A 72,089-nucleotide genomic window follows, 5' to 3' on the forward strand; every position below is an offset into this window, starting at 1 on the left:
TCCGATTGTAGCACACAATTAGACTAAGTATGTGTAGTAGCGATCGGCAATCAACATCAATCCATGGGTAAATATGCTAGAGGGGCTTACAGTCGGCGGTGGTCTATACGGAAACTTCAAGCTTAGCAAAGTGGTAACCATTTACCAGAAAAGTTGTGGTACACATTAGCCGATGACGCGCGTGTGCGCGTGGAGATTTCAACGATTACATTAAAACCAGCTAGAGCTAGGCTGTCCTAACCTGCTGTCGCAAGCGAAATTGCCTGCCCAGCCAGCCACTTGCGACCTGCCAACCCGACCAGCTACCCCCGGGGACGGATTTACACATTCAGATTAAATTGAGCCTCTATTAAACGTAACAAAATCCGCAAATGGATTTCAACGCCGATATGTTCGCCGTTAATGGACTGCCATATTTTCCGCTGTTTATGACCAGCATAATTTCTCATGTGACATTATTTGACACGGCCAGTAAATTGTAACGTGATGAAAATTGAAATTCTTTGCCGTCCTAAGGTTTCACCGATCGCTAGTCTAAATATTTGCCCAGCGCATGGAGATGTCAAACTCAGCGATCCGGTAAATATCGTTCCGGTTCCAGTGCATCGCTGCACTGCACTGCTGGCATTACCAGCAACTATTTGGAATCTGCTGCTCATAAATACACTATTAATCATAATTAATTCCAGCTCCATCGGGTGTCACGATCCAGAGACATTATATCACGATTACTGCCGGGGTTGAGGCTGCCATAAATTTTGCTCTGTTTCGCGCATAGATTTCGATACCTCACGCGAGGAATGCAACAAAATCAACCAACCGATTTCCGACCGCACATCGTTTTTCCATTTTTTTTATATGCCAACTTTGTTGCAAAATGATTATTCAGCTTCGTGTGTAGTTTAGAAATCCTGTAGCAGATTTAGAAAGATGGCACAGTGATGCCTGCCCATATAAAAGCTGGAAATCTACGATAACTGCCTGTTTTCCCGCAATATATTTAGATCACCTATGATATGAAACAATAACAGATCGGCTGAAAAGTTCGTATCGTTTCTATGAGAGGGCGCCACTAGAATTAAATCCATACCATTTTCAGTTAGTACCAACCTTCAAAAGATACGTGTATAAATTTGACAGCTGTCTGATTATTAGTTTGTGAGATATTGCATTTTGAGTGAAGATACTTTTGTTATTGTGAAAAAAATGGAAAAAAATGAATTTCGTGTGTGCCGCCGATACCAAAAAATGGCTTGATGAGTGTTATCCAGACTCTGCACCGGGCGAAGCAACAATTCGTAAGTGGTTTGCAAAATTTCGTGCTGGTCATATGAGCACCGAAGACGATGAACGCAGTGGACGTCCAAAAGAGGCTGTAACCGATGAAAACGTGAAAAAAATCCACAAAATGATTTTCAATGACCGTAAAGTGAAGTTGATCGAGATAGCTGACACTCTAAAGATATCAAAGGAACGTGTTGGACATATTATTCACGAATATTTGGATATGAGAAAGCTTTGTGCAAAATGGGTGCCGCGTGAGCTCACAATCGATCAAAAACAACAACGAATTGATGATTCTGAGCAGTGTTTGGAGCTGTTATATCGAAATAAAACCGATTTTTTTCGTCGATACATAACAATGGACGAAACATGGCTCCATCACTTCACTCCGGAGTCCAATCGACAGTCAGCTGAGTGAACTGCACGCGATGAACCGAACCCAAAGCGTGGAAAGACTCAACAATCGGCCGGTTAGGTTATGGCGTCTGTATTTTGGGATTCGCATGGTATAATTTTCATCGACTACCTTGAAAAGGAAAAAACCATCAACAGTGACTATTATATAGCGTTATTAGAGCGTTTGAAGGACGAAATTTCAAAAAAAAAACGGCCTCATTTGAAGAAGAAAAAAGTTTTGTTTCATCAAGACAATGCACCGTGTCACAAGTCGATGAAAACCATGCTGAAATTGAACGAATTGGGCTTCGAATTGCTCCCTCATCCACCGTATTCTCCAGATTTGGTCACCAGTGACTTTTTCCTGTTCTCAGACCTCAAGAGAATGCTCGCTGGTAAAAAATTTAGAAGCAATGAAGAGGTAATCGCTGAAACTGAGGCCTATTTTGAGGCAAAGGACAAATCGTACTACAAAAATGGTATCGAAAAGTTGGAAGATCGCTATAATCGCTGTATCGCCTCTGATGGCAATTATGTTGAATAATAAAAACGAATTTTGGCAAAAAAATGTGTGTTTCTATTAAACGATACGAACTTTTCAGCCGAACTGTTACTCCATTCACTTTAAGTAAGATAATGTTTTTTCAAGTTATTTGAAATTAAATTGGAGCAATTCAAGCTTTTCGATCAATTTGTTTTCTATTTTGCTATATAATAATTTTGTTCTGCTAGTCAACGTTTCGAAAATTTATTTCGTCGTTTTCAAGATGGAACGACCAAAAATGTTCTTCGTTAAGTAAGGTATGGTTGCCTAAATATGTAGGGGAGAGGGCTGGGTTGTGAACCGGGTTCTGTTTTTTTTTCTGAAATATTTTATACAATAAACATATCAAAGAATGCAAGATACCGTTTGAAAGCTGAACATAATGCGCAACTTTAGTTATTTAGACAGATTTGACATTTGATTGAACGGTAAATTTCTGCGACCGGTTTTCGAAGAACGAGATTTTTTACTGTTTTAAAAAAGTATTTGAGTTGAGAACCACCGGTAAAATCCTGATGAAATTCGGAAATATTGAAGTTGAAACACTCATAATTGTTTGAAAACGAATTGAGCTTTTTTTACAGGCCGTGATTTAGGGAAATTATTTTAGAGGTTCGTTTTCAGCAATTTTAGTAATCTTCATCCGATGGTTCTGAAAATGTTTATTTTTTATTTATTTATTTATTTATTTATTTATTTGGCCTTTAACCACTAGGGTCATTCAGCCCTGAGGGAACGGGGGGAAAACGATGTGTACATTTCAAGTTCTTAGAGAATAGACAAAAAAAAAATTCACGTTCCGGGTGAGAGTTGATTCGGTCCATGGTTACGGGTTACGATTAGTCATCTTGTTCTTCGTTGTTTGGTTCAGTTGTTTACTGATTTTCACTGTTCTAGAGGGCGTCAAGTATCTTGGCGTCTCGCAGGAAACGTAATAGCACCTCCTCTCGGCCGGGATCATTTGAGAGGATGTCCCGAATGGAAGACGGAAAGTCGTACTGGTGGCGGAGTGCTTCAAATTTCCGACAGTTGACTAAGAGGTGTTCAACATTGAGTCTGGTGTTGCAACTGGCACATGTTGGTGGGTCTACTTGAGTGATGGTGTGAGCATGTGTAATTTTCGTATGTCCTACCCTGAGGCGAGATAGTGCTTTTTGTTCGACTCTGCTTCCTCGGTCGTTCCATTTTTCCAGAGTTCCTTTAATCTTTTGAAGGTGACCTTGAGTTCCTAACCAGTAGGAGTTGAAGTGGTCACGTATATTGTTTTGGAAATCCTTACATATGTCAGTTGAAGGGATCTCTCGGTTTCTCATGAGTCGGGAGCGTCGACCGAGTGATGCGAGCCGGTCAGCATCCTCGTTTCCAGGGATTCCGCAGTGGGCCGGGACCCAGCATAATGTTAATAGAGAGTAACATGATTCTTCGATTTTTTGAATGGTTGGGTGCATAGTGTTTCCGGCTATTAGTGCTGTTAAAACGGAGAGTGAATCGGAGAATATCACAGTTGGGATGTCCGGAGGTTTTTTTGAGATGGCCAGGTCGATTGCAGCTGCTTCAGCTGAAAAAATTGAGCAAGCCGAGGGCAGACGCCGTGTCAAACCAGCTCCTATTCCGCTTACCCCTATTCCAACATCACCATTTAGTTTCGAACCGTCTGTGTAGATTTTTACGTGGTTAGGGTATTTGTGATAGACCAGTTTATTGAAATGGGCTCTCGCTACGCTCTGGGGCGCGCCTGATTTTATGGTAATAGAGAGGCTGATGTCTATATTTGGTCCATTTTCGCACCAGTCTCTACTGCTAACTTTGAGTAGTCTAGCTATTTCCGGGAGAGGCGTAATTGCAAATGTGAGGTGTAGATTTTTGGCTGTTTCAAGAAGGGCGCACTCGTTGCCGGTTGTTTTTTCGAGAAATCTAAGTGCACATTTCATGGTTTTTACAGCTGCGGTCCATCGGAGTGGGAGGATACCAGCCTCAACGCAGGCTGCATTTGCGGGGGTACTGGGCAGTAGGTTGGCAGCTTCTCTGACTGTCACATGGTAGAGAGGTGCGAGGGTATTCACTAAGCCTTCCCAGTTTCTACTTGTTATTTCTAATCCGTAAAATATTTTACTGTGAATTAGTGCCTGGCTTATGTTCAGCGCTGTCTTTCTGTTGAATTTCGGGTGGCGAGTGCTAATGGTTAGGACTAACCGCTTTCGGCTTTCGCAGTCTGCTTTAATTTTTCTAAAATGGGATAGGAATGTTAGCTTACGGTCTATTACAACACCAAGGACCTTCGGTTCCTTTTGGAATGGGATGATAGTGCCTGACAGTTTTACTGGTCGGCGTGACACGTTGTGGAAAGAATTACAGCAGTGTGCAATTGAGCATTTTGTGGCTGATATGTTGAACCCGACAGACTCAGCCCAGCGGCCGACGGCATTAACCGCTGCCTGCAGTTTGATTCTTGTACGTCCGGCCGTTTTACCTGTGGCTACCAAGACTATGTCGTCAGCGTAGACAAACACATATACTCCCTTCGGTAGGGAGGCAAAAAGTGAGTTCATACTGATCAGAAACCATGTCACTGACAAGACTGAGCCTTGCGGGACACCGTTATCTTCGGAAAAGGAGCGAGATTTGGTGCCTCCGATGCAGACATTGAAATGTCGTTTACTGATAAATTCCTGAATGAAGCGGCCAAGGTTGCCGCGGATGCCCCATCGAAGTAGTTGGCATAGCACGCCTTCCCGCCAGATAGTATTGTAGGCTTTTGCAATATCCAATATGGCAAGATCCGCATGCAAACCCTCTGACAGGGCTTCGTTGAGAGTCTCGCCTAGACAGCCCAGATAGATTCCGGAGCCAAGTCCTTTCCTGAATGCAAATTGTCGGTTATCTAGAAGGTTATCATTTTCCAGTATTGTTATTAGGCGACGGTTAACAAGCCGTTCCATCGTCTTTGCGATGCATGACATTAAGCTGATCGGGCGGAAGTTGCTTGGTTCACCAGTTCTTTGACTCGTCTTTGGAATGGGAATAACAAGTACGCCACGCCAGGCGTCCGGGAAGGGGCCACCCTCCCAGACTCTGTTGAAGCTGTCTAGAAGTGCTCTTTTGCCCACTGGCGGTAGGTGGTGAAGCATAGGGTATCCAACATCATCGGGACCGGCCGATTTTCCTCGTGAGGCTCCGAGGGCGGTAGCTAGTTCTATGGTTGAGAAAGGTCGGTTATATGGTTGACTGGAGTCCGGTAAGAATTTTGTTGGGTGTGCCTCCAATGATGGTTTTTTTAGGATGAAAGGCGCTGGCATGGATTCATTCGCCGAGAGATGTTGAAAGTAGGATCCTATTTCGTTGGCAATTTCGAGGGGTGCCAGACTTGTGGTCCCATTGATACTGATGGAGTATCCGGTTTGTCGTCTTTTTCCACTGAGAGCATTGACTCTTCTCCAAATCTCCTGTGTCGACGAGTCCGGACTGATACCGTCAAGGAAGTTAGCCCAGCTTGCAGCTTTGGCGTTTAGAATGACTTTTCTTGCTTGGTTTCTTAGCTTGCGATACGTAAGCGATCGTTCCTCCCAGGCTGGGTGGTCAGTACTGGTGCTTCTCAATAGGCGAAGTGCAGTTCGGCGGGCCTTGATAATCGATTCCACTTTTGGGTTCCACCAGTGAACTGCCCGATGCGGTGGGGATCCGCTAGTTCTTGGAATGTGAGATTTTGCGACCTGTACTACAATTTCAGATAAAGCTTCGGGTGAGTAGCTCAGGTTTCTGTCTAAAATGTCTTCCAGGTCATTTTCATAGGCGGTCCAATCGGCTCGATCATATATCCAACGTCTTCGTCGGGTCGTGGAGGGAGGGACGCAGTTGTAGGATATTGAGATGAGAAAATGGTCACTATTTCCTTTGTCTTGGTGTGTTGACCATCCACAGGAACCAGCGATGGAGTGCGAACATATTGTCAGGTCTATTGCAGACGTGGACTGAGCTCGGAGGAACGTGGGGATCCCGTCATTCAGAATGATTGCATTGCTCTTTTCGACCACTTCAACAATTGCTTTTCCACGAGGGCAGCATCTTTTGGAGCCCCAAGAGAAATGGTGAGCGTTAAAATCTCCCATAATTAGAAATGGTTTTGGCAGTTGATCAATAAGGTTGGTCAGTTTGTCTCCAAAGTCACTGACATCCTGGGGTACATATATTGAGACTACTGTGCATTTTATCGGGTATGTAATTTGGGAGGCTATTGCTAACAAGTCGGTGTTGAGGTGGATTTGTCCTATTATCATATCGGCTCTGATTGCTAGTGCGACAGTTTGGTAGATGTTAGCTCCTCTGGTCATCTTCCAGAGGTAACGGTACCCGAACCAGGAGGAAGGATTCGTATTGTCTTTGATATGTGTCTCTTGGATAGCAAGGCAAATTGGAGCGAGGCAGGCGATTGTTTGTTGGAGGTCACCGATGTTTGTTCTGAGTCCGTTTGTATTCCATTGCAAAGCCAGTATGCAGTTTTTTTCCCGAGGGTTTGAGCTGTGGGTGGTTGATCTGTTGCTCCGAGGAGGGCTATTACTGTTACTCAACTCGCTGGGTCTAGCGGACAACCCTCCTAGAGCCTCTCGACCAAGCGTGGTTGGTTGAGGGGATAGCGAGGGGCCCGCTGTAGTAATATAGTCCGTTAAGGGTATCTGCCTCTCCGGCACGTCAGTTGCCATTAGGTGATTATAAGAGCGGTATTTATTAGTCGGATTTCGGTCCGGTGATGTCCAATTTGGCAGGCAGGGGGTACCCGGTTTTCCGGCACCAGCGTGATTGGTCAAGTCATTGATAATTTCAGACGTTGTTGAATGCCAGGAGCAGCCTGGAACAGGGCTTAAATTGCGGTTGGGCAGAGGTGCCAGAGCTTGATGTAGTATCGTGTTAGCTGTGCGATTTTCTCCCTCGAGCCCTCGCGTCAGAGGGTATCTAGGAGATGCCCGATTAACGACGGGTGTTGTTTGGCGTTGGTGATCTGTCGTTTTGTCTATAGGATTCGAGGTCGAATTTCGGTGGCATATCGTAGTGATTTGATGACGAGTGCCTATGTCTGCAGCTGTCTCGGCGGTCGACGAGGTAGCAGAGAAAATCTCACATTCCGACATCGGTAGGTTGGTGTTTTTCCACTGGCCTGACGGAAAATTGATAGGGAAAGTGTGTGTTTGATCAAAGTTAGCTGTTGTGATACTCGCCTGGGTACAACCCAGGGACCCTACGCCGACAGCCGCCGGGGGTGCATCGGAAAACTCCGGCACTTCCCCGGTCGGGGCCGGCGAGGGTGTGGGGTTAGATGGTGTCTCGTGGTCGAATGTTGTGTGACTAAGCAGGGTTTCCATGTAGGTTTCGTTGTCATAAGCAATTCCGGGTGAGGGCTGGTTTGTTTTGCTTGTGGTCTTGTTAGGTTCCATTTAGTCTGAGACGTCTAGTGGAGTATATTCTTGTTCACCAGTTCGTTGCTCTAGTGTGCCTATGGGTCCTACTGAGATGGGTCGGGTCATCATAACAGATCTTGTTTTACTGCGCGATTGTCTGGACGGTCGGTTCTGCTGCCAGGTTGCTTATTTTTTTTTTTACTATTGCGAGTTTGGTGTTGCATGCTTTCGATTGTTGCTTGGTTAGATGCTATCTGCGTGTTGTTTTTTGGGCTCACTTCAGTTGGTTGTTTGTTGGTTAGTGGTACTGAATCAATCCGTGTGTTTTTCTTGAGGGTGTCGGTATGTATGTTTTGTTTCGATAGGGAAGTGAAGGCTTTGCGTAGCGCTATCATTTCACTGAGTACTTCGAGGTGTTGTGATTTTGCTTCAGCAAGTTGCGTCTTCAGTTGTTGTATCAGGGTGTCCTTTTCTTTATCAGCTTTTTGGTATTCGCGGAGTTTGGTGATTTCTTCTCGTAGGAGGTTTATTGTGCGATCTTTTTCATCTCTATTCGAGTCGAGGCGATTTTTGACGGTATCAGCATAGCTAGGCTCGCTCGTGTTATTTTTGAAAAAGGCTCTTGCTTCCGAAAAAGATATATTCTTGGTGACTTTCAGTTTGATTATTTCTTCTTCTTTCATATAAGCTGGGCATTTGCGGTAACGTGTTGGGTGATTGCCACTACAATTCCCACATTTGCTGGGTGCGTTACAGGGGTTTTCTTTGTTTGATGTGTGAGTGCCGCTACAGTTTAGGCAGGCTGGTGGCTGGGAGCAGGAGCGGCTACCGTGCCCAAATTTACCACAGTTGTAGCATAAGAGGGGGTATGGGTAATACTGTCGAACAGCGGTTCTTATCAGACCTATATAAATGTGTTCCGGCAAATAGGAGCCTAAGAATGATAGAATAGCTAGAGGTGTGTTTCTTTGATTACCGTCCACCGTGTTGGTTATTCTCCGTACTGCAACAACATTTTGGCTGTTCAATTTTCTAACCAATTCTTCACTACTTAAATTTTTGGTGTCGATATAAAAAATAATTCCCTGTACTATATTAAGAGTCGGGTGAGGTATAACCTCAATGGCTTGTCCGTTGATGAGTGTTTTCATGGCAATCAACGCATTGTACACTTTTTTAGAGGTTGTACGTAGAACATTTCGCGTGCCACCGGCTTCTTTAGATGCCGTGATAACCTTTGTCGGGTCGGTTCCAAGCACCGCTTCAACCGATTGGTGAATTATAAATGGGTTGCTCGGCAAGCACTGTTCTCCTATGTCGTTGGTTGCTTTCATTAGTAGCGTCTGCTTATCTATTGTGTCGCCGGTATTCAGGTACGGGGGAAGGGTGTGGCTGGAGGTTGGTAAAACGCTTCCATCTGGGGGATCGGGATGGCGCCCCATGGTCTCGAGTGAGACCGTTCTTGCGGGTGCTCTGACACTGAGCTTTACGCGATGTTTGTTTCGAGAAAGACGCACTATCCACAAAGGTTTACAGATCGAGTTGAAAATTATAGAGACAAATCAAGTTGTCGCTTTTCTACCTGCTCGAGATGCTATCACGCACACAAGGAAAGAGCGAAAGACTGAAAAAACGGACCGAACGCGCCGAGTGTTCGATACGAACTGCGATGTTTATTTTTGTCTTGGGACTAATACTGAATCAAAACATATAATTGAAACACTGAAAGAATATGCCGAACACTTACCTTTTCGCAAAAATTATGCCACGTGGATAGAACTTAAGAAATAATAAAAAAAACTTATTTAATCCACCTAGTGGTGTAATGATAACCTCATAAAGACTGTCCCAGAAAGTATGGACGCAATGAAAAACCGCTGCTATTTTTCAATGGTTCAGAAGCTGTCAATTTTTCTGGCTGCGTCCTGTTGTTTACACTCTTCTCTAATCACTTGTGCAGTTGTTTATTCGTTTTCATTAGTTTCTTTCGAAATGCGTGGACTTTCAGCAGAACAACATCGATAAATTGGGTACAAATGGTGCACAGAACCCGGACTGTCACTGAGAAAGATAGCAAAAATGGAAGGAGCAAGTGAAAGAGCCGTGAGAAATGCAATCAGGAAGTTCGGTGAGGATAACGCCTTTGAGGATAAACCGAAAACGGGTCGAAAAAAAGGTCCTGCTAACCCTCAGTTGGATAAACGTATACTGAAGGCGTTCGAGCAAAAGAAGGAGGTTACAGTTCTTGATGTGGGCAAAAAAGTGGGCACTTCGAAGTCAAATGTTCTTCGTGCTAAAGAACGTTTGAATCTTCGAACCTATAAGAAGCAGAAACATCCAAAACGTAGTCCGAAACAAGAAGCATCGATCAGGCCGAGGGTTCGAAAGCTGTACAATACGATTCTTGCTGGAAATTTGAACTACATAATCATGAACGACGAAACCTACGTGAAACTCGATTACAAATCCTTGCCGGAACCACAATATTATACGGTGCGAGAAGGGCAAGTGTTAAACCAGTCCGAGAAGATTTCGAAACCCTTCATCACCACTGCTTCAATGAACAGCGAAATATACATCAAGGAATGTTTACAAAAACGACTTCTACCCATGATTCGAAGCCACAAGGATCCTGTTGTCTTCTGGCCAGATCTTGCTTCTTGTCACTACTCGAAATCAACGGTAGAATGGTATACTACCAAAAATGTCACTTTCGTCCCAAAAGACATGAATCCACCAAATTGCTCACAACTTCGACCAATTGAGGAATTTCGGGCATTAACGAAGGCATTTCTTATGATACATGTCTCAGCAGCCGAAACCATTCAACAGTTCGAAAAAGATTGGAAAAAAGTGTCAAAACTTGTCGCCAACAAGTCTGTACGGAATTTAATGAGGAACGTTCGCAAGAAGGTGCGCCAGCTAGTCTACAATGGATAAGTAGCAAATGTTGAGAATAATATTCTGTTGTTGTAGTCTAATATTATCAGTATATCTAATAAAATTTGAATATCCAACATTTTGGGAATTATTTATAGCGAAATCAAAGTGCGTCCATACTTTCTGGGACAGTCTTTATTAATTATATTTTCAAAAATACCACCAGAACATTCTGCCAAGAATTTTTTTTAGTTTAGAATGAGATTTTATTTGAGTATAAAATAACATAACCTTTTCAATTTCTAAACAGTGATGTCAAGTTAAAAAGAATTCTTCTTTATTTTGTATCGTCACACATTGACGGTTTGAAATTTTGTACACACTTCACCTTATAGTTCCGGTATGAAATTCAACATCAACATATGAGACTACAAGACGTTTCATTTGAACCTAAGTTGGTGAAAATCGATCAAATCATCTCTGAAAAAATTGAACGAGTTTCGTTTTAGAGTTTATCGACCACTATTTCCGGTACCTCCGGAACTGGAGACCGGTATAGCCGAAGTCGGTGCGTTTATTAAACTAATATAGCCTACAAATTAAATCAGTTTTGAGTCAAATCTAGAAGAGTTTTACCCTTTTTTGCATCGTCACTCTAAATGACTGTGAAACTATGAGACCTTTTATTTGAGACTAAGTTCTTGGAAATCGGTCGAGCCATCTCTGAGAAAAAAGCGTGACTTTATTTGGTACATACTCACATACATATACATACACATACACATACATACACAGATATTGCTCAGATTTACAGATTTTTCTGCTGAACCGGAACAGGAAGTTGCATCTGGATGAAATTGCGAAGTATCTTTTGAGACAATGAGAGCTTTAACTTGAATCGAGATTTATGAAAATCGGTTTAACCGTTGCTGAGAAATCGAAGTAAGCTCCGTTTTTGAAGCTTTTCTTCACTATTATCGGTGTTTTCGGAAGCTTAAACCGGTGACTAGTAGTCCCAAAGTAGGCTAGTAATAATATCTGCCTAGTGATATCAGCCAACTAGATGACTTTACCAGCAAGTTTATAAAAATTCTATCATCGGAACCGAAAATTTCATCTGTACCAACTTTTCGGGGTTTATTTTGAAGAATTTCAAGACCTTCAATTTGCGTCTGTATTTGTGAAAATCAGTAGAGAGATTCCCAATAAAATTGTGATGGCGCTTATCACACGATTATGATGAGGCTTATCTGAACCCTACGTTGTGTTTAAATTGTACGGAAATGTGAAGTCTGGGACGGCTTCCAACTTAAGCTTGGGATGGCTTTCATGCAGCTAGAGACACTGCGGAACGCTTAAGCACGTTACAAATGAACTGGTACGCATTCATTCTCAGTTGTCTAATTGAACTTTACTAAACGAAGCCTGGGACGGTTTTCGTACGGATAGGGACACCGTGAAACCCTTCGGATGTGATGTAATAAACTGGTACGCGTTTTTTCTTGGATAACTGACTAATATATTTTACTGAACTAGGACAACACTTGGACGCCTTTTAATTACGACTACGACAATCACGACGAATATAACGTAAACTTAATGTACTATCGAAGTACCGTAGTACTGTCGTAGTACTGTAGTGCCTGATCTGATCTACACTGCCCTTGTATAGTCTGCGTACATTATTATATGAACAAAGTTTGTCTCTACCGGAAAGCATTTTAGGTACAATATGCCGGAAAGCCTATATCGCAGACAAATGTTATCGCAAACTCTCTCAACTATTAATAAAACTACTCGAATAATAACGTTGATCGATTTCTACTTCATGTACAGTGAAGTTCACTTAACTTGTCTTCTGACATATGCAATTGTGCATCAACAAATTGAATGTGCATTTTCTAACAGATTTGCACATGTATTACCGTGTAATTCCAAAACCGGAAGTCGGATAAAAATGAAATTCAATAGTATGCTATGGGACCATAAGACTTTTTGTTTGAATCTAAGTTTGTGAAAATCGGTTCACCAATCTCTGAGAAAAGTGAATGACATTATTTGTCACATACATAGTGCTACAATTCCACTGATACTATGAATCCTTCAAGGTAAGGACACTTGCATACATAGCTTGTAAGACCTGTAAGAACCCGGAACAACACAATACTACATAGCATTGCTAGATCGTTTGAATGCAAAAATTAAGAAAAAATGACTTCAAATGTCGAATTAAAAATCACTGCTTCACCATGACAATGCACCGTTTCCTTTGTCCTTGGCGACAATGGTTAAATTTAACGAATTACACTACGAATCGCTTTCTCATTCACCATATCGTCCAGATCTGGCTCCCAGGTATTAGTGGCTATTCGCTGATCTCCAAAACATGCTCGCCGATAAAAAAAATTCTACCCAAATAAAGAAGCTTTTCCTGATTGGGAAACCTATTTTGAGGAAGACGATATATTAGAAAACCATTGGAATGATTCCTCTTGAAGAAGATTACATTGATAAGACAAACTTCCCGTTCGAACTCTAATTAATGATCTCAGCACCCTCTCAGATTCTAATGAAACTTAACGTATTCGTGGCTGGATTCATTAAAAACAAACAAAATTCTGTTGAATTGTGATTGCTCATTTATTACTTAAAATGCGTCTTAAGGATATCATTGAAATAATTCTCAAGCAGCAATACAACCATTTGAAGTTTACTATAGGAAAGATAATAAATTTGCAAATGCTAGCTTTATTATCATATCAGGAGCGAAGAAAATTACAGTTCAGTTGTTCATCTAAAAAATCATAGATTCCATGAAACAATGGGCAAACTTTTCTAAAGTTTATTTTATGTCTGATGGACTAATACTAAAATAAAATAAAGCTGTGCAAGTCTGTGTAAATTTCTGCTACATATCCTAAGAACTCGAAATACTGAAAAATAACGCTAAAACAATATCTGGCACTCCGAAATTCCCCAATTTTGTGCTTGTTACTGGCGTCAAAGTACAGACGAAAAGATATTCTAATTCAGAAAATGAACCAAAAATATTTTTCTAGTAAACTACCATCACCTATTCAATTTGTGAACAGTTATGCTGAATTAATAAAGATTTAAATGTGGCAACCCTGCACGCTATACAAAATTGAACGAAGCACGCTGTGTGCAAGGCGGATGCGTTTTCTTCTTTTTTTATATCATTTATTTTACCCCGGCTTTAACCATTTTGGTCGTTCGCCGGGGATACGTTTTCTTCTTCTTCCGTACCAGCACGTACCGATGAGTACCGGTTTTGCATCATTTTGTATGACAGTTTGAAAGGCCAATAATTTCATCGCCCAATAATTTCGAAACAGGAAGTCGGATCTGGATGAAATTGCACAGAATTTTTTAAGACAATGAGAGCTTTAATTGATTTGTGAAAATCGGCCTAATCGTTGCTAAGAAATCGAATTGGGTTCCGGTTTTGGAGCTTTTCTTCAGTATTACCGGTGCATTCGGAAGCGGAAGACGGACACTAATAGTCCCAAAGTAGATTTATATATCCACCAACTAACAAGGTTTGTCAACTTAATGAATTTACCAGTAAATTTTATTAAAATTTTCACCTCGTTTCTCCATCGCTTGTGAAAAAATCCTCGTGAAATTGAAAAATTTCACTAATCTCACTGTAATACCGGAACCGGAAGTCGGATTTGGATCAACTTTTCGAGGGCTTCTTGAATAATCTCAAGACTTATCATTTGCATCCTAGTTTGTAAAAATTGGTTGAGAAATTTCCGCGAAAATTGAATTCGCATTTTCTCATAGATTTGCACATATTGCCTTGTAATTCCGGAACTGGAAGTCGGAACTACAGGATGGTTTCGGAACTACAGGATGATATGTGAAACGAAATTAAAACTGTGAAACTCATTTTTCTCGTAGATGGCTGAACCGATCTAAGATTCAAATGAAATCTAAGAATCATCTAAGATTCAAATGAAAAGTTCTAAGATTCTATAAAACATCTTATTTTTCAGTCAAATCCAACTTCTGGTTTTGGAGATACAGGGTGATTAGTATAAAAATGTCTATTTCACATAAATTAATCAGGTTTATCGAGTTAGCAGATTTGGATAGTCGATAACCAAATAAACTTTCACTTTCATTTATGGTTGTGTTCGGTTTCCGTTTCGGAAGGCACCCAAAAATTTAATTCGCACTACGATTCCTCAGATGTCTACATTGATTTTCAAACATTTTGAAACAAATGTAAACTATACAGCTACTCAGGTGAATTTATCTGACTTCGGCCGGATTTTAGAATTCCGTTTCTCAAAGCTCAGTCGTTTTCTCAAAACAAGCCTAATCGATTTTCAGAAACAAAAGTTCAAATTAAAATAAATCCAATTTTATCCAAATTCCGACTTCCGATTCTCGAATTGTAGGATGAAGAATTTTTTAAATTCAAAGCGATATAGAAGATGACAATCCCGAAAAGCTTTAAAGTTTGACTCAAAAATATTGCAATTTATTCGTCATATGGCCATACGAATCGGTTTGGGTTATGCTGGTTCCTGAATATCGGCTCTGGAAGTACCTTAAATTACACTAAACTCTAAAGTGGAACTTACTTCGACACCTCATGGAATGTTCAATCGATTGTCACACGTTAGGATTGAAATTCGATACGATTTGCAGTTTCAACATTACAGGGTAATGAGTGATTAAAATCTCAACTTGCCGTTTAAAACGACGATAATTAAAATAATGTTGAAGAACTAAAACACATAAGAAATCTTGCAAAAAACACATGTGGATTGATAAAAAAAGGTATCATCTCACTGCTAGGTGGATTAATCACGTTTTTTGTGCATGTCACCCTTTAATTCCGGAACCGGAAGTCGGATAGGTATAAAATTTAATAGCGATATATGGGATCATACCCAAGTAACAATTCGAATGCCTAATGGTTTTGATTGTGATTTATAGGAGTTATGTAATTGATTTTTCAATCACTACCTGTTTTATGACGACTATAATAAATGTATCTTTTGACAAGTAATTTCATAGTTTTTAAAGCTTCTATAAAACTTTTTACCCAGACTAACAACTGGACTAAAAATAAAACAATGTGTACTAGAATAAAACCATGCAAACACTCTTAATATTGCTTTCAAACATTTTCTTCAAAACATTATTGTCAGTTAAATTCTTTCATAAATCTAGTTTTGTGTGTGTGTGCGTGTTCATTGGATGACAGTTTCACTCAGAGCAAATTTGAGGGTTCTAAAGTACATTTATGACACATTTGTTGTGGGCTATTTGATTTATTGATTCTTGGGATAAGCGTAATTTGCATTAAAGAAAATTTCATGGCCGCCATTATGATGTCCTATACCGTAGCATTTATTGACATCAAATATACTTCGAAATGCAAAAACGAATGAAAATGATGCGCTTTAATGATTAATTTTCAGAACATATACACAACTTTTAATGCCACGAAATAGTTTTATTCAAAAATTACGAAGAATCACAAAAATATTATTTTCAAAAATCATGGAGATTTTCGCAAAAACTGCATTTATTTGAAGGCAATTAGTTAGAATCCTTAGTTTTATCCAAACATTCACGATAAAAATTAAAGCGCATGAAGTTTTTACGTTCGGAAAAAAACCTCAAACTTATAAATAAAATCTAATATATTCTTACTGGTTGCATTCAAAGCGGACATGACACACACATAGTCATGAAAAATATTATCAAAACGACAATTTATTCATATTCAAAATTTTGTTGAATTTGGAGCTTTATGCTAATTCTTCATTTTGCTTTATAAACCTTATGAAGAATGGTCCACTTGGCAGGAACATGCTCTTATAGAGGTTTTCAGTAGGCTTTCGTGGAGTTTAAAGTTTTAATGCAAGGTTTATTATGTAGCATTGAAGACAGCTACAAGTATTTATTAATATTAAAATTGTTACTTGGGTAAGACCTTTCATTTGAATCGGAGTTTGTGAAAATTGGTTCAACCATCTCTAAGAAAATCGAGTAACATTATTTGTCACGTACACACATCCATACACAAAGACTTTTGCTCAGTTCGTCGAGCTGAGTCGAATGGTATATGGTTTCCACAGTTATTGTATAGCCTTTCTATATGAGAACGGCAAAAATAACAAACATGAAGATAGCTTTAAGATAAATTTTATATACAAAACTAAATAAATATTTGTCTTAAATTCAATACATAATATTGTGGTAGTTATCTCATTTCACGATCTTTCCTTAGAAAAAAAAACGTGATTAATCCAACTAGCAGTGAGATGATACCTTTTTTTTCACTCCGCATGTGTTTTTTGCATGGATATTCTTAGGTGTTTTAGTTCTCATGACATTATTCTAATTATCGTCGTTTTATACGGCGAATTGAGATTTTAATCACTCATTTACCATTAATGTCGAAACTGCAAATCGTATCGAATTTCAATCCTAACGTGTGACAATCGATTGAACATTCCATGAGATGTCGAAGTAAGTTCCACTTTAGAGATTTTCGTCATTATTTATGGTACTTCCAGAGCCGGTGTTCAGGAACTACCAAAACCCAAAATGATTCGAATAGCCACAAATTAATACGCCAAACAATTCACACCTTCTTTATCGGTATGAATTTTAAAAACTCATCATCTGTAATTCCAGAATCGGATAAAATTCATCAATTTTGTATGGGACTTTAAGTCCTTTCATTTGAATTTTGAGGGTGCGGGCCACCCGCCGGGTCTTCGTAGCCTGGGGGTGTTTCCCGTGGAACCACACGGGCCGAACGTCACCTGGAAGACTCACGCTATATTCAGTTCATCGACCACTGCGGATTGCCAGCTGTAGGCCGGCATCTTAGAACTTAAGCAGTGTGTTTGAAAAATTATATTATATTATTGAATAAAAAAAAATCAAATGAAAAAGACTACAGCCATTTGGAAAGAATTGGTAAAAAAAAGCTTGGCTCTTTTCAAAAGACAGTCTAGATCATTTGAAAAAAAAACAATGTATGCAAAGTGTTTTTTTTATGGCAAAGTCTTCATGTACAGCAAGTTCAATTAAAATTTGAGAGGGTGCTACCATTACTTTATGTTTCGTCTTCGATTCATCAGTGCATAACAGTTTAAACACATTAAACACATTAAACACATTCGGTGTAAATTGATAAAGTATTTGTGCTACTTTCACAACACTTTATTATAGTTTACACCGAATGTGGTTTTCTTAGTTAGTCACTCGACTTATTGAGTGATGTGTTACCAACGGTAATCAGTAGGGACACGAAATGGTTTTTGTTTTGAGCATTTGATACAATCCATAATTTCCAAATACCCCGGCAACACAGCTAACCGAAATCCCAAATCTCACAAACCTTTCAACATAAAATAGCATAACTATCTTCGAAAAATATTGCTGTGTTACCTCTTCTTCCTTGATGCCGTCATCCGATAACCAGACCTCCCTGGTCTGCAGGGAGTTCACCCACGATCGTTAGCATTATCTATTATGACAGTGTATGTCTCGTATTTAAAACACCAACTCCCAGGAGTGAAATCCTCCGCGTACATGATAACATCATCAAAGACCATACGGTTTTTTTCTCCGTGCTGTTGATGAACCAATGTTTATCTATTCCCTGGCGATCTTCGACGCCGTAGTACATACTTTATTCATCACGTTCTCCGGAGAGTGAATTAACTTCGGAATGGCTAAGCGCCATCATCATCCTCCGCAGGCAGCAGCAGAAAAAAAAACATATTTAACCTGCGACGGGTCCCAACCAAGACCTGCCCGAAGAAGTGCAACTCCCGCTTCGGTTGGTATACGGAATCCGCTGCTCCGTAGCAAAATAGCCAATTGCGGGCGACCACCTTTCCGCTCCTCGGCTGGGTAGCGGGTCAGGGACGGGGATGCACCTCTTCGTTTCGCGAAGACGAACAGATGAATATGTTCGTCGAGATAATTTTATGATTATACGGGTACCTTAATTACGCTCTCGTGACTATTTAAGCGGATTGTAGACGAATTATCAATGAGCAAAGGAGCAGCTCCTCAGCGAGTTTCTGTTACGGATTGAAAAACATGCACCTTCGGTTGTACTATTTATGGTTACCCGCAGGACTTGTTGATTGAATGATGATGGTGCAATTGACATGGCGTTATGGCGTAATCAGGGAGGCTTCCGGCTGCCGTGTTGCAAAACTGGCATGTCCAGGGTGATCAAATTATTAGCAATTGACGAGCAAACGACCCCTTCTCGGTCACAACTACTATCCGGTTCAGCCTAGCTTTACATATTTGAGTAACTTTCGAAGGACTAGACGAACGTTCGGAGATTCGAAAATTGAAACTGAAGCCCTATTTGGATTACCCCTTTATAATGTCCCTTAGCACTGATTCCATGGTCACTTCGCTGATAACAAGATGTCAACTAGCCAATCGTCTGATTTATGACTCAATGAAGCAGGAAAGACAGCATGACAGTTCACACCCATCGGTTTGGAAATCTGTAGCCGCTACTAATTGTATCCCGGAATGAACCCAGTGCGGGGATCGTCGATCATCTTTGTCACACCGTCATCGTCTGATCCGATAAGTCAAGCTGAGCAGGGGCATGTTGACGGGTGAATAACACCGGCTTCGCTGCAGAACTGTCAATATCTTTCTGTCAGTCGCCCAACGGAACGGTTTACCGACGCACGTATCGACAGCAGTGCGATTCTTCGGTATCGTAAATGACGTTGAAAAATTGTTGACCATTTTATCGATAAAGGTTCTCGCAAGTAGTCGGGCTATATTTTTTTCCGCCCCGTCATCCATACCTTCTTCGACGATTTTGAGCCGATAGATTGAACCCATGCCGTGCAACTGCGGTGTAATGAATAGCCCGAGTAAAAGGCCTTTAATTATATTAACATTTAATCCCTCGTGTCCTGGCCACAGCCATCCGACGGATACCAACACAGGGAGGGCGAAGACGGGACGACGTGCACGGGTGTATCTATGTAAACCAACCGGACAACATCGACATCAGCGCAAGTGCGAATCGTCGCAGATTAATCTGTCGCCACAGTTGCCACTACCGCCCTCCGTCCTACCGCCACGCCAACTCCAAGCTGACCACGACTGGAAACAGATTCAATCGCAGAGGAACAACTCGTTGAACGGATATCATCATGCCCGTCATCGAACTGTCCCCACTGTGCTGCTCGGTTGCGACCCCAATACCCCGATCGGCAATACCGGCCGGTGTTGTTGTGGCAATAAGGCGTGAATACCCATTAGAAAAGTCATTACTCATTACCCCTGTCATCTGTACAAACTTCTGCAAAATCATTCGTGTCATTGATAAAAATCACCATTCACCACGAAGAAACCAATTTACGCACGGGGCCTGAATTATTACTCGGTTTGTTCGTAACACTATTCAGCGCATTGATTGCGATCGTAAATGTTCTGGAAAAACTCAAACGTCAATTCCTCCGCTATTGTGTGTTAAATGTTGTTGTTGATTGAGCCGTTGTTAACAACACGTCATCGAAGATCGATCGAAGAAAGTAGCGGGCGTAGCGTAGGATCATTGCGTTACAATTCCGAATCGTTCCACTGACAGATAGCACTTCTTCATAACGGCACCTGTTGTGATGAAATTAAAGGAAACTATCAATCTACCATTGGACCAGAGCTGCATGTTTGTGTATTCTTAATATTTATGTTCGAAGTTATGGTTTGAAAACCCGTAATTAGAAACTGAAACAAATAAGTTCTTTTGTGAGTATGTGATAACTAACGTAAGACTAACAGCGCGTGGTAGATGCGCATTGTTTAGTTTGAGTGGAATGATCGTAACCAAATTGTGAACTTTCAATTCAGTTCTAGAATTCACAATATTTGACAGAAACCCGATGTTAATTTATCCGGTTGTATCTCTGACACTACCCACCCGCCATTCTTAAATCGAAAAGCTATTTATTTATTTGGAGCAAGGAGAAGCCCACTGGAGTTGATACTTATTAAGTCTCTCTCTCCAGTAGGCATAAAACCTCCTAATCTTTTGTACCAACAGATAATCACATCCAAATGATACATTAATTAATTATAATTAAATACAAGGTACACTTGCAAACTAACATAATATACATTGCACTCAAACATAATACAAACATACGAATTATAAGTAATGCCATTCTTAGGTCAAGTTGTTAAAAAATACTATAAATGAGCGTCTGAGAGTAGTACGAGACAGATTAAAATCAAATATAGTATAACAACGATTAAAAATAGAAATCATGTTCGATACAGGTCCCTTCTTCGCATAATTCGTTCTAGCGAACTGGAGGACAAGAAATGGGTTATTCCGAAGAGTTCTGCGTCTAATATTTAGGGTAACGGCTCCCTATTTCATCTGAGCTCCTATTTCCATCTCATCCCTTCACCTCATTACTTTGAACATGCATAATATTTTACAACTTACCTGAACCAAACTGTGAAATGTTTTAAAATGATTATAAAAGCTATTGTCACACTTTCCTATTGAAAGAAATGGTTTTAAGTTCTTCGGTTATCGTTTTTTTCATTTAAAATAAACTCACTTTTCAATTTAGGACACATTTTCGTCTCAAGATTTACAGTTCGTCATGTTTCTGATTATCTACTAATCGATTCGTCTCAAAACATGATCACTATTTCGCACAATTACACTATCATTGAATGCTGGATGGCTTCATAATTAGTAATGTTCACTTGCCACTTGTTTAATTAACGATTTAAAACTTCAAAAATTACCCGACAAACAATAAAAGTCTTTAAAAATATGAGATGAAAGTTTTTCACTTAGTTTTTTTTTTGTTTTCGATTATAGAGGTTTTAACCTTAAGGTCATTCACCTCTTCGGGCCAGAAAAGCTTTCTGACCCTATGTGCGGGGTTGGGGATCGAACCCAGGTGGGCTGCATGAAAGGCATCGACTAACCCATCACGCTATACCCGTCTCCTTTTTTCACTTAGTTCACTTGATTGCGCGTTTGTTTTCATCTCATTTGGTTTCGCAAAGTTGCCAAGTTATCTCATATTGTTTCAAAAAATAAATTGTTTTTCTTCTTCAAATTATTATCAAAAAGTATGTTTTTGGTAACCGTGACATTAGTTTAATTATATTATTGATATTAATATTTCAATAACACTGTTTTGGCTTCAAATATTACCAGAAAGAGCGTGTTAAATACTAATGAAATAACCATTGTGGCAAATCTAGTAGCACTGGTTTCATTCCGCTATACGTCAACATAACATTGTGAAGTGTGTGTGTTTCATCGGCTGTGCACAGAGATGCCAGATATTTTCATAGAAAATATGTATTACGTTGCATAGAAAGTCTATATCTGCTTTCACAAATAAAATGATGTTAACAGATAGTTCTCGTGAGCGGGGCAATGACTTACAGAGATATACTCTGTAAGTCATTGCCCCGCTCACGAGAATATTCAACGAGTAAATATATACAATAACTATATATATATATATATATATATATATATATATATATATATATATATATATATATATATATATATATATATATATATATATATATATATATATATATATATATATATATATATATATATATATATATATATATATATATATATATATATATATATATATATATATATATATATATATATATATATATATATATACATATATATATATATATATATATATATATATATATATATATATATATATATATATATATATATATATATATATATATATATATATATATATATATATATATATATATATATATATATATATATATATATATCAGTTCAAATTGGTTCAAAATTTTAATATAAATGTTTGTCAGTGTTCATAATCAATTATCTACATAAAAGATTAAATTTAATTTAATAAACTTTTAAAGAATCACTGCAATCAAATACTAATAGATACTCAGAGAGAAGAGTCTAATTTTTTACTTCTCACTTTCTATGAACCTGTACAAATCTGTATTAAATTTAGGAAATCTGTATAAAATCTGTTTTATTCACTCTAAAACGCCAGTCAGACACAATAGCGCTTACATCGAACATGGTCTACATCCTGGCCGTCACCCGACCGATACCTTATATCCAAACATCTTCTCTGTCTATCAAACACTAGTCTTCTCGCTTTATACCTATTTTTTCGATCAAACATTGAGTAGGAGAGTGTCTTTATAATCGCTTTATAAACTGGCGTTTTAGAGTGACTAAAACAAGATTCAGAGTGGCGAAATGGTAGCGCGTATGCACGGAATGCATAAGAACGCAGGTTCGAGTCCTGTCTCTAAGCGTATCTTTTTCCAAAAATTCATCTTTTCTGTTAGTTTTTCAATCATTTGGCTTCTCCAATATATGTTTCCGCTCAGTCATTGCAAAACTGAACTTAGTTATGGCGGCTTTACGTCAAACAACTAAAAATTAATAAATCGTACAGTTTTGTTTTTATTTATAGTTCACTAAATTAACTTTACAGTAAAATTTTAAATTTAAAGCGAAAGTTAACGGAAACGACCGAATAATTTCAAACGTTGAAATGATTTCAAACTGGGCCGTTTTTAAGAAGAATTCTGACATTTTGAACCTGAGAGTGTAATAGTGGAATATTTCGTTTTGATTGCTGTCGCCATTGCTAATTTATAGGATTAATAAAGGATCAACGACAGGGTGGATAAAAATCCATTGAGATGGAATTAGGAGCAGAGTAGTGAACACATCATAAGTGCTTTTAGCTGTTTTATGAATATTAGGTCAATTTTCCAGCAGTGTGAGTCAATTCTCAACGTGGAGCAAGGCGAATGAAGCAGTAATATGAAATAGTTATAGTGATTTTAGTGGCTAAATCGAGGTTTGAAGGCGACGTAGGGTGGGACAAGGTTGTATGGGAAAAAGATGAAAAGGTTTTTTTCGCTCCACCAAACTTTTATTGTTCCTTTTGGGTCCCATAAGCACCATGCAAAATTTTAGCTCGATCGGAGAAACTATATTTTCGCGCCGAGGTTTAAAATTTGTATGGGATTTAGTATGAAGAAGTTCACTTTTTACAAAAAAAACAGCTAGAGATCAACCTATGCACTCTAAAAATCAGTGCGTATATCATTTTCGTAGGAAATTTAACGAGGAAGAAAAACTTCGAAGACTTCAAAACAATCCGACATTTGTAAAAAAAAGTTATTAAAGAAAAACCGACACAAGGTCCAATCAATGGCTTATTCTTTAATATATCTAGCACCACTGCTGCTAGTGAAAGTAAAATAAGGTGACTTCCTTTTAATGTGCTATAACGATTAATCCGAGTTGTTTGATATCTTCACGATACTTGCTCAGCAGAGAATGAAGATTAGAAGAGTGTATATCTTCGGCAAAGTTATTGCATTTGAGCTTATCTAAAATTTTGTAGAAGATTCCAAAACCCAATTTCTTCAATTTAAAAAGTTAGACATTTTTGTGTCTTAACAGTGAGTTTTCGAGGCTGGCTTGTCACTTTAAAAAAATTCTCATAACACGCTGAGAAACTTTAGTGAAGACATCAAACAACTCAAATCAATCGTTATGGAATAATAAAAGAAAACAAAATCATATTACCACCACTAGCAGCAGTGGTGCTAGATGTGTTAAGGAATGAGCCACTGTCCGAACCTTGTGCCAGTTTTCTTTTAATAACTTTTTCTACAAACGTCGGATTATTTTGCGGTCTTTTAAAGTTTTCTTTCTCGTTAAATTTCCTACGAAAATAACATATGCACTGATTTTTAGAGTTCATAGGTTGACCTCCAGCCGATTTTTTTTATGAAAAGTGAACTTCTCCATACTAAATCCCATACAAACTTTAAACCTCGGGCGCGAAAATATAGTTTCTCCGATCGAGCTAAAATTTTGCATGGTGCTTATGGGACCCAAAAGGAACAGGAAAAGTTGGGTGAAGTTTAAATCGATGTTTTGTCCCACCCTACTGCACAGCTTCAATGCGTTATGGTAATAAGGTGACCACACAACTGCAGAAAACTCAAGAACAGAGCGAACCAGGGCAATATATAATGCTTTCAAGTAATGTATGTTACTAAATGATTTCGTCATTCGGAAGATGAATCCGAGTTGTTTGGATGCCTTAGAAACGATATATGATACATGATCGCAAAAAGTTAATTTGCTATCAAGTAGGACTCCTAGATCTTTAATGCAGCTTACTCTATTTATTTCGGTCCCAAGAAGCGAATAGTTGAAAATTATTGGTTTTCTTTTGCGACTGAACGCTACTATAGAACACTTTGAAGCATTTAGTACCATCCTGTTGACCTGACACCGATTTCCGAAAATATCAAATTGTTGTTGAAGAAATTTAGCATCGCTTTGGCTATCAATTTTTTAAAACAGTTTGAAATCGTCTGCGTACGAGAGCTTCAAGCACTTCAGGGAGATATTAACGTCGTTGATGTAAAGCAGGAACAGGAGAGGTCCAAGGTGACTACCTTGTGGCACACCAGAGGTAATGGTAAACGAATTAGAAATAGTGTAACCAATTTATACCGACATTTTGCGGTCAACGAGATAGGACTTTATTCACACGGAGAACCCTTCGATCATAAAATTGCGATATCACAGTTTTTGATTTTTGCGATAGTTGATTTAATGGTTTTTAAATTGCATATATTCAAGTAGTTGAAAAATATGTTGCTTTGAATGCTGTCAACTGCCGGAGACAGTTGAAAGCAAAACAATAATTGCAATGCAAAATCAACAACTTTTTTAGTTGAAAGCTGTTCGCGTCGCTTCAAAATGTCAATGAAAACAACATCGATGATTAAAGCGTTTGGTGAAATTGTGTTCATTCGATTTGAGAAATTTATGATAACAAGTGTTTATCTAACAGCGGTGTTGTGATAAAGTTAACCTTGTTTAAGATGAAAAAGATTTGGTGACAAATTAGAAAATGTTAATGAATGATCATCTCGTAATCTTTTAGGTATGCGCAAAAATTGTATGCTTCAAATTCGAGCTGTTTTATCTCCAGCTGTTTGATACCGATGATGATGTTCACGCATTAGCAATAAAACGCTTTTTGACATGAATTTAATTTATAAAAGTAACAGGAGTGAAGGGTTTCAAACGCACAGAAGGCGCTGCGATTGAATGGCGCGTTTGAATTGCCGCCGCAAAATTCCAATTCCCAGCGGTTGATGCACCCAAGCTCATATAAATTGACTAAAATTATCAGTGCATAACTTTTGTTCAACCGTTTGAAGGCATCGTCTTTCAATACTCATTTTTGGTAAATTTAATAATTTCGCTAATTTACTCGCCCCTCCGGGCACTTTTGCTGATTAAAAACGTTTTTCTACATCAATCATTTCCGATCGAATCAGAAGTATTTTCTTATAATTTAGATATATTTAGACATATTACTGATCTCGACTTGATCATACAAAAATCAAAATCACTTAGAGATCAGATCAGTTCTTATTTCGTAATGATAATTTATTCCTTGGTTAAGATCACTTGAAATCAGCAGTGATCGGTGGTTTTCCCAGCCCTAATGATATTACATGTCAATACAAAATACTGTTTATATTTTAACAACGATATTTATTTCATGAATCTCAACATAACGAACTTATTTCAAACAGATCATGACGTGTATCAGTAAGTATATTTTGATTATTTTCGCAAATCAATAACATTGTTTGAGTTGGTTCAACTATTTGCAATGTCTACAACAAATAAAACCGATTTTTTTTTAACTAATAGAATTTTGTTTCAATAACAACACCAGTTATTTCAACTAAAATATTTGTTGAAATTGAAAGGTATGTGTCCTCACTAATTGACAGCATTTTTTTTTCAAACAGTTAAATTAGTTGTTTCAACCATCGTTTCTGTAATCGAAAAACAAAAATGACAGTTTAGTTAAAGCAACAATCGATTAGTTGTACCAAATTTTAACCAATCGAATTCAGAAAATCAACTAATATTTTGGTTGAAATGGGATCGCGGGTGGTTCCGTGTAGAAAAGAGATTCTACTACAAGAATGAAATCATATCTGAAATAGACGCATTTTTCGAGGCGAAAGATAAATCGATCTACAAGAAAGGTATTGAAATGTTACAGAAGCGCTTGACTGATTGTGGTCCTCTAGACATGACAGATCTACAATCCTGCATGGAAAAGCCAGCGATCGCAAAACAACTAAAATATTTGTTGTTTTTCTGATTTTGATTGGTTAAAATTTGGTACAACTAATCGACTATTGTTTTAACTAATCTGTCATTTCCGATTTATCGTGCTGGCAGCTTAGCAACGACACCCAACAAAGACACTCACCACAAACAAGTAATGAAACGTTTCAGTTGAGCAATGCTAAACACCCTGAGCGAACAATGAAACGTTTCAATGACGTGTCACTCGTGCAATTGAGCAAAGACACAATCCCAGCAAAGTTAATTGTATGCATGAAAGCAAAAAATGTCTCAGTTGTTTCAACCAATTATTCAGTTATGTGAACTTAAGACGCCAATTGCAATAAATATTTTTTATTGTTAGCCTCTTCTGGGGGCAGCTTATCGTTCACTGCTTGAACAACGAAATTTTACCTAACTAACTGCTTATATCTTTATCACTAAACTCACAAAGGATATAGAAATGCACCAAAAGATTACAATTCTCAAAAGGAAACTCAACAGAAAAATGGTCACAGGGAATTAGGAATTTTTTTCCTTCACTTGCAGAATGGCTCGCTGGTAAACCTAATGCTACAGATACACTTTCAAGAAAATACAAATAGTACCACTTCACTTTAGCAACAAATTTTTCAGCGTTAAGCGGTTTTAACACATTTGTTAATAACATTGACATGAACCGTCCTAGAATACATTACTGTCAGATGAAATTAAAACATTTATACTGTAGGAATATCTATTTAACACATGGAAAACTTGTTTTACGATTAACTGATATATTCTTCTGCATACTTTCACTTACATAAAACGACCACTACGTAACTAACATAAATGACGTTCATTTACCATTGAAAATTTTCAATATGAAACGCTTCTGGTGAAATGAAGAGGTTTTTTGTTCTGCGTTTTGCTGTCTTCGCTCTCCGCAAAGTGACAGCATTTCAATACAACAATTTCGGTTACCTGAATGGTTATGACAAAAGCAACAGATATGTTAGTTAAATCAACAACATTTTAGTTGAAACAACCAGAGCGTGAAACAACAATTGCAATATTGTAATTTTGTGATCTGCGGGTTCTCCGTGTGATACAAAAAAAATCAGATCTATACTCTAACGTAGTCCATGCTTACTAGATTAGTTCCTAATGCTCGGAATTCCTCGAAATAATAGAAAAACATTGATTTGAGTTTGACTCAGAATACATTCAAACGACATATAATCCGACGTTTGCAATTAAATAAATGAATGATTCTAATAGCGTCTGTCATTTCATTTTTTCAGTTTTCCCGGATCACGACAAGTAAGTTTCTATGCAACGAACTTTCTGCCAATTACTTAACTCGAAGTGGATCCAATCCTTGTATCGGAAAACATAGACCGCAGAATGCAAATAAATGCCTACATACCTTCGCCTCTGATAGGTCATCAAGGACGCACGGCTCTACGTGAGGCCGCGCCACTATCAAAGAGTCCGCCAGTTCTGTTCGTTCTTTTCTGGAATGCATACCTTTATCGCAGAGCATGTAAATCCTAACTGGCAATTCCACAACAACGACACTAATCCCTTGTGTGAGCCGATAGATGTTTCACTTTGCGGAACGATTCCAAGGGGAGCACGGCAAACAAATCAACAATGTGCTAATGCATTTGATAATTGAAAAATTACTTAGCTCAGGCTCAGCTGTTCCACTAGCCGGTCAGTCAGTGCAGTGATAAGCCTGCAGCCTAGGATCGGACGTGCGGACCCAGCATGAGCGTCAAACACCGGCACCCCGACTTCGATTCATGTTCGGTTTGTTGACAGATTTAACACTCCCTCCCCAATAAGAGCTTGGGCTGCTGCCCAACCAACATTCGAAACTCAGCCAACTTCGAAGTGCGAGGATTTGATTTGATATGTGGTGCAATATCCATTAAAATACTTCCCTCCTGATACCGATACCTTTCAGCTATAAACACCTTGCTGTTCTGGTTGAGCAGTTCATGTGACGGACGTCGGAGGTAAACGTTCTAAAAGGGTGCCGGTTCATGAATCACCGTAACAGCAGCAGCAGCAGCAACAGCAGCAGCTTCTGGCGATCGAACGACCGACGACATCCACTTAACGGAGTAATCAAACTTGTCCCGGTAGCAGCAGTGGCGGCGGTGACTGCGCCTGGCCGACATGTGATAGCTGGTAGCGCTCCACGATCATAGGCTTTTGATCTTCAAATCAATTAAAATAATTATCATACAATCATTTGCATACGCGACCGGGTTGGTGCAATTGCACAAAAAAAACGGCAGCTTCTACGCATCAGCAGTTGAAAGGGGGCTTGTCCTGTGGACGGGCCTGTCACGTCCTAGTCTATGCGAGACTAGCCCAACCGTTCGTTCACGGGTTGCTTTCCGATACGCGCGTCCACTCGGACAGGTGGATTCGGCATAACTTATCGATGGAAAATAATTGACAACTTTTGCGCCATTCAAACTCGATCAAGGTTTCGTGTGTTCCTCTCCATGCGCTCCATGCCGATAAGTCGTGAATGGCCCTTGAACGGCGTTTGTTGGCCTCCATGTTAATTACAGTGGAGATGCCTGTAAAGTAAAGTAAAGACTGCTACCTAGAAACCGCGTTTTTCAGTAGCATATTATCTTTGCTTATAACCCCGACCAATGGATGGAATGGATTCTTTTAATGTTGTGTTTTAGAGAGGGAAATTCAGTAATAATTGATTTAAGGAATAATTATTTCCGTTTCAAGAATCCCAGCGAAAGTGAAACCCGTTTAGAACACATATGACAGAACTAAAATAAAATAATTGATTAGCGTTCTCAAAATGTTAAAACCGTACGCTCAAGTATAATCCGAAATCGTATATTATTAACATGCTGAAACTTGTTCATAGTGGACATTTGCCTATCTGTGCGCACAGTAAACAAAGTCGCAGATAGTCGTTGCTCCTACCGGCTGTGCAGGTCGCTGTAATAGAAGGTTTATGTTTACGAAAGAAAACCTTAGGTACTGACATTTATTAAGAGATATGCCTAGTTTATAGATCTGTTATAATGAGTGTAGGAAAGATTGGTTTCGTGATTTCAAATGTGTATTAGTAAATGTTTGTGACGATATGCAAATCGATGAAATTGTTTCTCTAGTGAACCAAAAGCCTGGCTGACGAAATTTCTCGATTTGTACGGATTGTCTGCACATCGTTGAAAACTGGTTCAACTTGCCGGTGGTGAGTTTCTATGTGGAAAGATAAAGAAAGCTTGTGTAACGGTACGAAAAATGGTTGGTACTGATCAGCGATTGTATGGAAAAATGAAATATATTTATAGGAAACTAAATTAGCTATTTTTTTGCAACAAAATGACCCTTACATTTTAAATGCGCCTCGTCATATTTACACACAAAAGCCAGCGATCGCAAAACAATTGAAATATCAGTTTTTTTCTGAATTTGATCGGTTAAAATTTAGTACAGCTAATCGATTGTTGTTTTAACTAAACTGCCATTTTTTATTTATCGTGCTGGCAGTTTAGCAATGACACTCAGCAAAGACACTCACCCCAAACGAGTAATGAAACGTTACAGTTGAGCAATGGCATACACCCTAAGCGGAAAATGAAACGTTTCAATGAGGTGTCGCTCGTGCAATTGAGCAATGACACAATCACAGCAAAGTTACCTGTATGCATGAAAGCAAAAAACGAACTTAAAACGCCTATTGCCATATATATTGTTTAGCTACTGCTCTCTTCGGGGGGCAGCTAATCGTTCACCGCTGGAAAAACAAAATTTTGCCTAAGTAGCTGCTGATAGCTTTATTACTAAACTCACAGATGATATAGAAATGCAACAAAAGGTTATCGTTCCTGAGAGGAAATTCACCAGCAAAATGTTCACATGCCATTAAGTTTTTCCTCCACTAACAGAATGGCTCACTGGAAGAAAATTTAACTTTACCTTAGCAGCAATTTTAAGCGCTTTTAATTACAGTAATATGAACTGTCCGAAAATACGTTACTCGCAGATGAAATTGAAACATTTACACTGTAGGAACATCAATTCAATACATGGAAAACTAGTTTTACAATTAACTCTTATGTTCGGCCATTACCTAACTGACATATTCATTCATTCATTATTTCATTTACGTGTTATATTGTTGTTTATATTGCATTCATTCGTCACGTGAAACTGACATAAATGACATTCATTTGCAATTGAAAATTTTGAATATGAAATATCTAAATCTGAATTTGAAACAATCTCAAGTTTTCAAGGTCAATTGTGGCAGACAGTGATGGCATTTCACTAGAGTACTACACTAGCGTGTAAGCAGACCCTGACAGCTTGAAGCGAAATCAATCTTCAGTTCAACAACGCCATCGCACGGCATCACATTCAACATATCATGTCAATTGTATGGGTGCGCAGTGCTGCTATTTTGGCGCGCACGAATTTGACATTTCTCTTCCCTGCTTCTATGTACGAGATTCGATGCGGACTCGCCTGAGAGCACCATGTTCGCAAAAAAGGATGTTGCCAATGATTTGTTCGGGAAATGTGAGAGCTGGATATCTTGTTAATATGATGTCTTTGGTGTAAGTTTCATGTCTACACTGGGGTCTCTTTTTCCGTGGTTTTTTTATAGCGGTTTCTTTTAAGCGGCTTTTTACGCGGATTTCCTAAGTCACGCGTTTTTTTTACGCGGATTTTCGAAGTTACGCGGATTTCCAAAGTTACGCGATTTTTTTGCCATCAAAAACAAATACGATTTTGGAAGTTTCAAAATTTTTCTATGTCCCAAAGTCGATTTTCACAAAACTTTTTTTAAAGATTACACTAGATCTGGACTTTTCATGCATTTCTAAGATATTTGGCATCACAAATTTTTTTTCTTTAGTTTGGAGGTTTTTTACGCGGATCATTTGATCGAGTTACATAAAGCTTTTGAAGTAAAATTAGGGTGGCTCGAAGTGTCTCATACATATTTTTTCGAAAAATGATAAACAAAGAAACTACAGCCTTACAACTCCACATTATATTACAAATGGCATTATATTCCCCAAATTTGGTATTTGGCCTTTCTGTTTCAACAGACTTCGCAGCCGATTCATAGCGTACAGGATCATTGCATGGCTGATACTACGATCCTACTGACACTGAGAATTCGGGGCTCCCTAACTCCATATAACACTACCAAATTTCATCCAGATACGACCTGCGGTTCCGGAATTACTGGCTGATAACTAGAAAAATTTCATTTTCAGGAGCATGTTTTTATACATAACACGGAAAAATCAAACCAAATACATTCGTAAAGCCTTCAATTAGCCAGTTATGATTAATGTCGTTTTCTTCGCTTTTCGCCTTCGACTCATCAGTGCTTAAAGCAGTTCAAATTTAACCCGCCAACTCCGCCTAACAGTTCAATTTAAACCACTAAGCAGACGCAAAGTTCACACAGTTTATGTGACACTTGAAAAATATTTCATTAGATACCATATTCTATTTGACGCCGCCGCAGAATTTGAACATTTAGGAGTTTTTGGTTTGTACAAAAAGTAGGGGAAGATGTTCGGTTACCGGCACCCCATTTGTGTATTAGCAGCACGTTCTTTTTGTACCGAATACCAAAGCAAACAGACGCTTGTACTTATGTTAGCCATGGCGACTTCAAAAAAATGGTCCAAGTCAAGGAAATTATTAATGATTGCCATTAAACGTTGCTTAGTGGATAAGAAGCCAATAAACTCGACTGCAGCAACGTATTCAATCCCGCGAAGCCGGTGGAAGACCGGCCAAATCAACATCAAATGAGCCACCATCCAAATCATTGGCCAAGAGAGCCAAGGCGAAGTTATCATCAGACAATGAAGACTTTGGTCCGAAACGCCTCCGAAAGAAATAAATTCCGCTTTTTCTTAGAATAATTGCAGTCTTTGCTTATATTTTTCCAATCTTAGCGAAATTTCTTGGGGTGAAGGTAACCGAACTCTTTGAAATGGCCAAAATTTTTCATTTTGCTTAATTGATAATAAAAAATTTTCAATCGATTAAATCAACTTAGTTTCTTATTCAGTTGTTAGCTAGGGACTTCAGCTTTCCATTGATGTACATATATCCGCATAATATGCACAGTCAGAAGTTATAAGCTTAAAAGAAAAGGGTGCCGGTAACCGAACACTCTCCCCTACATATTTATTTTCGATTTCTTTGCGTTTCGCCTTCGGCTCATCAGTGCTTAAGCTATGGTTAGTTTATGACCAAATACGTTGACTTTGAGTGTGCCGGATCATTGTTCCTGGTTCTGGAACTACCAGAAAAGTACTCGTGTGCTTCAAACCGTGAAATACTCAAATTTCTTAGAACATAATCTTGTGTAAATTGGATGAGTGGTCTCTGAGAAAATCGAATGCACTTTTTCAGTTTGTTTTGCACATTTTACCCTGTAACTCCCGTAACTCTAAAGGACTACAAGACCTTTAATTTGTGTCTAAATTGAAGAAAATCGGTTGAGAGATCTCTGAGAAAATCGAGAGCACTTTTTCTTTATATTTTTACCTATTTTATCCCGTTACTCCCGAATGGTGGATGACATTCGGCCCTCCGTACCTCGGATGAAAAATCAGTTTTCACAGTGAATGCATAGCCTTTCTATATGAGAAAGGCGTCAAGCTAAAATTGTTAAAACTACATTTTGGGGCCCCCGATAAACAATGTTTCATACCTCGCACCAATCCATTTTAATGAGTTGATGTGTTCGGCGTATTTTCTTGAAATGATATGGTCTACAACTTCTCCGAAGAAATGAGTTCTCTACCACGCAATGTAGACAAATTATAACTTTAGTCTCACTTCTGTTACCTTTTATTACTGCTATTACCCTGTAGCAATTAGGTCCCAGAACATATTTTGTCAAAAACCTGCAATATTTTACATAATTGTTCGTATAACATAAAACATTTCACCTAAAAGTTCGTATAACTCAAATCAAATCTAAAACCAAAACATTTGCAACTAGTTTGATCAAAATCGGTCCAGCCATCTCTAAGAAACACGTCTCCCAATATTGCACACACATACACACGCACAGTCTTTTGCTCTGTTCGTCGAGCTAAATCGATTACTATATGACACTCGACCCTCCGGGCCTCGGAATAACTTTCCAAAATTTGAACGAAAGTCGTTACTCTAAATGACAGTATGGAACTTTTAACACAACCCTGTAACTCAGGAACCGAAAGTTTGATCCAAACAAATAAAATTCAAAACTCACTTCACTTTCTCAATATAACTTTTTTAAAACTCAGGCTCAATTAAAATGTCTTATGATCTCTCATACATAAAACCTTTCATTTGACTGAAGTTTAGAGACAGTGAAGTGAGTTTTAATTGTTCAACACCACTATTTCTTGTACCTTTAGAACTAGGAACCGGTATAACCGAAGTCGTTTTCGTTACGCCGCCAAAACAGTTTCGTGTTAAATTCAGAAGATTTTTTTTGAAACATCTTTCTAAATGATAGTTTGGAATATTAAAAACACTTCACCTTGTAACTCCAGAACTGGACAAAAATCAATTTCCGCTTGTGAGATAATAAGATCTTTCAACTGTGTCTAAAGATGTGAAAATCGGTTCAGCCGTCTCAGAGAAACTGAACTTTTTTGGAGTTTTTGACCGGTGCTTATGGAGTCAGAAACTGAGATCCGGTATAACCGACTAATTCTTGAATTTTCTTCGATGTTTCCTTCTGCTTTGGTTTTTCCAAAATCTAAAATTTCTGTTGGACTGGTTGATCATAAAGAGCTGTTGCATTCCAACATGTCCCGGGTTGGCGGTTCAATGCATAGGACGCTGGTCTTACAAGCCAGTTGTCGTACGTTCGAGCCCCGACCTGGAAAGGACTCTTAGTGTCAGTAGGATCCAAAGTACTAGTCATGCAATGATTCTGTGCACTAAGAATCGGCTGCGAAGTCTGTTGACATGGAAAGGCCAATCAAAATCCACAAAAAGGAATGTAATGCCAAGGCTTTGCTTTGTTTGCATTCCAACATCATTTTTAGACAACAGCTTTACTTCTTATATTAGAGACTTGGTGCCTTCCGACATTAAATGACATTCTACCACTAAAAATCTTTATGAAAAATTACAACCCCTTTGCCAAATACACACTTGTAATAATGAGCTATTGAATAATATAAAAATCGCTAATTAACCACGTAGACCAAAGTTTGGCTCTTTTGAAATCAAATCTAGTTTTCTTGGGACTCTCAACAATGTAGCAATTCAAAACATTTTTTTTGTTATTTAACGGTAAATTTAATATGCCCACTGCTTAGGCTCTAAGATGCCGAGGGCATTCCTTAACAGTACTTAAGACTAGGATAATTTCTTGAATTATAACGAGAACTAGTCTCCAGTTGGTGGTCGGCAGTGACTTCAAAATATATAAATAATTTTTGAAAAAGGTTGTCACTAAAAATGCAACCGTTTAGTACACATCAAACAAACACGTTGCCAAAATTTTAAAATGGTGTATTGATACGAGATAGCCACATTGGAAAAAGGTGTCTGTCATGAGCACATTCCTCCTACGCAAAATTAATGAAGTCTCCTGATCAAGTGATACAAAGAAACCAAACCAAGTCGCCAGGTTCAGTTGTTATCTTATTTTACTTTTCCACGACAACGTCTTCCCGGTGAAACAAAGTAATAAACTGTAAGATTATGAGAACAAATCATCGTTCTCGTATGTGCGACCGTTGCCTCACCTCATCCTGCCCTGTCACAGCACGGACAAACTCAAACCAGAATCCGTTCCAGTGCGCTTCATGGAGGAAGAAGAGGAAGACTAGTCATCCAAAGTCATCCGAATCACCACTGCACTTTGTTTGCCGACGAAATCCAGTTCACGGGCCTAGCTCTGGATACAGTTTACGACACAAAGTTGAACCCGTAAATCTTTGCGCGCTGATCGCAGAAACCAGTTGCATGTTTACAGCAAATTACTAGAAACTGCACTTGTAGCGCGGAAAGCGGAACCGGTGTCACCCGATCGGCATTCATTGGTTCCAGTGTCTGTAGGGCTAGTGCGGACACTTGTTCCAATGCCTTCCCATGCTAGGTGTACCGGGGTATGTTGAGACTGTGGATGTTAGTTTTTTATTTTAACTTTTTTATGCGAATCACTGTATTAAAAACTTTAAATCCATTTACTAGTTCCATCAAAATTTAGCAATATTATCAACAGCAACATAGATACAACATGGTTCCTGAAGTCAGGTATATGTCACAGTCTGTTAAGTAAAAGTGTGTCCAGCATTTTTTTTGAAATAGTTTATTTAAAAATAGTTTAATGCGCTTTCAGTTCAATACCAAGGGGTTAAAAAGTTACGCAGACTACCAAGGGTATCGCTCATTTTGACTGACTATATTTCAGCTAGTTTTATCACCGTTAGAAAGATGAATACATTGAGAACGAATTCGGTTAGGGGGTTATGAAACATAGAGTTGTCCATCCAAAGTTATAAAAAAACTGGAAAAAGTGGGAACGTCCACTTTGACTGAACATATCTCAGTCGTTAGTAGTTCGATTTTGAAAATTTTATGATCATTTGATATATATATATATATATATATATATATATATATATATATATATATATATATATATATATATATATATATATATATATATATATATATATATATATATATATATATATATATATATATATATATATATATATATATATATATATATATATATATATCTATATATATATATATATATATATATATATATATATATAGGGGGCATTCCACGCTAAATCAGCCACCCAAAAAAAAATTTCATTTAACTATTTTTTTCGGTAAAGAATTCGAAAATATTCGACACGTATTTTTTTCAACATGGTACGTGGAATTTTCGAGATAGCATTTTTTGAAGTTTCGCGTTTAAAAAAGTGTAGTAGTAATCTTTTCACTCTGAAATTTACCAAGATTGAGTTAAACCCCTAAGACTTTTTTTTTCAACTAAAAAAAGAAAAATATTAGGCCCAAGTAATTTTTTTTTCATTATTTTAATAACTTTTAACTTTTTTCATTAAATAAACTAAAAAGGTTGTTTTATGGAATAACTTATTTCAAAGCTAAGGAAAAGACGCTCATTTCATGTCTTGGACGATTTTTTGTATCTTTATTAGATTTTACAGTACAAGCTGTTGAAAAGAGGCTCTTTTTTGTAAATGTGAAACTTTAAAAAATCATATCTCGAAAATTCCACGTACCATATTGAAATAAAAATACACGTGTTCAATATTTTCGAGTACTTTACCGAAAAAAATAATAAAATGAACAAAAAAATTTGTGTGGCTGATTTTACGTGAAATGCCCCATATATAAAAAGAAGGATGTAAGTTCGTATGTTTGTAACGGCATAACTCCGGAACTACTGAACGGAATGCCAACAAACTTGGCACATGTACTTTTCGTTCTTCAGAGATTGTCATTACCACAATTTTATAGGAGAGCATAGCAAGTGTCATCATTGGGTCAAGAAAAATTTCAAATAATTTGATAAGAATCGATACATTTTTAAGAACATAAGGAGTGTATCGAAAATAAGCTATCCATAATTTTTTCTTTCAAATTATGATAAAAACGATATTTTATTCATACTAAAAATTGATCCTTTATTGTACGAAGTTAAACTTGAGCATAATGAGAACCGAATGAAATTTATGTTGTTCCTTCGCGAATTTTCGAACTTTTGATCGAACGCTGTGTTGCATCGCATTTTTTGAACGCTTGAGCCCAAAATTTCTTGAACTCCTGTATGTTCCCAGGTGCCTCACCAGTTTTCTTGAAGACCTTCTTGACGATTACTCAGTAACGTTCGAAAAGGGCCAAAGCTGAAGGCAATTTGGTGGATTGATATTTTTCTCAACGAAATTTATTCCCTTTTCCGCAAACCAATTGAGAGTGGTTTTGGCACAGTGAGCCGACGATAAATCCGGCCAAAACAGTGGAGGTGTACTATGCTTCTTATATAAAGGCAGCAATCTCTTCTGGAGACACTCAGATCGATAGATTTCTAAATTTATAGTTCCGGTAGTGTAAAAAATTGGTTGACTTCAAACCACAGGAACATATTGCTTGCCATACCAGTACCTTTCGACCGAATTTCCCCACTTGAATCGACCTGTCCGCAACACTCACATCCTCCCCAAGGACGACAGTAAAATATTGTGGACCTGGAAGGGTTTTTGAGTCCTCCTTTACATAAGTCTCATCGTCCATCAAAACGCATGCATCAGGACACTACAAAAGACGTGAACACAATTTCTGTTCTACACTTTGTTGCGAGATTTTCTGCTAAAAAAAGAAAAATATTAGAAATTCAGGTGATTTCACCTCTTGATACGCTGGATCATTCCGACACTAGTTCCTGCTTTTTTGTCCAAATCATGTATTGACAATGATTTTTTCTTCTGAATTTTCTGGTCCAGTTTCGAGTTTTAAGAACCGGTTTTCTGCCTCTTCCTCTTCCCCGAACTTATTAATGATGGTTTTAACACTGGCATGATGAATTCCAAACCGCTTCGCCAATTTTCGCATAGTAATATCCTTCTCACTTAGTCATCTGTCCGGAACCTTAAATTTCACTTCGTTTTCAATACGCGGCATTTTGGAAACGCAGAATTTCAACCGCACAAACAAGTAAACAAACGAAAGCTGACAGCCGAACGCACAGCATGCTGTGATCTGACCAAAAAATCATCACAAATACATGCGTACAACACAAATGTATGTGGATAGCTTATTTTCGATACACTCCTTAGAAATATTTTGCATACCGTTGATATGACTATATGAAGGGTGGATGTAGCTGAAAATCGTCATTTTTCGACAGGCACATATATTTAAAACAACTATAATATGGCCGTAGGGATATTCATACGCGTGAAAGGAAAACAAATGTCGCTAATAAAGATGCTGGAAGTAAAATTGTTTGTATATATCAGCAAAGTTCCTAGCAACTCAGTAAGTTATCACCAAACTTGGCACAGGCACTTTTTTGCAATCCAGATATGGTCATAAGGGTATTTTTAAATTTCTCGACGAGCTAAGATATTCATTGCAGAGGTGATCAAAAGGGTGGAGTTTGTAGCAAGTGCCTCTTAAAAGGGGTGTTTATTGTAAACTAATCTTTTTTGTTAACCAAAAGGGGATGGGGAGGGGTGAAGGTTTTTTAAAATCAATTTTCATCTCCTCTCCTCCATATCCTATTTTTCAATTCTGCATAACTACGAAACAACTAAATGAATCGCCACCAAGTTTGATGCATGTACCAAAGGTGGGAATTGATACTTTTTGAAGAGCAGAGATACTTTCTACACTACTCAGAGACGGTCATAAGGTTAATCATGGAGGAGAACTGTAGAAGGTTCATTAATAAAAGGGGAGTTCACAATAAATTTTATTCGACGAAAAACGATCGTTCTTGACAAATACAGATACTACTTTCATATCAGAGGAGATTGCTAGGTTATTTTAAGGAGGAGAAAGTGTAGAAAATACCCCAAACCTGGGAAGTGTGAGGTAAATTTGATCGAATTTTACGAAAAACATAAAAACATATAACTGACCCGATTTGACGAGAATGCTTTGAGAATTATGATTATTGTGAATATCTATTCGCCCCACCAGAATGCAATGGTTGCATCACACTTAATCTAATATTACCGGAAAATATGTGATTTGTCATTGCGATTTGCTAAAAAATTACACACAAAAAAATATGTTTATCAAGCTTTCACATTTTAGCAATACTTAAATTACTTTCTAATGTTTCTCTGAAGAGATATCAGAATACTATTTTAACGATTCTCGGAAATAAGCTTTTGGATTACTGAACAATCAATAAAATTTCGTGTGATCGATTTGTTTAATTCGGCATTCCGTTATACCGAGCTCGAAAATCGGTTCTAAGTGTGTATGGCCGCATTTGTGGTCAACCTTTTATTGAAAAGTCTGACGAGTCGTCGTCCTTTCGTATAGTGGATGAATCTTTAGATTTATTCACTTCTTTGTCCGTTATCCTTCTCTATGAATTGTAGATATTATGGGGCGCCTTTGGAGATTATCGTGCAGTTAAATTTTTCATTTTGAGTAGGAATGGTGACAATTCCAAAATACAAATTGCTAGTAACTATTATTAGTCAATCAGATAATAGAACATCAGATCGCATGAGAAGTCGTTTAATTTGTTCATGTATGCCTCTATATTAACATTATCATACAAAAATCATTGCCGTTTCAACCTTCCGAGTGAACGGACGTTCTTTGTGTTTACTGCGAAAGCGTTGAAAACCAGTGCCGTGTGTGATAAAGTGACCGGACGATCAAAACTAGATCGCTATTGTGTAATAGACAATAGTGCTTTTTCCTGTGAGAGGTTTTATGCACATTATATACTGAAGCAGTGTATTGTTGTGAGCGGACGATCGAAACAGTACCGTTAGCCGGTGATTGTTCGATCGATCAAAACAGGCCCAGCGGTGTACGTGATATCACTGTGCGGATTAAAAAAGAGTGTGCTTTTTCCTCTCAGAGGTTTTTTTGCACACCATCGCAGCGGCGATACGCCGATCGACGAGGGCTAGACCTTGGTGGCCCCCGTTGGATTTAAGTTAAGTATCATTATTTAGTTTTTTTTCCTTCCTGCATTCGACTGTTCTATTTCTCCCCGATTCACTTATTTCTGTGCGGAGGTAGCTCCGCAACATGTCTAGTCTAAATTCTGACCCCCCCGTTCCCGATGATCAAATGGAGACTTCCCTTGACTATAAAAAGTCTCGCATAAAGAGCTATCCGGATGGGCTCGCACTACCGGCCGGTCCTTATGCGGTCTATTTCCGGACCAAATCGAAAGAAAAAAAATTAAATATTTTAAAAATATCGCGGGACCTGTCCTCGCGATACAATACTATAAAAAGTTTTGATAAGATACGTCCAGACAAGCTCAGGGTCCTGTTTACCAGTTCAAAACAGGCTAATGAGCTCGTTCAAAATGATCCTTTTACGCGGGAGTACCGCGTCTACGTGCCAGCTCGCGAAGTAGAAATCGACGGTGTGGTCACCGATTCGAGTTTGACTTGCGAGGACGTTCTTAAGTACGGGGCGGGTTGTTTTAAAGACCCCTCACTTAAGAATGTCAAGATACTGGATTGCAAGCGATTGCATTCAGTATCGATCGCGGGGGATGGAACAAAGTCCTATCCCCAATCAGACTCTTATCGTGTGACCTTCGCCGGTTCTGCTTTGCCCAACTACATCCTCTTGGACCGGGTTCGTTTGCCTGTTCGCCTATTCGTACCCCGAGTAATGAACTGTACTAATTGCAAACAACTGGGGCATACAGCTACCCATTGCAGCAATAAGCCACGTTGTGCTAACTGTGGGGAAGCTCATGCGGACGGCTCTTGCGGTAAGGATGCTGAAAAGTGTCTCTACTGTAAGGAGGGTCCGCATGACCTCTACGATTGTCCCGCTTACAAACTGCGAGGTGATCGAATGAAGCGTTCCCTAAAGGAGCACTCCAAGCGTTCTTTCGCAGAGATGCTTAAAAGTGCCACCCCTCCTAAACAGACAACGAACCCATATGCCTGCTTGTCAACTGACGAGAGCGATTCTGACGACCCTTTGGAAGGTCCATCTTCGGCGGTCCCTCATAGCTGTAGGAAAAGAATAAATAAATCCTCTCATAAGCTACCTAGTAAGGGTTCGAAGGTGTCTTCCGAAGGGCTTCGAAAAGTTACAGCTAACGGGAATCGGGACACAACACCGAAGCAAAAAGCTCCTGGTCTCGGAAAACTCAATTCCGAGATGGAATTCCCACGACTTCCCGGGACTACAAAATCCCCAACCGTCCCAGAAAATCTACCAGAGAACCAACTAGGTGCTGGACTTATCAAGTTCTCTGATGTTGTGGACTGGATTTTTACAACTTTCAATATTTCAGACCCTCTTAGAAGCATTTTAATTGCTTTCATGCCAACAGTAAAAACATATTTGAAGCAGTTGACTGCAAATTGGCCCCTTCTCTCAGCGATTGTATCCTTCGATGGCTAAATCATCCACCGAGGTCACGGATCTAATCACTGTTTTACAGTGGAATTGCAGAAGTATCATCCCAAAAATAGATTCTTTTAAATTTCTAGTAAATAATCTGAAATGTGACGCATTTGCATTGTGCGAAACTTGGCTAACTTCTGAAATATCCTTAAACTTCCACGATTTTAACATTATTCGCCTGGATCGAGATGATCCCTATGGAGGAGTACTTTTAGGGATCAAAAAGTGCTATTCTTTTTATCGAATTAACCTCCCCTCGATACCAGGTATTGAAGTTGTCGCATGTCATGTTACAATCAAAGGTAAGGACCTTTGTATTGCTTCCATCTACATTCCCCCTAGAGCCTCGGTTGGGCATCAGCGGCTCAGTGATATCATAGAACTCCTTCCCGCACCAACGTTGGTTTTAGGAGACTTTAACTCACACGGTACGGGATGGGGTTGTCTTCATGACGATAACAGATCAGCTATGATCCATGATATTTGTGACAACTTCAATATGACAATATTGAATACGGGAGAAATGACACGGATTCCTGCACCACCAGCAAGACCAAGTGCGCTGGATTTATCCCTTTGCTCGACATCGCTACGGTTGGATTGCACGTGGGAGGTAATTCCTGATCCCCACGGTAGTGATCATCTACCGATCGTAATATCAATCACCAGCGGCTTAAAACCATCGAAGACAATCAATGTTTCGTATGACCTCACACGAAATATTGATTGGAATAGCTATGCGACCTCGATATCTGAGAAACTTGAAAGAACTCAACAACTTCCTCCGGAGGAAGAGTACACGTTTTTGGCTGGCTTGATTCTCGATACTGCGATTCAAGCTCAGACGAAACGTGTACCCGGCGCAAAAACTAACATCCGTCCTCCCAACCCGTGGTGGGACAAAGAGTGCACAAATTTAAACGCGGAGAGAGCCTCCGCGTATAAAGTATTTAGAAAAAATGGAACACCTGATAATTACCGGAATTACGCGGCGTTAGACGTTAAAACTAAGAACTTGATTAGAGCCAAGAAACGCGGTTACTGGCGTCGGTTTATAGACGGCTTAACGAAAGAAACATCTATGAGCACTCTTTGGAACACAGCCCGACGAATGCGCAATCATAACACCACGAATGAAAGCGAGGAATACTTCAACCGCTGGATATTCGATTTCGCTAAAAAAGTATGCCCAGACTCTGTTCCGGAACAGAAGATCACCCGCGCCGCGACACCAAATTCAAACGAATCACCGTTTTCGATGGTAGAGCTTTCACTTGCACTTTTGTCGTGTAACAATAAAGCCCCGGGATTAGACAGAATAAAATTCAACTTGTTGAAAAATCTGCCTGACCCCGCCAAAAGGCGCTTGCTGAATTTATTCAACAAGTTTCTCACGGGTAATATTGTCCCACACGACTGGAGACAAGTCAGAGTTATCGCCATTCAAAAACCAGGGAAACCAGCCTCCGATCACAATTCGTATCGGCCGATTGCTATGCTTTCCTGTATCCGGAAATTGTTCGAAAAAATGATTCTGTTTCGTCTAGACAATTGGGTCGAAACTAATGGTTTACTTTCAGATACACAATTTGGTTTCCGCAGGGGCAAAGGAACGAACGATTGTCTTGCGTTGCTCTCAACAGAAATTCAAATGGCATTTGCTCGTAAAGAACAAATGGCGTCAGTTTTCCTAGACATTAAGGGGGCTTTTGACTCAGTTTCTATAAATATCCTATCTGAGAAGTTGCATCAGCATGGTCTTTCGCCAGTTTTGAACAACTTTTTACATAATCTATTGTCTGAGAAACACATGTACTTTGCGCATGGTGATTTGTCGACAATACGATTCAGCTACATGGGTCTTCCTCAGGGCTCATGCTTAAGCCCCCTTTTATACAATTTTTACGTAAGTAATATCGATGAATGTATCAACACATCTTGCACGCTAAGACAACTTGCCGACGACAGCGTTGTGTCTATTATAGGACCCAAAGCTGCCGATCTCCAAGGACCATTACAAGATACTCTCGACAACTTATCATCATGGGCTCTTCAAATGGGTATCGAGTTCTCTACGGAGAAAACTGAGCTGGTTGTATTTTCGAGGAAGCGAGAACCAGCACAATTACAGCTTCAACTAGGGGGTGAAACCATAGCTCAGGCCTTCACGTTTAAATATCTCGGGGTCTGGTTCGACTCCAAAGGCACCTGGGGATGTCACATTAGGTATCTGAAACAAAAATGCCAGCAGAGAATCAACTTTCTTCGTACAATAACCGGATCATGGTGGGGTGCCCACCCAGGAGACCTGATCAGGTTGTACCAAACAACGATATTGTCCGTTATGGAATATGGATGCTTCTGCTTCCGATCAGTGGCGAACACTCATTTCATCAAGCTGGAAAGAATTCAGTATCGTTGTTTGCGTATTGCCTTGGGTTGCATGCAATCGACTCATACGATGAGCCTCGAAGTGCTGGCGGGCGTTTTTCCACTGAAAAACCGGTTCTGGGATCTCTCATATCGTTTGCTCATTCGATGCGACATTTTGAATCCTCTGGTGATTGAAAACTTCGAAAGGTTAGTTGAGCTTAACTCTCAAACCCGTTTTATGTCCTTGTATTTTGATTACATGGCTCAGAATATTAATCCTTCTTCGTTTGTTTCCAACCGTGCTCATTTCTTGGATACTTCTGATTCTACTGTGTTTTTCGACACATCCATGAGAGAAGAAATTCGTGGAATTCCGGATCACGTGCGCCCTCAAGTGGCCCCAAATATTTTTTATAATAAATTTAGAACAGTCAACTGTGAAAAGGTGTTTTACACTGACGGATCAAACATCAACGAGTCCACAGGCTTCGGCATCTTCAATCAAAACATCACCGCTTCTTACAAACTCAGTGATCCGGCTTCAGTTTACGTCGCAGAATTAGCTGCTATTCAGTACACCCTCGAGATCATTGAAACCATGCCCAAAGACCATTACTTCATTGTCACGGATAGTCTAAGTTCAATAGAAGCTCTCCGGGCAATGAAGCCAGGAAAGTATCCCCCATATTTCCTGGGGAAAATACGGGAACATTTGAGAACTTTATCTGAACGGTCTTATTTAATATCGTTAGTCTGGGTCCCTTCGCATTGTTCCATTCCGGGCAATGAAAAGGCAGACTTATTGGCTAAAGTGGGCGCATTGGAAGGTGATATTTATGAAAGACCAATCTGCTTCAATGAATTTTTCAGTATTTCTCGTCAGAAAACTCTCGAAAGTTGGCAAACTTCATGGAGCAATGACGAACTGGGACGATGGCTACACTCCATTATCCCTAAGGTATCGACGAAACCTTGGTTCAAGGGGATGAACATGAGTCGTGATTTCATTCGCGTTATGTCACGGCTCATGTCAAATCACTATACATTCAACGCACATCTCCGGCGTATCGGGATCGTGGAGAACGGGCTCTGCACCTGTGGCGACGGTTATCAGGACATCGAGCATGTCGTGTGGTCGTGCGTAGAGTATCGTGACGCCAGGTCGAAGCTACTGGAATCCCTCAGGGCCCGAGGTAGACCGCCTGAGGTGCCGGTTCGGGATGTGTTGGCGAGTCGGGATAGTTCATATATGCTTCTCATATACCAGTACCTTAAACACATTGATATACAAGTGTAATGTGTTATCCCTCGCTCAGAAAGTATAAACTCCACCTACAGGTTCGACACTAACATCCGCCCGATTCTCTCGATCCCCGTCCCTGTCCACCATCTTCATTGGAACTAACAAGATCTTTTTTTGTCACTAACTTTTTCGTTACCCCTTCCCTGTCTCTTCACCATCTCGATGGCAACTAATTAGATCTCTGTCGTTTTCAAACATTTTGTTCCCACACCCCTTTTTTACCCCGTTTCCCACAATATTTACTTCTTTTTTTCATTCTCTTCCGTAACATCACCATCACCGGAAGACCGCTCCAGTCAATGACCAGCATGCGGGCCACCCGTCGGGCCTTCGTAGCCTGGGGGTGTTTCCCGCGGACCCTCACGGACCGAAGAATGCGGCCAACATAGAAAATTACCATCGCCATCTGGAATCATCTCATCCTAAATTCAATTCACCGGCCACTACCGATCGCCAGATACTATATTACATAATGATACTACTCTAGTTTTAAGTTAGACGATAATTAAGATTAGTAAATACCCTTGGCATCTTAGAGCTTAAGCAGTGTGCCTTAATATTATATTATATTATTGAATAAAAAAAAAATCATACAAAAAGAGCTTTTTTGGAATATTTCAACCTGTCATAGTGCATATTGTCATATAATTTTTTCTAGTTGCTATCCTGGAACAAATCCCATTTGCGGTGTGCACGTAACTGAAAAAAAGCAGTCTTGGCATTTTATACCTTTTGTGGAATTTGGCCTTTCTGTTTCAACAGACCTCGCAGTCGATACATAGTTTGTACGCTATGGCTAGTACTACGATCCTACGGACACTAAGAATCCTTCCAGGTCGAGGCTCGAACACACGACCACTGGCTTGTAAGACCAGCGTCCTATGCATTGAGTCCCCAACCCGGGCCATTCTTCTAACAAAAAGCAAAGCCTTGGTATTACATTCCTGTAGTGGAATTTGACCTTCTGTTAAAACAGACTTCGCAGCCGATTCAGAGTGTACAGAACCATTGCATGGCTGGTGCTACGATCCTACTGACACTACGAATCCTTCCAGGTCGGGGCTCGAACATACGACAACTGTTTTGTAAGACCAGTGCCCTATGCATTGAACCGCCAACCCGGGCTGTTCTTCTAACAGCAATGCGTGATTATAATGAGTCCGTAGATAAATGAAATTTAGAAAATAATCGTTTTTTGCACCTGACTCTTCAGCAATTAGTATTAACACATAATATGAATAATAATTCAAACTAGCCTCGGTAGCCGGCTATCGAGACCAATGGACACATGATAAAATTTCACGAATATTTACTAACAAACCACCACTTTCGCATTCACTCTGCCAGCTCCGCGTTTCGCGTTCACTCTGCCAGCACCCTAAGACTCTAGCGCTACAAGTTTTGACAGATTCTCTTTTTTCGCGCGGTGATTTTTGCTGGTATCTTTTTGGCAACACTGCTTTTGACAGATCATGCGTGAATCGTGTCTTGTGTCGTTAAACTTGTTCAGTTTGGTCTACAATTTAATCATGAATCGACTTACAACGTTTAACATTTGGTGATCCCCTTTTTACCTTTTTTGCCTTTCTTATATAGAAAGGTTATGCAATCACTGTGAAAACCGACTTTTGAACCGAGGCCCGGAGGGCCGAGTGTCATATACCATTTGACTCAGTTCGTCGAGCATGCATCATTTCTGTGTGTATGTATGTATGTTTGTGTGTATGTGTGTATGTAACGTTTTTTGCACTAACTTTTCTCGGAGATGGCTGAACCGATTTTCAAGAAACTTAGATTCAAATGAAAGTTCTTGAGGTCCCATATAAAAATCCTGAATATTATTTGGATCAGACTTCCGGTTCAGGAGTTATGGGGTAAAATGAGCAAAAAAACGAAAATATGTGTTCTAACTTTTCTCATACATGGCGCGACCGATTTTCACAAACTTAGGTTCAAATGAAAGGTCCTGTGGTCTTATACGTAATTCCTGTATTTCATTAGGATCCGACTTCCGGATCCGGAAATATAGGGTAAAGTAATTATAAATCGACATCAAATCTTTTTCAATTGATTCATAAATTTATCATGGCCAACTAGTTCGGAATAACCATATTACACAGTATCTCTAATCCTCAGTTGCTCAAACTCACTTGAAGTAGTTGTATTGGTAATAAATGAATTAAAATTGTTCTGCAATCTATTTTCGGCTGTATCATTCTATCAGAGGCCGCTCAACTGATTTTCTTCAACTAAAATTTAAATTAAAGGTCCTCTAGTACCACAAGTTGCAATTGAATTTCATCTTGATCCGAATTTCGGTTCGGGAGTTACGGCGTAAAATGTGCTAAATGATCTTAAAACTTGCAATCGATTTTCTTAAAGACCGCTAATCCAATTTTCACAAACGTAAGTTCAAATGAAAGGACTTACAAATCAATACAATCCTAACAAATTTCATCCGGATACGACTTTCGGTTTCGAAATTACAGACTAATAGGTATAAAAATTTCATTTTCAGGGACGTGTTTTTATACATGACAAGGAAAATTCGATCAAATACATTCAAATAACCGTATAATTCTTGAGTTGGACAGATTTGGTTAGCTGATGACCAAATAAATTGATTTTTTGGGTAAACCGGATCTTCGTTCCAGATTCCGGAAGCTACTTGAAAGCTACTGTCGGCCCATTGATCAAGTTCAAAGATCGAATGGCTGTGACTTTTGGTTCCGGAGATATGATTGTATAAGTGACGTAACCGAAAAAAAAGCAATGTATTTTTACGCGCTAAAGTTTCTCGGAGATGGCTGAACCGGTTTTAACAAACTTGGGCTCGTTTGAAAGCTACCATCGGACCATTGATCAAGTTTGAAGACCAAATGGCTGTGACTTTTGGTTCCGGAGATATAATGGTATAAGTGACGTAACCGACAAAACACGTTGTTTTTTACCGTTCTAATGTATATAAGGGTGCCAATATTTTTGGATCACTCCTAATTTTGTAAAGCGCTAGTGCTCAAAAGTTTAAGCACCTCGAAAAATGTCCTCATGCAAAATTTGAGCTAAATCGGACATGCGTACGGGGTGCTGCCCGTCGGTTAAGGTTTGAAAATCTTCAAAAAGTACCATTTCCAAAATCGAAATTTTTTTTTGATGCCGAAATTCATTGCCCTATAATTTCGAAACCGGAAGTCGGATATATATGGATAAAATTGCACAGTATCTTTTAATACACTGAGAGCTTTGATTTGAATCATGATTCGTGAAAATCGGTTTAACCGTTGCTGAGAAATCGAAGTAAGTTTTTGGAGCTTTTCTTCATTATTACCGGTGCGTTCGGAAGCGGAAATCGGGAACTAGTAGTCCCAAAGTAGATTTATATATCCACCATCTAACAAGATCTGTCAAATAGATGAATTTACCAGTAAATTTTAAAAAAATGTGCACCTCGTTTCGCCATCGCTTGTAAAAAAAATACTCATGAAATTTTATTTGTGAAAAAATACTCATGAATTTACTAATGGCACTGTAATACCGGAACCGGAAGTCGCATCTGGATCAACTTTGCGGGGACTTTTCAAAGAATTTTAAGACCTTTCATTTGCATCTTAGTTTGTAAAAATCGGTTCAGAAATTTCCGAAAAATTTGAGTGCGCATTTTCTCATAGATTTGCACATATTGCCATGTAATTCCGGAACTGGAAGTTGGATCGGGATAAAATTCAATAGCGATCTATGGAACCGTAAGAACATTCATTTGAATCTGAGTTTGTGAAAATTGGTTCAGCCATCTCTGAGAAAATCGAGTGACATTATTTGTCACATACACACACAGACATTTGCTTAGTTCGTCGAGCTGAGTCGAATAGTATATGACATTTGGCCCACCGGGCCTCAGTTAAAAAGACGGTTTTCATAGTGATTATATAACCGTTCTTTATGAGAAAGGCAAAAAATGTGTATTTAAAACCGAAAATCACTCCAATTTCTTAGAAACTAAACCAGTTTTTATAATCTAAGATTCGAATGAAAAGTCTCTTGGTCCCATAGCTTGTATTTTAATATTTTCCAGTTTGAACTGTCGGCTAGGGAGTAAGAGAATGAAATTTGCCAAAATATGAAAAAAGTGCACTCGAATTTCTAGGAGACCGGTCAACTGAGTTTGTCGTGAATTACCATGGGGCGCCTTTTCAAGATTTAGCCTCTAAAAGAGTGTTAAATATTCGACCGTGAATATCTCTTGGTCTACATAACGTATGAACAGCATTTTTGCCTTTCTTATTTAAAAAAGTTATGCAATCTGTGCGAAACCCAACTTTCGAACTGAGGCCCGTAGGGCCGAGTGTCATATACTATTCGACTCAGTTCGTCGCGTAGCAAAAAAGGTCTGTGTATGTAACCGATTTTTACAACCGTAGATTCAAATGAAATGTCTTATGATCCCAAACAAAATTTTTGAATTTTGTTTGGATGGTACTTGCGGTTCTATTGGGTTATTGAGTTATTGGGTAAAATGGGCAAATAAATGACAATATGTGTACTAATTTTTCTCAAAGATGGCGTTATCGATTTTACAAACTTATATTTAAATTAAAGGTCTTATGATTATTTACAAAACTTCTGAATTTCATCTGGATCCGACTTCCGGCTTCGGAATTAAAGGCTAAAGTGGTTTAAAAATTTTATACCATCACAAACACCTGAAAATTTTTCAAAACTGGCTCCATTTGATGATAGTCATTATCAGTATAGATGGCGAAAAAAACTGATTCCGGCTATCATGGTTCCCGGTTTCCGGTTCCGAGGTCATACTGTACTCGTACTCGTGCAACTTACCCCGGTGTACCGTTTGCCGCTCGATAGGTGATTTTTCAAATCTGCCCTACCCTTCAGCGAAATGCGAATGCGGGGGTGTGGACCCCGTGCCGTTGAGCACCGTCACACTGATCACACTGATCAAGCTCTCATGATTTTCCGGCTGACGGGAGGAATACGCTTTGTTGTCTCTGATAGGTTGCCGCCGATCACGGCCCGTTGGCGAAGATCATCTCTGGCGATTGGAGCGGAATGCAATTAGCAGTCGCCTTCTACCCGAAGGAAGAAACAAATGTAAGTGAAACAAAAAACAAAAAAAAACACAAAAACAAACCCAGCGGCTGGCTGACTGATGACATAGTTGTAGTATAGAACTAATGCATTCGTCGTGGGTGGGCTTGAATGTATGATTATCCTAGGCATTACGAGCGAAACATATCGTTCAGAACTGCCGGCACCGGTACAGGCGTGGCTGGCGCAGAATGAACTCATTCCACAGGCCTCGGCTGATTTAGCTGACGGGCATCAAATATGATCGCTAATAGTGCAGTTGATGGAGTGATTTGCGTGTCATTTGCCTAGTTGAATGATCATTGATTATAATGAAGGATTGCGTTAAGTTTTAGATTGATCAATTTTTTTTTAAATTAATGGTCTAAATAAAACTCCGATTAAGCAGAAATCAAATAAATTAGATTGTCACCGAGAGTTTTCTTGTCTAAATTTGTGTAAAAACAATTAATTTCAGAATAGCAATTTTTGATGTGGAACACATCTTCGTGTTCTATATAGGGGTGCAAATTAGAAATTCAAGGAAAAATACCTATAGAAACGTGGTCAGGTTTTGAACACTTACAGCTCAGCCAATTTTGTATTAATTACTCATAAAATTTCACATTTTGATTGGAAATATTTCGAATTGAATGTATCAAGCAACGTATTTAAAATTACATATGATTGAAATTTTGATAACCAGCGAACAGTTTCCTATTTCGTCTGCTAAAAATCTAAGACACTATGCTGGTGTATTGTATGTCTCTAAAGAACACGATGGTTTTGCAGGAGTAAGCGATTTATCAGCTGGGAACCATCGCACTGATTGTTCATTCAATGCAAAACCAATACAAACACTATCTTTACGTTTCGTCTTAGCCTTGTCAGTACATAACAGTTAATGTTATGCCTGTTATGCCACCTGCAGTTCAACATAAACCACTAGGCAGACGTAAAGTTATTGCTATTTACAATACACTTTCAATTAGCACCGAAGTGCCAAGTCCTTCCTGACGTGCCGAACGAAGACATGTTTCAACTAATACTGGCCGATTCAGATGATCATTTAGGAACCTTGAATCTGTTGAAAAAATCAAATCTCAAATGTTCCGAAAAGTCAATTTTTTTTGGTATGCCACTCTCGGCTCTCGAAATTTTTTGGTATGACAATCTCGACGTTTCATTTAAGAATAAATTTACGATATCGGAAATCTCATGTACTCGTCCCTTTTTTCAAGATTGAAAATGTTCTAACCTTAACCACTAAGTAGCAACCCTTACCCATATCCGATTTAGCTCAAATTTTGCATGGAGACTTTTTTTGAGGTTCTTAAATTTTTGAGCGCTAAAACGTTATTAAAGAAATTAGAGGTGATCTCAAAATATTGGCACCCTCATTTATATAAGAGCGGTAAAAATTGTCGGTTACGTCACTTATATCATCAAATTTTCGGAATTAAAAGTCACAGCCTTTTGATCTTTGAACTTGATCAATGACCCATTAGTAGCTTTTTTAGCCTAAACTTGTTAAGATCGGTTTAGCCATCTCCGAGAAATATGCGCGATAAAAAAACAACGCGTTTTGTCGGTTACGTCATTTATAGCATCATATCTCCAGAACCAGAAGTCACAGCCATTTGATCTTTTAACTTGCTCAATGGCCTGATAGTAACATTCAAATGACCGGCACACTACGGTAAACCTTGCACTGAAACAGCGAAAAGGAAATCTTCCACCAAAGACAAGGACAATCGTTCAGCAATGGTCACTAGCGAACCGACCCGGTACGCTCTCAGTATCAAACCAACTATCAACTGCAAACAATATACAATAGGGGGACGGGTATAGCGTGATGGGATAGTCGATGCCTTTCACGCAGCCCGCCTGGGTTCGATTCTCAACCCCGCACATAGGGTCAGAAAGATTTTCTGGTCCGAAGAGGCGAATGACCTAAGACAATCGCTCTTATTCTGAATAACGTCGTATCGTTTTTTCCCTCGTATTTCATTTGTATTCCCAATAACGCTAGCAAAATCAAAGGTAGCTAGCTAGGATTCGATCGAACCATATTCGATCGAAAAACCAATACGTCGTTATTCAGAATAAGGGCGAATATACAATAAGGCTCATCTACAGCAACTATCAACGAGGACAAAACTACGATCAACAATCAACAACGAATGGAACAGAAAATGGAAACCACACACACAACACCGACGATGAAGCAATGGATGATACGATGAGCCACGAACAAAGTGATCCTCAATCCTAGATAGATTCGTATGTAACAAAAACTATGAGTCAATCGGCCACGTAAAGCTTGTACGAGGAAAGGCTTGAATAAAAAATTTTATCGAAAAAAAGCCGGATGGGTAATGTCAGAGACATAATTGGACGACGTGAATACGAATAAAACTTCCTTCACACTTCTGAAAATCAGTTAGTTGGTCGATTGTGTGAATAGTACAAGCATTTCCTTTCTTCACTTCTCGAATTTGAAACAATGCACCTACACTAAATTACGGATTAGTTACATCAAACATTCTGACATACAATTAAATATTAACAAATAATTTGTATAGTTGTTTATAATAAAAACGAAAGATATACGAAAATTTTTCTTTAATTTAACGCAAATATAATGAACAATAAAATATCTGACACCACTTGCACACTCTAAGGCACAAATCTCCAAATAACTAGAGGAACGTGCCACTTAAGCCAATTAGTTCTGATAGTTCTGCACACTCTGGAATCGCTTTCAAACCAATACATACAAAATCCAATTGAAAAAGAGCCAAGAAAAATATGTGAAAAATTTCTTATTAGAATTTATCAGACAGTGAACCTTCACTAAACTGAGATATTCACTTCCGATTGGCATATTTCATCAGATAAGAACTTTTAATAGTTGTTTAGATAATATTTGGAGCCGTTAGAATGACTGATTTTGTGTAATGTTCCTCATCGTTGTCCACTTTACGTTGTATTTGGGGCAAATGCAAACGACCAGCAGCAGGATGTCGCAATCGCTCTTGTTTGAAGCGAAACTGGCTTTGCGAACGTCCCGTAGCAGAACTGCTTCCTGTGAGAATTGATTCAATAATAAAGCTGTTTTGGTGAAGGGTTTTCTTTTTACAAAATCTCGTTTGTAGCTTTTTAACAAATGGGCGGTCCCAACAGCAAAAATGAAAAATAATAATGTCGATTTTTTCATTCCGGATTTGCTTATTTCACTGAAAAAGACTATCAAAATGCTGTACGAGATTTATTTCTGGAATTCAGAAGGGCCAATTTGTGGAAAGTTTTACAATATTATACACTGTTCGGAGCATTTTTCTCAAGTGCGAAGCTGTCAAATGCTGGCTTTATTTGCATTCGTTTGATGCAAATTTTGCACTGCGAAATGTGCACAAAGCTTATCAAATTATTCTAGATTTGCTCCAAATTGGTGATTTTTATCTTTTCGAGCCATTATAAAGACTGTCTTTGCATAATATCCCCTGTCGTTGCCCACTTTTCGTTGTATTTTGCTCCAACGCAAACGACCAGCAGCAAGATGACGCAACGCATCTTCTTTAAGGAAAACTGGCTCTGCAATCGTCCGGCAATATTTTTTTCATTTAATAACATATTTTAAGGCACACAGCGTTAAGCTATAAGATGCCGAGGGCATCTTCCGGCAATTTATTCAATACTGAACTGAATTCTTGATATCGGAACTGGAACTGAGTTCTGGACCAGAATCAAACGGAAAGATGCCTTTGCTTCACCGCTGATTCAACTGTGCTGGCTAGAATGAACGAAATATATCAAGTGTTAACCTTTTATATCTACCCAGGTACGAGAAAAGCGTCATGAGTTTTCTTCTTTTCAGAAAACTTTAATTTTGAATTGTTTATGATTATGTCATACAACTGATAATCATATTTTCGATGGCATGTGTTAAAAATTATGTTGATACATTAGATACAATAAGAGATATTCATGATAAAAAACTTATCACTCTCTCAGAGGCTAAATTTTGAAGAGTAGCCCCATAGTAAAGTAAGTCATATTCACGACAAAAGTACAACATACAAGTTTATATGGAGGATAATGCGATACTGGAGGATAATACGATTACTTGTCATACCTGTCTCGAAAATACAAATTGTAGAGCAATTTAAAAGAAGAACCACAAACCGAAAGCCGCCATCTGCGATATTATGAACTCTAACCTATAAATCATTAGGCGAAGAGTGAAGCGCGAACAAAAAGTATCTATAATTGTTTCAAATATTCATGAGAAGTGATAAAATACTATTCACTTCTATACTAATATGATATGCATTTCACAAACAAGAATAGTCTAGGTGCAATATTGTCATCGTGCCAAAGGTTTTGATATGCAACTAAGAATGAACCAAGACGAGAAAATCAATAATAATAACTTCTTGGTTATAAATTGAATGACAAAATTGACCGTCCTAAGTAACTTGCATAAATGTGTTTCTCATATTAGTGAATTAAAATACTTCATGGTAGAGGTGGAAATAAGCCCATTTTGGAAAAATGTGAATCATTGTGATAAAAAAACAGATAATACTGACTATTTTTATTTACTGTGAATCAAAAAATTTGCCTATTTCCACCCCCGCTTCATGGTTCGTGCCCATACATAGTAAGTGTCTGTTTTACTAGCGAACAAAACAAACAAACTGTACTCAATCCCTGAAAATTTTCCGTATTTCTATTTGTTGATTTTGCACGATACGCTTTGTGCGATGATTCGTTGAATTAATGTATTATTTTGGCACCGAATTTCACCGTAATGCTCGGTCATACCAAACATTTTAGAAAATCTCTATTTTGAGCTATTTATGATTATCCCATACTACTGAAAATTTTATCAAACATTGATGACCATATTTCCGATGACATGGAGAAAAACATGTTTTAATCCACCTAGTGGTGTAATGATGCCTTTCTCATATCAATTCTATTATATATAATACTGCGGTATTCTTAAAAATAATTTTCTTCGATTTTTGAAGGAATAACTGCAATCGCTTTGGTTGGCCGTCTACTGATAATAACTACCGATTGGAGCAGTTTTGATGTCGATTAAGAATTTTTATTAAAGTAATTTGTTTCGTCCCTTCAAGTGATAAAATTTTTAACACACTTTACCCTATAATTTCGAAACCGAAAGTCAGATCCAGATCATACTCAGAAGTTTTGTATAGAATCATAAGACAATTCATTTAAATTTCAATTTGTGAAAATCGGTCTCACCATCTTTGAAAAAAATTGAAAGTTTATTTTCATATTTTCACATTTTATCCGATAACTCCGGAACCGGAAGTCAAATCCAAACAAAATTCAGGAATTTTGTATATGATCACAAGATCTTTCATCTGAATCTAAGCTTGTGAAAATCATTGCAGTAATCTCTGAGAAAAAATGGAGCACTTATTTTAGCAATTTTTTGCACATTTTACCCCATATTTCCTGAACCGGATGTCGGACCCAAATAATATTCAGCAATTTGGTATGGCACTACAAGACCTTTCATTTGAATCTAAGTTTGCGAAAATCGGTTCATCTGATTCTATGAAATTTGAGTGATTTCCGGTTTGGAGCACACGATCACTTTTTTTATACTTCCGGAATCTGAAACGAAGATCTGGTATACCCAAACCCAACGTATTTGGTCATCAACTAACCAAACCTGTGGAATTGAAAAACGACTATTTGATGGATTTTTTTCGTGACATGTATAAAACACGCCTCTGAAAATATTTTTTTTAACCTCTCAGTTTGTAATTCCGGAACCGGACGTCGTATCCGGATGAAATTCGGTAGGATTGTATGGGGTTATAAGATCTTTCATTTGAACCTAGGCTGGTGAAAATTGGATGAGCGGTCTCTGAAAAAATCGCTCATTTTGCTCATTTCACCTCATAACTCCCGAGCCGGAAGTTGGATTCAAATGAAATTCAATAGAAACCTATAGGACCATAAGACCATTAATTTGTATATTTGTTGAAGAGAAACGGTTGGGCAGTCTCTGAGAAAATCAAGTGCACTTTTTCTTAATTTGTTTGCACATTTTACCCTGTTACTCCTGAACCGGAAGTCCGATTCAGGTAAAATTCAATGGCAACCTATGGAACCAAGAGACCTTTCATCACACACACACCAATTAAACGCTTTCGTCTAAGCATTCTTTCACAAACTGATCTCTTTTTAAATTTTTTTTACTGATTAAGGACCTTTTAACCGACTCAACAGGGTCCGACTTAAAAATTTTTCAGGTTTTTGATGATCAGCACTGAATTATAATGATATTGATATTTAAAAGTTTGACCAATTTGAACTGATATTCATAAAAGTCATCGCATTATTAAACTTTTTGGTCATACTTAGAGTTGATTAATCTGACTTAAGGTTCCACATTAGGCGCTGAGATCCCACGTCCACATACGATTGATTCCGACTGTTGACAATAAATTACAAATGAAGATAAGAATGAAGATAAGAATATTTAATACTAATTGAATTTCTCATTCTAAAAGCGTGATATATAGGAGTAACATAGTCTCAATTTCATTGTAAAAATTTCGATTCAGTGGTGATAGTGAATAGATAAATACAGAGTTTTTATTCAAGGTAATACAGATTTTCTATGAAAATATCGAGTAACTCTGACCAGAATCGATCACAAAGAGCACCAAAAAAATTAAGCCGTGCCTCCAGATAATAAGGGAATCGGACTTTAGTAGCAGCACCAACTATAGATTATAAAAGTAATGCTATTGATATATCTTTTCGTGGTATATCAACTGAGCACGAATAACTTAATCGGTTCGGTTGCGTTCTCAACGACACTGAAAGCCTTTGGAACATGTGACATAATTCCCTCCTGAGCAGTTAATCCTGGTCATAAATCAACTCTATTTACTAAGCGCCATTCATCTGCGACGCTCCCATCCCATCTGTGTCCAATGGAATAGGATATCTATATGTAAGTAAGAACCACGGCAACCACTTATTTCACCATCTGTCCAAGATCGCTGCTGCACTCAACAGTCTTGACACATTAAACTGTTTCGACAGGCCGAAAGACCGTCCCGTGGCATTCGATTCGCAACTGACATTCAAATTCCACATCGAAAAGCTTGTACAAAACCAATATCGACAGGTCATTTGGCCGCATCGAATGGACTGATCTTTACCCCTTCGTAGCACCGTCTCATCGGACTGCATCGGAGGCGACAGTTATCCCAACCACAGCAACCACAGCAACATCCTGCCCAAAGTGCACTCACTACTGCGGGTGAACCGAAACGACCAAATTCAATCATTCCGGTTGCATTGATCGATCAATTAACCATCAATCACTGAGCTGAGCTGAGCTGAGCTGAGTTGTATCCAGTAGGTACCCCTCCGGTCAGCTCAGCAGACAACTTGCATAAGGCTAACTTGTCTCGTGATGCAACCAACAACAGGCAGATATTGGGAAGGAAGCATCGAGCCATATCGGGACGATCGTTGGGGTGCAACGTTGATGGAGGGATTGGCCGACTGCCACAAATTCACAGTTTGAATGGTCCAACCGGTAGCTATGACGAATGCCGTAGGTGGAACATATTGAGGTTATGTTGATTACCGCTACACCATTGCTGTTTGTATTGGACGGAATTTATGCTACCAGCAGTCTGGCAGTCAGTTTCGGGGTCGACCCAGCACACATGCAGCAAACCCACAAACCCGTTCCACGATAAGCTCCTACACCCGTATATTCTGTTGCCTTTTTTTGCAATACTCTCTATCTGGTAAGATAAAACTTTTCACAGCGGATTAAGTCAAAGTTCGACTGGCATTCGTTATCGTACCGTGAAGGATCGGGACTCGACTCCGTGGATGATAGCAATGAGTGAGACTCACCGATGCCGTCCAAAATCCAACCAAATTAAGTAGCTAGAGAACTGCGAAGATCAGGTTTCCCGCTTACTCTCGCATACAAGTCTCTCCTGTCGCTCTCGCCACTAACGGGTAACTCACTTCCCCTCCACGGTGATGTTACCGAAGGAGAGAGAAGCGTTACGAAATCTGAGAAATGGAATATGATTGAAGAGATTCAAGTATGACGCACTTTTTATCTTTGTGTCTAAGAAGATTATATTTTAGTAGATAATTGAAGAAACTTGTAAACATTAACCAACAAAAGTTAAAATACTGTTTTATGAGCAACACCAATGAAACGCTTAGAGCTTTGATCAATAAATGACAGATTTTTTTGTTTCTTTCTCTTACGATTATTACGGTACTCTTAGCAATCCTTCTCTCTAACTATTTACAGACTGTCATCCTTCAAACTGCACTGAAGAGATTATCAACAAATACAGGAGCATTCCATAACAATTGAAAGAGAAAGTAAACAACGAGAATCTGTCTTTTGTACTTAGATCGTAAAGAAAATTCTAAACAGAAAGGTGGTAAAGGTTTGACAATTTTCGATCTTGAAAAAGCACCATAGAGGGGAGTACATGAAATTTCCAAAATCAAACATTTTTTTTTTTGATGACGGAACTCTTAAAAAAACCTTTCTTAGTCCACTTAGTGGAATTTTCATAGATCTTGAAAAATCACCATATGGGGGGTACATGAAATCTCCGAAATCGAAAAAAAATTTTTGATGCCAAAAGGCTTAGAATTGCATGAAACGTCGAGATTTTGTGTCATCTCAGAAAAAAAAATTTTTTCAGATCAACTTTCTGGGACATAGAAAAATTTTGATATTCCCAAAAAGTCGTATTTTTCAAAAAATTTTGTTTTCGAGATGACACTAAATCTCGACGTTTCATGCAATTCTAAGCCTTTTGGCATCAAAATTTTTTTTTCGATTTCGTAGATTTCATGTAATTTTTGCAGACGATATAACGCCACCGAGCCCACTGCGCAAACACATAGCGCGCAAGCAATATAGGAAATGATGAAAAGTTTCCAAATTTCTGTTATTTGTGCTAAAGTTGTATTAGTGTATGAAATACACTTGAAACTTTTTCTAATTGCTGTTATTTGTGCTAGAGTTGTATAATTTTAAGTTCCTTTTTCAGATTCTTTGTGAAATTTTGCTTCAAACACTATTTTTCAGTTCTAAAAGCATCCCCGTGGAACGGAACAATAACCTTTTATACAATTGAAAAATCAATTACGGCTTGGTAAAGCAAAATTTCAAAATCCTAAGCATACTTATTTGTGATAAATGTTTTTTATTTTTCAAAACTCTGTATAGTTTTTGTATAATTGATCAAATCCGCTACATTTCACTTAAACGCAGCCGGCCTGGGTTCGATTCTCAGCTTCAAACGTAGGGTTAGAAAGTTATTCTGGCCCGAAGAGGCGAATGACCTGAAGATTAAAATCTCTATAATTGAGATAAAAAAACTAGTGAATATTATCTGGAACCGACAATATTATGAGGGCTTTTAAACTTTTAGACAATCGAGAAAAATGAAGCAAAATTTTGGAAAGTTTGCTTAACAATATTTAAAAATTAAAAAGGTTATGCTACTTTATGCCACAATTAAATTTCTTATTTTTATTGAAGATTCAATTTTTTTTAATCTCTTAGTAATATTTAAGAAACTATTAGCAATACGAGCAAGACTAGGGGAATTAGAAAGGGTTTTTTTATAGATTTACATACTTTGTACAGGAAAACTTTTCAAAATTCTTTGGAAGTATTCTGAGAGTTCTAGAAAGATCCGATTGGCGGAATTTATCCGATGATTATAACTGTTGAGTATATATTTTTAGAACCTAGGGTTTGAATTTAACTCCAGAACTGCATTCTGAATATGAACTCTGAACCTGAATTGAGGATTTCAGTTCTAAAATCTAAGTTCCGAATTCTAAACTCTAAAACTAAATTCTGGAAACTGGCTTTAGGAATTCATTTCGGGAATTTATTTCAGGAAATAAAATCCGAAACAGGATTCAGTAATTGACTTCTGGTTTAGGAGCCAGTTCTAAACGGAAGTCAGTTCTAAAATTCCAGTTCGGAGTTCAGATCTAAAATTACGCCACATAATCCAGATCTAAAATTCATTTCTTGAATTTTGTTCCAGAGCTCTGAAGTTGATTCCTGAATCAGAACTCTGGATTTGAACTTAAGGCACGAAATTAAGTTACAAAATCCAGTCAAAGAACCAGCTTCGAAAAAACATGATTTATAATTCAGTTATAAGTTTTGAATTTTGAACCGGTATTCTAGAACTTAATTCTGAAACTGAATTCTGAAACTAAATTCTAAATCTTAAACTAAATTCCAAATTCAGGTGGAAATTCCAGAAACCAATTCACCCGAAACTTTATACCTTATTTTATTTATAAAATGACTTCGACGTTCGAAAATAAGAGCGCGACCTGAGCGTCTGAGGCTTCATACCACGCAGAAGATATGTTTTGCACCTGTTAGTCCAGTTCCACTGGAAGACTTTGAGCAGCTTACCGGAATGTCTTGTTATACCGCCATGCAACAGAACGGCGTAGAGGAGCATTTCAAGACGAAGAAAAAGGCTGAGTTTCCTAAAAAAAATATTTGGTTTGACAGGCGACATGCAGTTGTGGCCAAGCAAGTCAAAGTTTCATCACTACCGCAGCGGTAAACAACGAAATACACCGTGAAGAATGCCTAAAGAACCGATTGTTATTATTCTTACGCAGCCATGATGCTCCCCCTCCCTGCTTCTGACTTAATTTGGCATCGTGACATTACGTTAAAGATGTTTTGGAATGGTGTAAAGCGAATGTAGTCCATGTTGTACCAAGAAAGGCGAACCCACCTAACTGCCTGAAGTTGCGACCTATCGAGTGGTGCTGGGCTCTCGTGAAGAAAGAACTCTCTCAATACAGCTACAACAATCGAAAAGTTTCCAAAATCTTGGAAAAAGCGGTTGCAGAGAAAAGTTCGTTGTTTCTAATAATGCACGGAACGACCGAAATTAGCTCTGTGCCTAATTCGTATTACTGTTTTTGAATTAGTTGATTTTAACAACAAAATTTCTAAAATAACTATGAAACTAGTTAAAATTGAGAATTTACTTTGCTGGAAATAACTCTTACTTCTAGAGAATTTTTTTAGTTGGCGAATATCCTGGACTAAAACCAGCAATATTTCAATCCAACACGAAATTCTCATTGACAACTAATTTGTTATTAAAATCAGAAAATTTGTTTCTATTTATCTATCACCATCATTACTAAAGGACAGCACAAAGAACACAAAAATGAAATTGGTTTAATTAACAAGTTTATTAGCCAAAAACCCATGAGAAGTGTCAAAGCAAAACAATCCATTAAAAAGCTAAAAAGGACAGTCTTGCTGAAACTGCTTGCAAATTGTTTAGATGTTTTTCGCATGTGTTACGATATATCCATATATAAATTTCTGATTCGATTTGTAAAAATGACGTAAACTCTTAGTGGAAAGTGTATTTATTCAGAATTTGTGCGCATTTGAAGCGATTGTGCGAAATAATGTTTTTACGCGGAACAGTGAAGTGAGTTTCGAATGTTGCACTCTAATTGTATATGTAAAATGATGTTTTTTGAATCTTTCAACCTTTCGGGCTACGCCGTCCGGTGTATTACTTGTATTCGGTTTTTGTTTTCCGAGTGCTCAAAGTTTTCAGTGAGAGAGTCGATTTCGCGAAGTCGAATGAAGAAAGCAGCGATTTAGAAGAAAAATTTTCAAAAAGTAGTTTATGTTTCGCTTATGTCTTTTTCTCCAATACAACATCGTATTTATATTTGCCAATATAGAAAAGACTACCGCGACTGAAATATTTTTCGGTAGTAGTGTGCCATCTAGTGGCTACTAGCCATTACGGTGTTAACGTTTTTTTTTTCGGTGACAGTGCGCCACATAGCTGCAAATTGCAGAAGCCAATTCAACCATTTATGATGGTTGAAAACAACGTTTTAATTATCTAATTCAACTAAAAAATTAGTTGAATGGAAATGAAGTGTGCCTTAGCTAAGAAATGACAGCACGTTGAATTGGTGAATTCAACTAAAAAACGTAATTAATCCACCTAGCAGTGAGATGATACCTTTTTTATCAATTCGCATGTGTTTTTTGCATGAATATTCTCCGGTGTTTAAGTTTTCATGACATTATTTTAATGACCGTCGTTTTGAGCGACAATTTGAGATTGTAATCACTCATTACTCTGTAATGTCGAAACTGCAAATACAATCGAATTTAAATCTAGAAGTGTGATAATCGATTAAACATGCCATGATATGTAAGTTCCACTTTAGAGTTTACGGTAATTTAAGGTACTTCCAGAGCCGGTATTCAGGAACCAGCATAACCCAAACCGATTCGTATGGCCATATGACGAATAAATTACAGTTTTGAGTACAACTTTGAAGCTTAATTGGATAAAATTCATTAATTTTTGTATATATGTATAAAACTAATTAATTTTGTATATAAGTTTAATTCAATTTGAATTTTTGTTCCTGAAATTTGATTAGGCTTTTTCGAGAAAACGATTGAGCTTTGAGAAACGATTTTATACTGGAACCGGAATTCTAAAATCGGTATGGCCGAAGTCAGATAAATTCACCTGAATAGCTGTATAGTTTACATTTGTTTCAAAATATTTGAAAATCAGTGAAGACATCTTTGAGAAATCATAGCATGAATTAAATTATTAGGTGCCTTCTGAATCGACAACTGAATACCACTAAAACTGAAAAAAGTTAATTTTTTTTATCGACTATCCAAATCTGCTAACCCGATAAACCTGATTAATTTATGTGGAATAGACATTTTTATACTAATCACCCTGTATCCCCGAAACCGGAAGTTGGATCTGACTGAAGAGCAAGATGTTTAAAAGAATCTTGAAACTTTTCATTTGCATCTTAGATGATTCTTAGATTTCATTCGAATCTTAGATCGGTTCAGACATCTACGAGAAGAATGAGTTACACAATTTTGATTTCGTTTCATATATCATCCTGTAGTTCCGGAACCAGAGGTCGGAACCAAACATAATTCAGGAACTTTGTTTGGGAGCATACGAATTTTCGTATGAATCTGAATTTGTAGAAAAGAAATTTTCAGAGAAAATTGAGTGAAATTATTTGTCACACACGCATTTGCTGATCTCGACGAACTGATTCGAATGGTATATAGATGTTATGTTCTTCCAGCATTTATTGCTGTAAGTAGTTTAAAACAATATAATTTAAAAAAATCTGCCATCATCTGGTTTATATATGTCATATTCGAACGATTATGTTGCCAAAAACGAGCCGTGCTAAAATCGGTCCGAGGCAAATTGTCATGAAAAAGGATGCTGTACACAGTCTTTGTGATACTTAGAAACAATTGTATGTAACAGAATTGAAAATCGTGTTTTCCGTTGCTCCCAAGCATTGCTTTGTCATACAGCGCTCAAAACTCCTACTACTGGAATAAGCGGAAAAGTCGCTTACACAAAAATTTCGATATCTCCGTTAAAAATGGACGGATTTTAACAATCTATAGCTTGTTGGATAGGTATTACCGAGCAAAATCTAAGTCTGGAAACATATTCTGTTTTCAAGGTCAAATGTGACAGATACTGTCAAAAAACTGAAAATTTTGACATAAAACTTCGTATAACTCAAAAAGTAAACATCCGATCTTAAAACCATTCAATAGCGTTCTGGGTGACGGGGAGACCTTTCATTTGCGACTAGTTTGATCAAAATCGGTCCAGCCATCTCTGAGATCTCGACCTCTTAGTTGACAACACACATACAGACACACACACATACACACACACAGACATTTGCTCAGTTCGTCGAGCTGAATCGATTGGTATATGACATTCGGCCCTCCGGGCCTCGGAAAATTTTTCGAAAGTTAGAGCGAATTCTATACCTATTTTTATATATATAAAAAAAGGTAAAAATAGCCATTTCAACAAATATTTTTTTATTATTAAGGGAATCAGAAATAGGAAATCTAAATTAGCAAAAGTAAGATTTTTTTAGTTGTCTCAAAAAATAACTAACTAAAATCAGAAAATCAACTAATTTTTTCGCCAAAATGCTGAATTCGGTCTATCCGTGTGTAAAATTTATTGAATAATCATTTTGGATTGAACTAACATCCTATTTGTTTTATTTCAAATTTAATCGGTCCGTACAGATTTTGTCGCGTACAAGTCATACATTGAAGACAAGTTTGGTTTAAATAGGAGAAAGTCAATCCCGAATTCAAAGCGAACGAGATCATAAGATTGATAATTTTGCAAATGATGACATTTAAAATGTCAACTTGAATGTCAAACGATATCGCTCAGTTGACATAATACGCATCTCATCACGATCATATCAAGCAATATCAGCGCCAATGTGAACAGAGTATTATTGTTTTCACTTTATAATGAACACGGTGGAAAGATTATGACGTAAAAACTTGTCATGTAGTTGACATTTCGAACACTACACAGCGCTATCGCCCTATCGAGAAACCGTTGTAAAGTGCATATTCATGGCAATTTAAGGTTGGATACGACTTAAATCGATTCCCTCCAATAACCGCAGCGCAGCACAATGTTTTAACACCTACTTAGTGCGGCGCAGTCGACTCGACAAGCATGTCACCGCTCGTAATATCGGTAGCAGGTTTTGATACATAATTACACAATATTAAATTTGATGACTTACCTTCTGGGCAACAATTTCGGTGCGACTCCGCCAAGGCCGACGGACGACGGACCGACGATATCCTTTCGGTGGCGACCGTGCCGGGCCATTTCTAACTGCATAATCAACAAGCCGCAATAATGTTCTGAAATGTATTAAACGTCGCAATTACAACTCCTTTTACAGCTAGAGCAAATCAGCTCTGCAACACCTTCGAACTCGGCACTCAGAAACCACAAGCAGCCCGGCTGAGCTAACCTTCCCCTAATGAGTATGATTAGAGAGCGCACTTCGTCGTCAATAGGTGGCTGTGGTTGCAACAAAATACCATTCCATGTTCCAAACTAACAACCATAGATCTATCTATGGCTAGCGGGGAGCACGCGCATGTTGCTGCTGCTGCTCAAACAAAACTGCTGATTTTTATCAGTAATAGCTACCCATTAAATACGCGCCTTCTCAGCCAGCTACAGTGCCTATATCCCACCGGTATTTACAACGAGGCACAGCCCATTGAGGTTTTTCCGCTCGCTCTTGCGGCGCTCTTGGGGTAATTCGGGCTGAGAGCTATAAACAAGCGCCACAACCGCGGTGCGGCAAGTACCAACCATAGATTGCCATGCCAGCCGAAGGATCCGCATCCGTACCGGATCGTCCATTTGCCTAAACCGTGCAATTATTCGCGCCTCGGCAGAGCAAACTGTTTATGGCCGGCTGTTCAAATATCCCATGGCATCTACCAGCGGAGTACTGTTTCTGGGTAACAACCTCGGGCACCCCGCTGCGTAGGTCGTCAACGGTTTTGCCCTTTTGCTGCCGTGTGATAAAGGCGATTAAGTTCGCGAAGAAAGGTATTAGTCGGTTCTGTTGGATCTGTTGAAAGGACTTGGGTTTCGTTAATCGGCAGAAAGCTGCTCGGTTTGCCGCGGCTTGCTCCGAACCGACGGATGTGGGTCTCTCGGTAATTCATTGCATAATGACCTAATGATGGTCATTAGGGATGAAAATCATTATATGAATTAACTAGAGCTTATGAGAGAAGCTTAATTAGCAATTGAAACCCACAATCTACCGAAGGAGAATAGGAAAAAAATGTGTGGGTGTTGGTAGAGTATGACTCGAGCACATCAAGCCTGCCAGTCTTATCCGCTGTAATATGATGAATTAATTATGACAAATTTGTTTCCTTTGATTTTTCTAATGTTTATATTATTATTTATCTTCAGTTTTTTTTTGCTGTATCAAAAGTTATCAATTGACTATTTAAAAGGAAGGAAATGAATAACTCGCGAACCGTAGCTATTACGCATTAATCTGCGATTCTCACAGAAATTGACATGGATTTTAACCCGGAGTTCCACAATTTTCACCAAATTCCATCATAGGTTGTGTTGTAGATTGAAGATAGTACACGGAACGACCGAAATCAGCATTTTCGCGAAAAATTTAGTTGATTTGCTGATTTTAGTTAGTTATTTTTTGAGACAACTAAAAAAATCTTACTTTTGCTGATTTAGATTTTCTATTCTCATTCCCTTAATAATAATAAAATATTTGTTGAAATGACTATTTTTTTTAGTTGAATTCACAAATTAAACGTACTGTCATTTCTTAGCTAAGGCACACTTCATATCCAGTCAACTAATTTTTTAGTTGAATTAAAGAAATATAATGTTGTTTTCAACCAATATGAATGGTTGAATTGGCTTCTGCAATCTGCAGCTATATGGCGCCCTGTCACCGAAACGGTAACACCTTAATGACTACTAGCCACTAGATGGCACACTACTGCCGAAAAAAACTCAGACGCGGTTGTCTTTTCTATATTGGCAGGTATAAATACGATGTTGTGTTGGAGAAAAAGACATAAACGAAACGTAAACATCTTTTTGAATTTTTTTTCTTCTAAATCACTGTTTCTTCATTCTCACTGAAAACTTTGAGCACTCGGAAAACAAAAACCGAATACAAATAGTACACCGGACGGCGCAGCTCGGAAGGTTTGAAGATACAAAAAACCTTCATCACAATTAGAGTGAAACATTCGAAATTCACATCACTGTTCCGCGTAAAAACATTATTACGCACAATCGCTTCAAGTGCGCACAAATTCTGAATAAATACACTTTCCACTAACAGTTTACGTCATTTTTACATATCGGTTTAGAAAATTATATAGGGATATATCGTAACACATGCGAAAAACATCTAAACAATTTGCGAGCAGTTTCAACAAGACTGTCCCTTTTAGCTTTTTAATGGATTGTTTTGCTTTGACACTGCTGTCCTTCAGTAATGACGGTGATAGAGAAATAGAATCAAAGTTTCTGATTTTAATAACGAAATTAGTTGTCAATGAGAATTTCGTGTTGGATTGAAATATTGCTGGTTTGTGTCCAGAATATTCGCCAACTAAACACATTCTCTAAAAATAAGAGTTTTTTTCAGCACAGTAAATTCTACATTTTAACTAATTTTATAGTTATTTTGGAAATTTTGTTGTTAGAATCAACTAATTCAAAAACAGTAATACGAATTAGGCGCAGAGCTAATTTCGGTCGTTCGGTGTAGGAAACACAAAACCACTACTAGAAGTCTTTTCCAAGCGAAATTTTCTTATGTACGGTTTATCATTTCCGAGAACTCATATTTTCTTTGTTAAAAGTATATTTTGTAATCGATTATCTGATTCAATGTCATTTGAAAAGTATCGGAACGAATACTATCAAGGATGATACACAATATAGACAGATGTTCTTGGTACATTTAGTTCCAAATGCACATCTTTTTCGGTTTTAACGGATAATTATGGTCACCCAAACCTCCATTCGTGAATTGAGTTACTTCGTAAAAAATGTTAACATTGTTTGAAATTTACTATGTAAAATGTTTTGTGAAATGCATGTCAAAGGCCTCAGGATGAGTAGGTGCCAGAAGACGATGTTTGAGACGGTTGCGAAATCCAAGACGACGCCAAAAAATCTTCAAAGTCGGGATCAAAACTATTTCAAGTAATTCATCATACTAATTCATGGACAAGCGAACTATTTTGGGTTATTCTGGTCTCTGAATGCCGTGTCAGGAAGTACCAGAAATAATGACAGAAACTTTAAAGAGAAACTCACTTCTACATCTCATAGAATGCCTAATCGATTGTAACATGTTTAGATGGAAAAGAATAATTTTTAGGTTTCATAAAATGTTTACCTTCGATTCGTATTGCAGTTCCAAAACTTGAATTACAATTCATTAAGCACGTTTTATCATGTATTTAGTCCTTTCGTTTCTTGAAAGCGATACTCTTGTGAACCACATTGTCTCAAAAAAAGAAAGATTTTTTCGGTTCTCAATTGCTCCAACAATATACACTCATACTTGCTGTCGATGGTGGTTTTCTATTTCAAGGTAATCCACGAAAAGTATACCATGACAATCCCAGAGAACCGACTGTATGACCTTCCCACCCATTTAGCCTCCCTAGACCGCTTCGGAACACTCGTGCTGACTTCAGCCCATTGTCGTGTAATTTTTCTGTTCTCTGGCGTATAATACATAATGGATCCAGATTTCGTAGAGAGTTACCAAGCAGTACCAATATTCCAACCAAATCTTCATTAGCGTAACCGAGCATGCTTCTGAACTGTGCTCGCGATATTTTAATATGTAGAATCTTGCCTCAACTATGATATATATGTTTATTACTAATCCTTATAGCAACTGTTAGCTTGCGCACCTTCATTCTACGGTCATCCAAAACATTTTTATTAAGGTTTGACGTTATTCTTATAAACGCATCCAAGGCCCGGAGGATCATGTGTCATATACCATTCGCTTGTCGAGATTGGCAAATGTATCTGAGTGTTACAACCATTTTTTTGCACTTTCTTCTCCCGGAGATGGTTTTGCCGCTTTGAAAAAGTTTAGGTTTAAATGAAAAGTGCCAGAATTTTATCCGGTTCCAGAAACGCATATAATTGCATAAATATGAAAATGTGTATAATTTGAGCTCACAATCAAATATAAGAGCTTAAGATTCAGTAGCAAAATCCTGAGTTTCATTTAGATCCGACTTTCGGGTCAGAAGTGACATGGTGATAAGTACAAAACAATCAATTTCAAGGATGCTTTTTATAAGTATTCAAAAATAAGCGGCTGGTAAAATTGTCTAATTGGCAGATCTTTTTAGTTAGTTAGGAGTTTTCGTATCGCATGGGTACCGGTTTTGTACTAAGTGCACCTAACTGTTTTCTATTTCTAAGTTTTACCTTCGGCTCATCACTGTATCAACAGTTTCAGTCGACATTCTGGACGTCAACAGATTGTAGTTATTTAGAAGCGAAACATAGAAATAGATATTTTGTTAGTTGATGGCCAGAAAAAAAAACATCTTCCGTCTTCATAGATTTCCGGTTCTAGATGTACCGAAAAAAGTGATTAAAAACTGTAAAAAGGAAATTCGAATTTTGCGAGATAGTTTGACCGATTTTCACAAATTAAATTCGAATGAAAGATTTTGTCATCCCCTAAATTACAATTCAAGTTTATCCTACTTCTGGTTTCGAAATTTCATAGTGCAAAATATCATCATTGTCAGTTGCAATGACAATGCAATGAACGTAAAAATTAAGCGGAACACTAGCATAACCAGTAGTTTTGACTTTGCCGGTTCTCGGATTCCGGTTCCAGAAGTAGTAGTGGTACCTTTCACAAGTTTATGCTCAAATGAAAGGTCTTATAGTCTCCTAGGTTAACACGAGAAAATTTTCCTCGGGTTCGCCTGCGGGATATATAGGAAATTTCAAATTATGATTTAACACTACGGTACAAGGAATTGAAAAACTTTTAATCTATTTTGAAATATGATGCAAGGTAGGTTTTGTTAGTTAACGGTGAAAAGAACAACCATCGGAAACAGTGGTCAAAAAATTAAAAAAAAAATGAATGTTTCAATTTTTCAAGGTAACGGTCAACTGATTTTCTCCAACTTAAGCTCAAATGAACGTCCTATGGTCTCAAAGGTTCCGTTTTATGGACAGTTTTTCGTCCATCTGAGTCGAAACTGAATTGTACCCAATTGAATCGTCCTAATCGACGGTTTTAACTGAATTCCGACTTAAGTGCAACAACCGATTATGACTAGAAATCGATTGTTACGCATGCATACAGTTAGAGATCGTGAACAAAATTATTTCAAATTTCGGACGATTTAATTGGGTACAATTTCGTTTCAACTGAGACGGAATTATTGGATGAGCAGTGTGTAAAATTTCAAACTATTACTTGAACTGACAATTTAAAGAACGTAAAAACTCTGTAAAAATGTGCTAAGAATTGGTCTTGTTATATAAGGTTTCACACATTGACTGTGCTATTCCGATACCGACAATATTAATTGAAAATTATAACATAAAGCTTGCATCAATTGCTCATATTACCAGTAGTGAGAAAGGTATCAGGTAAACGACTGGACAGTGCGCAATTCAGGCCCCAATGTGGTTCATAGCCTCTTGTCCAATAACTCCTATCCCTACCTTCCCGCGGTGCGGCTGGGGTACGAGTAACCATAGGAAAGATCGAGTAACGGGAAAGATGGGATTAGGTATGCTGACAGGTAAGGGGGCTTGCTTTCTCTTAACAGAGAGCTAGCCTACTCGAGCGTCTGTTCCACGTGTTGGGGCGGCTCGAAACAGCGTCTGCTCTCCATGTTAGGAGCGGCTGATTACCGTCCTTGTGTCAGTGTGGGACTCTAAACAGTGCTGACACGATAGCCCTCCGGCGAGACAGGAGGTTGGTACAGGCCTAGCAAGCCGCCCGGAAAACATATGTTACGAACGATCAAGAAGGAAAAACGACTCGGAATAATCGGCAAAGACCTACGCAACGAACAAAGGACTACGATTGGAAGCTTGGCACATGGAACTGCAAATCGCTTGGCTTCCCAGGATACGACCGAATGCTGCATGATGAGCTTCAAATCCGCGGTTTCGATGTCGTAGCACGGCAGGAACTTTGTTAGACGAGACAGAAGATGTGGAAAAGTGGACATCGAATGGCTACCTTTTACCAGATCTGTGGCATAAACAGCGTTCTAGGAATGGGATTTGTAGTGTTGGGCAATATGCGCCAGCGCGTGATTGGGTGGCAGCCAATCAGGGATAGAATGTGCGTATTGAAGATCAAGGGCCGTTTCTTCAATTACAGCATCATCAATGTGCGCTGCCCACATGGGACGAGAGCTACGACAGCTGTCCACGGCGGGTTGTAAAACTTGTCATCGGCGACAAGAATGCTCAGGTAGGCCGCGCGATAATGTACAGGCTCGTGATCGGGCTGGAGAGCCTGCACGTGGTAACAAACGACAACGGTAAACGATGCGTGAACTTTGCAGCCTCCCGAGGAATGGTAATTCGAAACACCTTGTTCCCCCGCAAAGATATCCACAAAGCCACCTGGAGATCACCTGATCAACATACGGAAAATCAAATCGACCACGTTCTCATCGACTGGCGATTCCGACGTCATCAATGTCCGCACTTACCGCAGTGCCAACTTTGATTCTGACCACTACCTTGTCGCGGTTTGTATGCGCTCAAAACTATCGACGGTGCACAACACTCGTCGCACAGGAACGCCGGGACTCAATCTCGAACAGCTACGTGGTGTTCGTACTGCAGAGGAATACGCGCAACAACTGGAGCAAGTGCTACCAACGGAAGAGCAGCTTGGCGCGGCGACTCTTGAAGAATG

General features: G+C 38.5%; 2 protein-coding genes across 2 annotated transcripts; both read right to left on the minus strand.

Annotated features, from left to right (window-relative positions):
- Positions 1-3,117: 3,117 nt before the first annotated feature.
- On the minus strand, positions 3,118-7,650 carry LOC131428678 (uncharacterized). Its single transcript, XM_058592722.1, has one exon. It carries the CDS (start codon positions 7,648-7,650, stop codon positions 3,118-3,120), a length of 4,533 nt encoding a protein of 1,510 aa, XP_058448705.1.
- Positions 7,651-7,739: 89 nt separating this feature from the next.
- Positions 7,740-9,056, minus strand: LOC131428679 (uncharacterized). The gene has a single exon (XM_058592723.1). It carries the CDS (start codon positions 9,054-9,056, stop codon positions 7,740-7,742), a length of 1,317 nt encoding a protein of 438 aa, XP_058448706.1.
- Between the last annotated feature and the right edge of the window lie 63,033 nt (positions 9,057-72,089).

The sequence above is a fragment of the Malaya genurostris genome, chromosome 2, assembly GCF_030247185.1.
Source record: "Malaya genurostris strain Urasoe2022 chromosome 2, Malgen_1.1, whole genome shotgun sequence".
Classification (NCBI taxonomy): Eukaryota; Metazoa; Arthropoda; class Insecta; order Diptera; family Culicidae; genus Malaya; species Malaya genurostris.

Coding starts and splice junctions, on each gene's coding strand:
- LOC131428678 (XM_058592722.1), bottom strand. CDS start 7,650: ATGGAACCTAACAAGACCACAAGCAAAACAAACCAGCCCTCACCCGGA.
- LOC131428679 (XM_058592723.1), bottom strand. CDS start 9,056: ATGGGGCGCCATCCCGATCCCCCAGATGGAAGCGTTTTACCAACCTCC.